At 29.6% G+C, this 71,352-nt stretch overlaps 7 protein-coding genes, 1 non-coding gene and 1 pseudogene across 15 annotated transcripts in view; 4 read left to right on the top strand and 5 right to left on the bottom strand.

The window, feature by feature from the left end:
* The first annotated feature begins 11,971 nt into the window (after window positions 1-11,971).
* On the top strand, window positions 11,972-12,794 carry LOC111276480 (calcium-binding protein KRP1 pseudogene; annotated as a pseudogene).
* Window positions 12,795-23,215: 10,421 nt separating this feature from the next.
* On the top strand, window positions 23,216-26,850 carry LOC111276481 (uncharacterized). Of its 2 annotated transcripts, XR_016333582.1 has the most exons (4): window positions 23,216-23,874; window positions 24,539-24,860; window positions 26,381-26,474; window positions 26,581-26,850. XR_016333582.1 is itself a non-coding variant. In XM_022862223.2 (3 exons), the coding sequence occupies exons 1-2, from the start codon at window positions 23,290-23,292 to the stop codon at window positions 24,809-24,811; spliced, it is 858 nt and encodes a 285-aa protein (XP_022717958.2). In that variant the 5' UTR covers window positions 23,216-23,289; the 3' UTR covers window positions 24,812-24,860; window positions 26,381-26,544. The 2 variants fall into 2 exon arrangements, 1 of the variants encoding a protein (XP_022717958.2); XM_022862223.2 differs by lacking the exon at window positions 26,581-26,850 and having other exon boundaries at window positions 26,381-26,544.
* LOC111275773 (universal stress protein PHOS32-like) lies at window positions 26,665-30,226 on the bottom strand. Of its 2 annotated transcripts, none has more exons than XM_022861284.2 (3): window positions 29,300-30,226; window positions 27,164-27,220; window positions 26,665-27,066 (listed from the first exon to the last, which is right to left on the bottom strand). In XM_022861284.2, the coding sequence occupies exons 1-2, from the start codon at window positions 29,955-29,957 to the stop codon at window positions 27,213-27,215; spliced, it is 666 nt and encodes a 221-aa protein (XP_022717019.1). In that variant the 5' UTR covers window positions 29,958-30,226; the 3' UTR covers window positions 26,665-27,066; window positions 27,164-27,212. The 2 variants fall into 2 exon arrangements, with proteins under 2 accessions (XP_022717019.1, XP_022717018.1); XM_022861283.2 differs by having other exon boundaries at window positions 27,173-27,220; window positions 29,300-30,224.
* Window positions 30,227-30,353: 127 nt separating this feature from the next.
* Window positions 30,354-30,435, top strand: TRNAS-AGA (transfer RNA serine (anticodon AGA)). The gene has a single exon. It is a non-coding gene; the product is annotated as a tRNA-Ser (tRNA).
* Window positions 30,436-33,212: 2,777 nt separating this feature from the next.
* LOC111276663 (protein SPOROCYTELESS-like) lies at window positions 33,213-34,995 on the bottom strand. Its single transcript, XM_022862419.2, has 3 exons — window positions 34,334-34,995; window positions 33,590-33,793; window positions 33,213-33,425 (listed from the first exon to the last, which is right to left on the bottom strand). The coding sequence occupies exons 1-3, from the start codon at window positions 34,880-34,882 to the stop codon at window positions 33,213-33,215; spliced, it is 966 nt and encodes a 321-aa protein (XP_022718154.1). The 5' UTR covers window positions 34,883-34,995.
* A 5,018-nt stretch (window positions 34,996-40,013) lies between these two features.
* Window positions 40,014-41,982, bottom strand: LOC111276482 (uncharacterized). Its single transcript, XM_022862224.2, has 2 exons — window positions 41,545-41,982; window positions 40,014-40,842 (listed from the first exon to the last, which is right to left on the bottom strand). Exons 1-2 carry the CDS (start codon window positions 41,842-41,844, stop codon window positions 40,267-40,269), a joined length of 876 nt encoding a protein of 291 aa, XP_022717959.2. The 5' UTR covers window positions 41,845-41,982; the 3' UTR covers window positions 40,014-40,266.
* Window positions 41,983-42,760: 778 nt separating this feature from the next.
* On the bottom strand, window positions 42,761-49,356 carry LOC111275779 (ubiquitin carboxyl-terminal hydrolase 14-like). The gene is made up of 20 exons (XM_089754759.1): window positions 49,139-49,356; window positions 48,655-48,826; window positions 47,988-48,100; window positions 47,550-47,883; window positions 47,205-47,299; window positions 46,525-46,658; window positions 46,385-46,441; window positions 46,201-46,278; window positions 45,892-45,946; window positions 45,767-45,802; window positions 45,318-45,398; window positions 44,789-44,987; window positions 44,614-44,671; window positions 44,418-44,540; window positions 44,107-44,195; window positions 43,936-44,025; window positions 43,640-43,810; window positions 43,393-43,517; window positions 43,159-43,294; window positions 42,761-43,060 (listed from the first exon to the last, which is right to left on the bottom strand). The coding sequence occupies exons 1-20, from the start codon at window positions 49,250-49,252 to the stop codon at window positions 42,882-42,884; spliced, it is 2,439 nt and encodes an 812-aa protein (XP_089610885.1). The 5' UTR covers window positions 49,253-49,356; the 3' UTR covers window positions 42,761-42,881.
* A 1,882-nt stretch (window positions 49,357-51,238) lies between these two features.
* Window positions 51,239-52,955, bottom strand: LOC111276483 (transcription factor MYB41-like). The gene is made up of 3 exons (XM_022862225.2): window positions 52,742-52,955; window positions 52,432-52,561; window positions 51,239-52,173 (listed from the first exon to the last, which is right to left on the bottom strand). Exons 1-3 carry the CDS (start codon window positions 52,872-52,874, stop codon window positions 51,369-51,371), a joined length of 1,068 nt encoding a protein of 355 aa, XP_022717960.2. The 5' UTR covers window positions 52,875-52,955; the 3' UTR covers window positions 51,239-51,368.
* An 11,420-nt stretch (window positions 52,956-64,375) lies between these two features.
* The window catches only part of LOC111275780 (diacylglycerol kinase 5-like), a 7,879-nt gene continuing 902 nt past the window's right edge, over window positions 64,376-71,352 (top strand). The window contains exons 1-13 of one of the 6 annotated variants that reach the window (XM_089754172.1): window positions 64,465-64,774; window positions 65,329-65,453; window positions 65,949-66,156; window positions 66,241-66,363; window positions 66,522-66,650; window positions 67,168-67,253; window positions 67,913-68,036; window positions 68,654-68,702; window positions 69,834-69,916; window positions 70,330-70,360; window positions 70,511-70,583; window positions 70,974-71,048; window positions 71,152-71,239. In XM_089754172.1, coding sequence (XP_089610298.1) covers window positions 65,347-65,453; window positions 65,949-66,156; window positions 66,241-66,363; window positions 66,522-66,650; window positions 67,168-67,253; window positions 67,913-68,036; window positions 68,654-68,702; window positions 69,834-69,916; window positions 70,330-70,360; window positions 70,511-70,583; window positions 70,974-71,048; window positions 71,152-71,239 — 1,176 coding nt within the window. In that variant the 5' untranslated portion in view covers window positions 64,465-64,774; window positions 65,329-65,346. Of the gene's footprint in view, window positions 64,775-65,328; window positions 65,454-65,948; window positions 66,157-66,240; window positions 66,364-66,521; window positions 66,651-67,167; window positions 67,254-67,912; window positions 68,037-68,653; window positions 68,703-69,833; window positions 69,917-70,329; window positions 70,398-70,510; window positions 70,584-70,973; window positions 71,049-71,151; window positions 71,240-71,352 lie in introns of those variants that run through there. The other 5 variants (XM_089754174.1, XM_089754175.1, XM_089754176.1 and 2 more) reach the window with 5 other exon arrangements.

Here is a 71,352-nt window from a genome sequence, read left to right as displayed (position 1 = left end):
TTTCTTATTCTTCACCAAATGAACATTCCTCGAATAAACCAAGAAAATGTATCATGTTTGTCACTGATTTGAATGATGGCAAATAAATGAATGACATATTTCATAAAGAGTTTTTTATTTTTTGAAAGAAAACCAAAATGAGATAAATGAAAGAAGCATAAGAAAATGATTTATAAAGAGGCAAACAAGGCAACCCAATGATGAATTCAGTGATAGATTGGTTGACACAACTTGTGAGTTATAATCAGATAAGAAAAATGATATAAATCAGCTAATAAAATTTGTTCTGAAATTATTAATACTGAGAAGTTAAGCAGGACTAGTGGAGTCTTGAGGACCTTATCATCACAATTGAAATTTCATGACATCAACATTACATACATTATGTTTACAGTGACATTCAAGATAAGATATGTATTTGCATCATCACATTATCATTTATCACTCATTCGATCTCAGCTTCATCCAGATCGGTTCCTGACTCGCGATTTCATCTCGGTCAGCCATCTTTGACTTCGACTCAGTCCTAATTGCTTTATCTTTTTTACTCTTAGTTTTATCCCAATCATTCAATCTCAGTTCCATCTAAATCATTTCTTGACTCACGGTTTCATCCTAGTTAGCCATCTTTGACCTGGACTCGTTCTTGGTCATTTTATTTTCTTGACTTGCTATTTTGTCTTAGTTATTCGATCTTAGTTTCGTCTAGATCATTTATTGACTTACGATTTTATCCCAGTCAATCAGCTTCGATCTAGACTCAATCCTAGTTGTCTTATCTTTTTGACTCGTGATTTTGTCTCAATCATTCAATCTCAATTTCATTCGGATCATTTTTTGACTCGTAATTTCATCCCGATCAGTCATCTTCAATCTCAACTCAGACTCGATCACTTTATCTTTTTGACTCGCAGTTTCATCCTAGTTATTCGATCTTGGTTTCATCCAAATCATTTTTTGACTCATGATTTCATCTCGATCAGCTATCTTTGACCTCAACTTGGTCCTAGTCGTTTTATCTTTTTGACTCACAATTTTTTTTCGATCATTCGATCTCGATTTTGTTTAGATCATTTTTTGACTCGTGATTCTATTCTAGTCAACTATTTTCAATCTTGACTCAATTCTAGTCACTTATCTTTTTGACTAGCTATTTTATATCGGTCATTTAATCTCGGTTCATCCAAATCATTTCCTAACTTGCTGTTTCATCTTGGTCAGCCATCTTCGACCTCAACTCAGTCTTGGTTGCTTTATCTTTTTGCAATTTCATCTTAATCATCTAGTCTCAGCTTGGTCTAAATCATTTTCTTAACTTTTTGATCTTGGCTAAGTCTAAATCATCTTTTTGACTTTTTGACCTCGATCATTTTCTTAACTTAAGGCTCAATCCTGGTCATTTATGCTTATTGAGTTGACTCTTGAAATAGAGTGTGTGTCTAAGTCTTTGCATCATCCCTGTCTGATAAGAATATGTGAATAGGGGCAACTATAGACATCCATCTGTGTCCAAGGTTAATCAGACCAAAATCAGGGGTCAATCGGACCGTGTCCAGGGTCAATCAGACCAAATTTAATTATTTTTGTTATATTATATCATACTATAGTATTATTGTCATATTCTTATCATTATTAAATTATATAGTATTATACCATATTTTTTTTCTTTCTCTTTCCTTCTTAATCGGTGCTTTAGGAAACTAAAATCTGGAAATCAATTTAGTCAAAGGTAACTTCAATTGAGATTAAATCAAAGGCCTAAGATTATGCTTGGACAAAGTCAAATTTTAGGATTCAAGCCTGGATTGATTATATCCATTTTCTAAAATCTGTCCTAAGGGTGGCTATAAATTGGATATTCTCCAAAAAGCATGAACACATAATGGATTTGGGAGACATGGTGAAATTTTGGAAAAATTTTGGTTGTTGTACTATGAGGAAAGATTTTTGGGTAATAGGGTTCTATATTTCGATCTAAAAATTTTTGGGGAATATTGAGGATTCTAGATTTAGTTTTAGGTTTTTGAGATTTAGTTTTAGGTTTCTAGAGTTGAGATTGAAGTTCTAGAAAGGTTTGGAAGAAATCTGAAAAAGTTTGAGAAAATCTAGGTTTTTTAAAAAAAATATGAATTTTTCGATGAATGTTTGAAGTTTTTGATGAATTTTTTGGTCAGGTTCTAACCAAGTTTCTAGAAATCGACAATAAACCCAGTTTTTAATTGAATTTCTGGGGATTATTTTAGAGAGAAGTTAGAGAGAATTGGGGTAGAGAGAGGAAGCATGGTGCATCTGAGGTTTAAAACACTAAACTTGGCTTATATACCGACCCAATACGATGCCATTTTGACAACTAAGGCTCCACGCTCAGACCTGTTGACCCGTGCTTCAACTCCCGTCTTGACTCAACCCGATCGTAAAGTTTTCCTTTTCTTTTTTTATTTTCATATTTTAAGTTTTGTTTTATTTTCATTTTTTTGTTTTATTAGTTTTTTTATTTATTTTATTTAATAATTCAATCTTTATTAATAAAAAAATCTTTTCTTTCTGGAAAACAAATAAAAAATATAATAATAACAAAATTAAAACAAAAAAAATCTTTCTAAATAAATTTTCAAAAAAATGTATAAAAACAAAAAAAAAATCCTTTCAATAATAAAAAGATCTTTTTTTCAAATAAAAATCCTTACAAAATAAATTCATGAATTCTACCAAAATATTAAAAAAAATTTATGGATTTAATTTTTAAAATAGAATCCACCAAACTATTGAAAAATTTCATAAATCAGTTTTTAGAAAATATAAATAAATAAATAAATAATTTTTATCTTCTAAATTATTGGAGGATTATTTTTCAAATTAAGTTCTATTAAATTATTGAGAGATTTAATAATATTCACAAAATTTTTATAAATTTTTTACAATAAAATCTTATTAAACTATTGGGAGATCTGCTTCATCCTACCAAACTATTAGAAAACTTTCATTAATTTTCTTGAAATAAAAACCTTAAAAAATTCGATGACGGAGCATTCTCAGAATGAAATACTAGTCGCCATGAATACTACTAAGGTAAGAGATTTATCTTAAATTGCTACTAAACTAATGTGATAATTTTAAGATTAATTTTTAATATAAAATAATTCGATAAATTACAAATATGATCAAGGCTTGGATAATATGAAATCAAACAGGTATCATCCTTTGGATAGGCACTATAAAGGTGCTATAACCTTCCTTACACGTAACCATATTCCTAGACCTAACTCTAATTTTGTAGATCAAATTCGATCAAGTGATCAATCACATTTAAATAAAAAATATTGGTAACGACTCTTTTTATCTATGTCTAGCGATAAGTATACAAATTTATATGTTATACAAATTTATATGTTATGACAATCACCTAAAATGGATAAGATTAAATGAAATTTTTTAACTAAAGTTTGTGAATTTAAAAAAATAATAATTTAATAAAAAATTTATTTTAAAATTTAAATTGATAAATTAATAAAATTCAATGAAAAAATTAATAATATTTAAAATTTTTGAAAAATACTATTTATAGTTCAAATTTGATCCCTATTTATTCAATCATAAAAAATTTATCAAATTTTCTAGTACAAATATTTAAGTAAAAAATATATTAAAATTTGTTTAAATTTTACACTCTTATTTATATAACAAGATCTTTTAATTCATTAACTTAAATTTTTAATTTTTAATTTTATTTAATTAATTTTAATATAAAAATTTATGAACTTCGTATAAAAATCTTTTATTAAAACTTTCCCCACCTGCAATATGGTAATATCGGCCCTGAGTTAACGATTTCGATGTTTGTAATTAAAAGTACAATGAATTTTAAATGTCCATGTGATTTTATTAATCGAATAGTAGATTTTAGTTTTACTGTCAGTTCTTAATTGAACTGAATTTTAAATACTCAAAAAAATATGTAGGTTGCATTTGGAAATTTTGGATTTCAAATTTAGTAAAAATTACATAAAAAATTAAGTAAAATACTATTTTTAGGATTATTCTCAAATTCATGAACTTGTTAGATGCTTGTTTAGTGAAGAATTTGAAATATGTATAGTTAATTGGGAGTTTGATATTTATCTTTTTATAATCTTAATTAATTTATTTTATTGTGTATTTCATTATCACAATTTTTATAACAAATCAACTTTAAATCCATTATCTCAAATTCCTTTCTCCAAAACATAAAATTGATTATTTAAAATTGAAACTCCAAGAATATTTAATTTGAGGAACTCAAAATCAGCAAGTCATCTCTATGTCAATCCTATCAGCAAGTCAATTTAGAGAATTTAATTTGTTCTTCAGCTTTTGGTCAAGTCATCGCCTGTCCTAGAGAAGAGAAAGACAATACAAGCAATTATGGTCACATATTGATTATCAAATTAAAGCAACTATGCTCACCTAAAATGGATAAGGTTAAATGAAAATTTTTAACTAAAATTTGTGAAATTTTTTATTAAAAATAATTTAATAAAAATTTAATTTTAAAATCTAAATTGATAAATTAATAAAATTCAATAAAAAATTACTAATATTTAAAAATTTTTAAAAATATGATTTATAATTGAAATTTGATATGTACTTATTTAATTGTAAAAATTTTATCAATTTTTTAATTCAAATATTCATCTAAAAAATATATCAAAATTTATTAAAATTTGTTCAAATTTAAACACTTATTTATATAACAAGATTTTTTAATTTATTGGCTTGAATTTTTTTTTATTTAATTGGTTTTAAGATAAAAATTTATGAATTTCGTATAAAAAATCTTATCTAAATCTTTCCCCACCTAATAAAATAGGCCCTAAGTTAAAGATTTCGATGTTTATAATTAAAAGTGCCATGAATTTTAAATTTCCATGTGATTTTATTAATAGGATAATAGATTTTAGTTTTAATGTCAATTCTTAATTGAACTGAAATTTAAATACCCAAAAAATATGTAGGTTGCATATAAAAATTTTGGATTTTAAATTTAGAATAAAATTATATAAAAAATTAGGTATGAATTATACTTTTATGAATATTCTCAAATTCATGAACTTGTAACATGACTGATTATTGATGAATTTGAAATACCTATAGTTAATTAAGAGTTTGATATTTATCTTTTTATAATCTTAATTAATTTATGTCATTGTGTATTTCATTACCACAATTTATATAAAAATCAAATTTAAATATACTTTCTCAAATTTATTTTTCCAAAACATAAAATTGATTATTTAAAATTGAAACTCCAAGAATATTTAATTTGAGGAACTCAAAATCAGTCATGAATCGCCATAATGCTAAATCAGTTAATGCAATGAACTTTCCTTTTCGATGCATGCATGATTGCACTGAATCACTGTGCTTTACATGTACCAAAATTTTCTTAGACAATTAAAAAATGAAATCTATCAATTTTTGATGAGTCGATTTCTTAAAAAAATACAGTTGTTAAAGTTTAACTATGAACAAAGTGATATTGACAAAAGTTTAAGGTGAAGAAATACATTTCTTTTCCTATTAAAACATGCAAAACCTTGCTTTACTTTTTTTTTCTATGAAAAAATTAGAAAAAGATACGAATTATTATCAACATCTAAATTAATGTACCCAAAAGAAAATAAGTTGTATGATTTTGATTACAAGTAATAATAATTTAGATCATATCGGATTAGATTCAGTATTTTTGAATAATACATAATATTATAAATTTTTAAAATTTAATTTAAATTTGAATCGATTTTCTTTTGAAACCAATCTCATCTGAACTAAATTATAGCGATTCAGTTCATCGATTTTTAAATTTTTTATAGCTTTTACATATTATTTTAATAATTTTTTTAATATATTTAAATATATTTATATATAAAATAATTATTTTATTTTATAAAAATTTAAAATATTTATAAAAGTTAATATAAATATGTAATTTGAATTTAATTTTTTTTTATTTTTTACATTTAGATTCAAAATTTAATAAGAATTTAATATATATTTTTAATTTTTAATTTTTATTTGAACTAAATAAAAAAATGATCTAAATCAAATCAAATACTATAATTTTAAATTAATTTTTAATTTTTTTAATATTTTTTCTCACCCCTAATTTTCGCATTTGATGAAGCACGGGCTAACGAAGGGTAAAAAATATAATAACACTTAATACCTGGAACCCTTTCAGGTCCAAAGCAACAACCAATTAACAAGAATCTTGGCCCAATGTGCACAATGCTTTATCTAACACAATATTTAATAAATCTAATAGTAAAAGAAAAACAATAAGAAAAACAATGTTTAATACCGAAATTTTGCCCGAAACCGGTTAAAAGTATTTGGTCGCTACAAAATTTTTCATCGGTAATTATTGAAATTTAGCAATGGAAAATTTCGTTGCTAATTCCAAATTTTCATTGCTAAAAAATTTTATTTAATTAAATAAAATAAATTAAAAATAATGTTCCATTACTAAAAGTTGAGCATCAGAATTTCGATAGCTAAAGATTAATATTTTTTGAAATATTTTACAAAAAAAGTTTTTACATATTTGTTGCTAGAACATATTAGCAACAAAACTTTCATTGCTAAAAGATAAATTTTCGTCTTAATAATTTACCATATTTTGCGTGTCACTCCATCTTTATTGATTAAGGATTGATCATTATTCTTAGAGGATGATCCTTTCCTCAAGGATTGATCCTATTTTTACATTTAAATTAATTTTTTAATTATAAACTCAATAAAAATCATTTATATAAATTTTAATACAATTATATAATATCATAATTTAACATTCAAATCATGGATCAAAAAATAATAAATAAAACATACAACTTAGATGTCAGTAACTCAGGCTACTTATAAAAAGGAATCTAAAGACATAACCACATATATCAAATACAAAGATAAAATTACTTATAAGGCTATTTGAAGAAAAAAAATCCTAAAAAGTAAGAATAAAATATTTTAATAAACTTATTCTAACCTTTCTATTTCTTAAGAAAATTACAAAATAATTTCACTATCTAACTAACTTATAAAAAGAACTTGTCAAGTGAACCGTACCAACCCATCATCACCAACCTGCAAAGATTGAAGAGAAAAAGTAAAAACATTGAAAACAAAAAAAAAAAAGGCAAAATAACATGCTCACAACTTGAAATCCATAAATTCCACACAAATTTCACAAATTCCCACAATAATTCCATACCAATTTCATAAATTCAATGACAATTACACATTCATAACTTTCAAATTAACAAATTTCACGAAATTCACAACATCAAATCTACAAATCCAACAATTTCATAATTTAAAATCCACAAATTCCATACAAATTTCACAGTTCCCACAATAATTCTACACCAATTTCATAAACTCAAAAGCAATTACATATTCATAACTTTCAAATTAACATATACCACCAAATTCAGTATCTATTTCATAATTTTCACAATAAGACTCCATAACAATTTCAAATAATTAGTATCAATTATCAGAATTTCCACAATAATTTCATACTAATTTCACAAATTCAACATCTATTTCACAATTTTCACAATAAGACTACATACAAATTTCAAAAATTCAGTATCAATTTCTCAAAACCAATATTAATTTCAAAAATTAACAACAAATTCAGCAGCGTTTTCATAATTTTCACAATAATTTCACATCAATTTCACAGTATTCAAAAATTACCCTAAACCCTAAACCTACTACTTTTAAAATTTTAAAATTTAATTGTAAAGATTATTACCTAAGTGATGTTGAACTAAAACCAATATCTTCTGCAAGTGTCACGGGTCGAGACTTAAACTCCGAATTCACGCGATTTCGGAACCTGAGCATTCACCCTTCCGGCATCCCAGATCAGCCTACTTGTCACGGTTCACACCCTTATGAGATATTGTCCGCTCTGGCCCCCTTAGCCTCACGGTTTTATCCTACAAAAGGTGCCTCACAAGAAAGAGATGGTGTGAACCCTTTTATACCCCAGTGACCCTCATATTATGTTCGATGTGAGATTCAGGACTCCCCCTTAGGTTCGTGACATTCTCCCGCACCCAATCTCGTGACGCCCTCGTCACAGAGGCTGACCACCCTGCCTGTCTCCTTTGAGGTGTTTGACGTGGATCAAACGGTTTAGAGCTGGCTCTGATACCACTTGTCATGGGTCGAGACTTAAGCTCCGAACCCGCGCGGCTTTGGGACCCGGGCATTCACCCTTCCGGCGTCTCAGATCAACCTACCTGCCACGGTTCACACCTTTGTGAGGTATTATCCGCTCTGACCCCTTTGACCTCACGGTTTTGTCCTACAAAAGGCACCGCACAAGAAAGAGATAGTGTGAACCCTTTTATACCACAGTAACCCTCATATTATGTTTGATGTGAGATTCATGATTCCCCTTTAAATTCGTGACACAAGTATTAACCTGTAAATTTTAAAACAAATTATTAGTTTTTAAAAATCTAAAAAATTTTAGCTAAAATAAAACAAAAAAATCTAACCTAAATCCTTAAATTTAAACAATTAACATATACATATTATACACATCAACTAAAAAATAAACAAAAATTTAAAAAATAAATAAAAAAATAAAAAACCCAAAAAAATCTTTGATTCATGATTATACCAGCGTTTAGGAGTTATGAACAGTTAGAGGAGGTTGAGAGAAAGAATTTCTAGTGAAGGAGACTAGTGGTGGGCCCATTAGTTTCATCGAAAAAAGGAGTATTGAGAGCACTTTTAGAAGGAAAACCGGCGGCAAAGGGCATCAGCAATGGCGGCTACCAGCGGGATATGGTCTAGGGGGGACGGAGAAGCTTACAGCTATCGAAGGACACAGGTCATGGCTGCAGTCAGCTAGAGGCTAAGGGGGGTCGGGAGAGGAAAAGAAAGAAAAAGAAGAGGAGAAGGAGACCGGTTTTAAAATTTAAAGAACATTAGTGATGGAATTCCGTCACTGATTCCCAATTAATTCATAAAAATTAAATAATTAAATAAAAATCATTATTAAAATTATAAAATTAATTTTTTCAATTTAAAGAAATCTGGAATTTAATTTGACAAAAATTTTCCATATTAAATTCTATCAGTATTGCCTTGTTTTGCAACGAAAATTGAATCTGTCGCTAACTCCATTGCTAAATTAGCAGGTTATCAGATTCTTTGACGCCAAAAAATAACAACAAACTTAGTGACAGATTCTATTTCCATTGCAAAATTTAGCACTTTACGATAGAAATTCATCGGTAATTCTGTCAATAAAGGGCTAAAATTTTTTCCAAAAATCCATCACTAATTAATGATAACCCATCGCTGTTAGGGTTATTAGCGACAGAAAAACCTCTTCCCTGTTTTATTGTAATGAGCTATTCATTTTTTATCAAATTAATCTGACCTCATCAAGTCAAGATTAAGGGATAAATGCTGCAGAATTCAAGAAAAAAAATTCTAGAAGGCTAGATCCCACAAGATCTAGCCAAGTAATTGATACCTAAATTTGAAGACAAAATAACTTTATCAGTTTGGCCTCGTCTCTTGAAAGCAACAATTTGACACGTCATCAAATAGTCCACCAAGCAGGCTCCTCGGAACAAAAACAATTATGTCCGTACATTAATGGATAAGACATAAATGTGTGTGTATATAAATAAATATATATATGTATTTTTTAAATTTAGAATCGGGAATTAAAAATTGACAACTGCCCCCTTTTTTAATAATATTTTATAAAATATCCTAAAATATATATTGTCATGCTAATGTCATTTGTGAAATCTAAAAATTCGATTCTAATAGATGAAATAATTTCTTTATATATACTCATGGATTTTAATATCTTCAGTACTGTTGATCAATATTTTGATAATCCTGATTATGATTAATCTAAAAAATGTGTTATGCATTTATAACTCAATTTTATGGTAACAGATTATCCAGCTTTATTTCAGACAAATGATGAAATTTTTAATTTATTTTAAAAAGTTTATATGTTTCTCAATGTCATCAATCTGGTCATGGGGTGAACAAGATCCATATGATCATTCCATTTACTGTTAAAAAATTGAATATAGAGTAAAAGTTAATTACAATGCAAAACTCATGTATGTTGTCCATTCATGGGTACTTTACCCCAAATCTTTGTCTTCCTCCTTTTTTTTTCCCACAAGATATGAACACATAAAATCTGGGTTTTCAACATATTCTCTAACTTCTACTCTATAATAGTTGCTACTTATCGCTGAAATCAAGGCCAATTTGTATTCTCCTCAATTTCCTCCAACTTCCAAAATATAACGGAAGAAAAAGAACAACTCCAACTTCTGTTTGTGAATCAGTGATGGAAAGATCCATGAAGCAGGGCTTATATCAAACAAAATTTTTTTGTGACCACAATTTCTTAATTGATTTTTGGTGGTATTTGAAGTAAAATCATTCTAAAAAAAGGGTTATGGCTAAATTTTTGTACTTTAATTGAAGGAAAATGGTAAAGGAAGCTGCATTGAAACTTCCTGTTGTCTGAAAGATGTAATTAAAGAATCAATGAAAGTTACCCCAATGGTTTGGATTTTTCTTTTCTTTTTTTTTGCAGTCACATGGCAGTTCTCACTTCACATCATTTCTTCTTTTTAATTTTGTTGTTCAAATTCTTCTTTTTAATTTTTTTATTCAAACTTCAATTTGTTTTCAAATTTTGTCCAAACAAGTGGGAACATAAATTTTGAAATGTCAAATTTTCCTTTGTCTTCTTGAAAAGGAGCCATAAAAATTCTACATCAAACAGATATCATATCATGCTTCCCCGAGCATCTTGAATTTTAATATCATTTCATTGATAATATTCCAAAATTTAATATTTATAATTTTAATATCCACCATGCTAAATTAAGTTAATACAAATTTAATAAAAATCTTAAGTAAAGAAAAATAGGCTTAATTTCTTTCTTTTTTTATTATTTAAATAAATTAAAACCTTTTGAAACATTCTACTTTAATCCCAATTAGTCCAACTAAGTTAAAATATATCTGATGAACAATGCACAATTCGAAAACAAATTTAAAAAATGCTTACCAATTTAATAAAATATTAATTTTTTTAAATTTCAATGATTCAATTCCTGATTATAATTGACAATAATAAGCAAAAAATAAATAAATAATATTGTGTATCCCATTAATCATTACATTAATAGCTTAATTTGATGCTATATTTTCCCAATTCCCATCATTTATTGCTATTATTAGTGTAAAAATTATGAACTAGGGTCCAAATTAAAACATCCACAACAAACCATGTCCTAGTCAGGCCGTCACATGGCAAATTAGCAAAGGGATGAGGACATCCAAAAGGACATCGAGGGGTACGAAAATGGCCTCAGCTATACATATATCTGCTTTTCAGATCCTATAATTTTCCCTAATTTTCCCTTTTGACACTAAACAAAAACAAAGAATTCCTTAAGTCCCCCACCCCCCACAAAAATAAAGAATCTTGTTTTTGGGCTCCACGTATTGGGATGAACAACATGAACAAAGGGATATTCTAGTTTGAGTCCTCAACATTATTAGATTCTCAAAGGATATGCACATACACAAAACAAATGAACTATCCAAAGAATTTGAAAAAAAAAAAAAAAAGCTAAAAGCAAAAAGGTAAATCATATGAAACACGTGTAGTGAGAATAGAAGTTAATAAACAATCTAAACAATAAATTATTCTAGATAATTTGAACGAGTGGAATTAACCCTTTAACGACCAAATATGACATTGAAAAATGGCATGGTACAAGTGTAATTATGTGGTAAACTTTGTTTATTTTCAGAAACCGCAAAACACAAAAAGGAAAAGAGATCGATATGTAACCCATGCAACTTCCTGGAAGTAGGGTCTTCACAGGAAACCTAAAGAAAAGGATGCTACCCAATGAAAGGTGCAACTTGCAAGAAGCTCACTAGTCCACCATAAAAAGTTATCTTATTATCTGTACCCTCAATTGTCTTCAATGACCATTCACTCTTTCCTGGAAAAACCTGATCTCCTCCCCTTGAAATCCCCTTTATATAATCCCCTTCCTCCTCCTTCCTCCTCCACCTCTCCTATTCACTCAGCTTAGTCCACAAGTTACAAACAAAACAAAAACCCTAACCGGGTATCGAAAACTACATTGTTTACCTAGCTTTTTGATCGTCCTAAGGACATGGAACTTGACATTGCAGTTGATTTCGAGGATTACTTTCCATCGATGGTTGAGAGATTGGGAGCTGAAGGGTTTATAGGGGAGCTTTGCAACGGGTTCCGGCTGCTGATGGATGGCGAAAGAGGGCTGATCACGTTCGAGAGCTTGAAGAGGAACAGCATTGTGTTGGGGTTGAGTGACATAAGGGATGATGAGATTGTTTGCATGTTGAGTGAAGGGGATTTGGATGGAGATGGTGCTTTGAACCAGGTTGAGTTTTGTATTCTCATGTTTAAGTTGAGTCCTGGGCTCATGCATAATGGATCAAAACAATGGATGGAAGAATATGATGTTACATGAACATAATTGTAAACTCATCATTATCATCTTTGTTGTTTTAATTATTTGTTTCTAAGCTTCAAATATTTAAGTTAATTTCTAGAATTGCAATTGAATGGAATTAAAAGAATGTCTTGAAGAAGAAAGAAATAATAAGAAATAAAATTAAGATCTTTAATTCCACTCAATTTTTGCTCCAAATTCTAATTTTATATTAATTACTTCATTTACTACTCAAAAACAGCATTATGATGTCCTCTCTCTCTCTCTCTCTTCTTTTAATTTTAATTGTTATTCAATTTTTTTTCTTATTGAAATTTGCAATTAAAAACTTTATATATATCTACCATTAATGGAGTTGAAATTGCAGATCCTAGAAAGGCTGGCTATATTATTACTGCATTTTTTTTATGAGAACTAACTAAATAATTGAAACCCATGTGGTGGTTTTAATTGAAGGATCATGATCCAAGACATCTGCTTTAATTCGAACTATTTTATTTCCTTAAACTAATCATTTTTTTAATTCAATATATATATATATATGAACCATTTTGCCCAAGGTTCCAATTGAGAGAAGAACCTTTTATAAGATTTTCAAGAAATTTCCAAACAAATCTTTTAATTTCTAACTTTTCTATATCTAATTCTATGTATTCCCCTATCCATAGAGTACATTGAATGTAAAAAATAACTATAAGATATTTTATGTTATTCTTATAAACAGCTATTTTAAGAAGAATATTTTGAAGCCATGTTAATGATTTAATAATTATCTTTATAGCTTCAAAAATATTTAAAATTAATTTATAGTAATTTATGGGTTTTTTTAATTTGAAAAAATGGTTTTGAATTTATTACTTTATTATTTGAGCAGAAGATACAAATATCAATCAATTAATCAAAACACTCTTTTGTTAATGGTTATTTTGAACAATTTTAATATAAACGTAAATAAAATTTTAACTTAATTGTAGATTCAATTCCCTGCCAGGTTTTTAACAACAAAAAATGACTAGATTTTTTTATGAGAATGAAATAAAATTAAATAAGCTAAATTGGTAAGAAAAAAGGGGGGAAAAAAAAGAGAAATTCAACCCCCTCCCTAAAAACAAAAGGAAAAGGACAAAACGGTCAGTGAAACAAGTAAGATACATACAATGAAAGCTACAAGAGTTACGAGTTAAAAAGTAAAATCCATGACATTTATTGCAGTTACAATTACGATGTTTCTGCAAGAAAGTTAAGTAATAACAACGGGAAAGAGACAAATAGATTCTCTTATAGACATGAAAGCTACAAAGCCTAGAGTTAAAAAGTAAAATCCATGACATTTATTACAGTTCAATTATGAGATTTCTGCAAGAAAGTTAAGTAATAACAACAGGAAAGAGACAAATAGATTGTCTTATATACGGTAGAGGCTATAGAGACGTAAGATTATTTTTTTTGGAAAAAAATGTACATTTATTTAGATTCCACGTATGATTACAATGAAATTATTAATTACAATTAAAATTAGATTGCATGTCCCCATTACAAGAATAAAAACAATGATATTTTAAAAACTATATAATATGTTTAAAATAAATAAAATAATAAATATTTATTTGTATTTTTTTTTTTTTTTTGCCTAAGGTGTATGACTTTTAACACCATGCTTGATCTATTCACTAAGATAGATCGATTGCTTCGTCCAAAGGTACTAAAAACGAGCTACCAATTATAAAATCAGGCCACCCTTTAGTTCCTTTTATGGTTACCTTCTACTGTTTATCTATTCCTGAAATGATATAATAATGGCCATAGGTGGATAAACTTTTCTTGTCCATATAAGTGACTGATAAGCCACACACATGGGAAAGGTAAAGAGAAGCAATCACTTTTTCATTCAGTTGCACACCCTATACTTGATTTGATAACTTTTGTCGCTATATTTATTAGTTTTGATGTTACTTTTCACTTATTTGAACATACGCAAGAACATTTGTATATATGACAATGGTTTCATAGCTGGTTGAAATTTTTATCGAAATTAAGATATCACATGGCCAGAGAAATGCTTCATTAATACAACTTGAAATAGTATTGTAGGTGTGTCAAAGCTAAAATGTTCAGCAGTCTCATATGGTAGGTGCTCAATAAAGATGATTGATTTTCATGATTTTTACTGATAAAGACGTGTAACAAGTCATAACAGATTTATAATAATAAAATCAATATTATTATCTTTAATTATATGATATTTTTTCAATGAATTAGACATAAATCTAATGAGAAATTATTATCAATTAATCACTAAAATTCATGTAATGAGATACCTCATTAAAATATAAAACAATCCACAAAAAGACCTCATTAAAATATATAACAATCCATAAAAAGACAAAGTATTGCTTCAACTTGAGGCATTCAACAAAAGATAAAGCCTAAAATATGACTTTGTAAACCATCCAACATGATACAGCTGAAACTAGAGTGGGCTAATAAAAATAAAACTACCTAGTGGAAGCAGTTATATGAAAGATGTCAGAATTGCACCGCGGCTCTGATAAGGGAATATTCAACCACAACTAAAAAGAGATGTACAATATGACTATACTTCTCACAAAAGGCTAATTATCTGGACTAACTCATACTTTTTTGAATATCTAACAAGTCTTTCAAATCATTGTGTTTAAGGAGCAAATAAACCTCTTTAGGCAGGGTGGAAACCTTGTCTGGGTGATAAGCAATCACCTTCTTTTGGTTGCCTTATTTCTGACTCCACCTTCACATTAAGGTAACTCACACTCGGAGAATAGAGATGAGGCGCAAACTAGACATTCAGTGAGTTCCATGAAATCTTTTGCTGAAAATATCCTTAAGACAAGTATGCTATGCAATCTATATGAATGTTTTTATGAATATGCAAGGTAAGAATAAACAAAGAAATTAGTCAATCAATACATAGATAATAAAACATAAATAACTACAACAACCAACATGGCATTAATTCAGGTAAACTCTAAAGGTTAAGGGAACATGGCTCTACATATGGGCTAAGCTCATATGGTTAACTATATGTGGTTTGAGTTATTTTTAAAGGTTCTCAAATTATTTCTTACATCATTATCTATTATAGACTAATAAGATATTTCAATCCTTACCTATTATAGGCTACAAGTGAAAATAGTTCAATTTTGGTAAGAGTTTTTTATTAGCCCATGCGAAGATATGAAATCTCACAAAAGCATAGGTACTTTACTCTCTCTTAAAGGACAGAATTCAGATGTAAATCTTATGTTATGCATGTACAAATAATAACAGATATATAAAATGAATAAATAAATACAAATAAGAAAGAAAAAAATCTCCAATTTATTAAATTAAGCTTGAATAATAAGAAATCATTTACTGACCTGACTCTCGATCTCTCCAGTAGAGTCATTAAACTGTCATAATATGTAGATCCGTGAACCTACCACTAGACATAGACTAAAAGAGTTACCATCAATTTTTTTTGTTAAGCTGTAATTGATCACCTGATAAAATCTATTCCATTTAAAAATGAGTTCAAAAATTAACTTAAGTATCTTTAAATAGTAAATTTTAGTCCACAAAATCAAATTTTAGGTCTGGGAGTATAGTTATACATAAGAAAAATTATAGCATCCTCACAATACCTTTTCAAAAAATAGTACCAGTCTGATTTCAATTTTTCAAGCCTTAAAAACATATTTAAAATTTACTAAATAATTTAATATTGAAAATTTCTCTTAAAGTACTTTAATATGTTGATAATAATTTAAGAATATTTTTTCACCTCATGAATATTTAAAGAGACTCTTTGTCATGTTTTGAGGAGGTTCTGTCGTCGAATTTATTTAATTTTGCTTCCCAAAATAGAAATCTATAAATAGGGTTTATAGTCAAAATGTTCTTCAATCTATTAGTAAGGCTTTTTTGCCTCAATCTTCCTTCTTTCTTCTCCTTTCTCTTTTTATCTTTCTCCCTTTTCCCCCAAGCCTATCTCTAGAAGCTTCTATAGTTCTTTGTTTATTTTTTGTTTCAATGCAAAAAGCCACGTATCAAGCTAAGTAGTGTAATCAAAGGATGCTCTTTTACTTTCAAAATTACCCTTCAAATCAACCTTAATTCCCTACCTCATCTGGCTAAAAATTGAGCTATAAAACCCTTGGGGATAACTTTAATATTAAGTTATAGATGTTTGCCCTTAGTTAATGTATGTACTACATCATGGCAATAATAGAAAATATATTTTGACTTTGAGTTTGGCATTACAATAAAATTTCTATGAGAATTAGAGAATTTTGAAATTAGGGTTAAAATTTCAAAAACCTTATTATTGATGATATACTTTATTTACAACTTTCCAATTAATTTTTTAAAAAAAAGATAAAAGAAGACATGAATATTGAGGGCGATGAGCTTATGACTCATGAGCCATGATAAATGCAACTAATGTATTGTAATAGAAGAATAATATAATTATCTGATTTAACCATTTAAAGTTCTAATTAATCTAATTATTGTTGCATTAATTCATTAAAATCAAACAGGAAAACAATGTTTTTTTTATATGTTTTTGTCTGAAAGTTGCAATAACAAAATGCATTTTTAAAGGACAATTAGTTGGATATATCAATATGATGAAAACTTAACTTATAAACAGATATGAAAAAATTTTAAACTTAATAATATAAAAATTCGTTTTCTATACACATTCAATAAAATTTTTAATTTTAACAAATGGTATTAAAATATTATCACCTTATTATATTTTATAAGTATGCTTGAATAAGTTATGCTTACTCTTATTTCTTTTCTTTTAAGAACAGCATTTACTTAAAAATTAATAAAAATCACAAAAATATCATAAAGTGTTAGTTTTTAAATTTCAAGAAAACAAATTTATTTGATCTCTAATCACATAGTTTCTTTTTTTTTTTGTAATTTAGTTTTTTTTTTCCAATCATGCATGTGGGGAAAAATTCAACGATACTTGCATGTTCTTATTGATATTATCCAAATTCTCCTATAGAGCTAGCTATTGTCTTTGTGTGCTATTTATTATCTATGGTCCCTTCTTTGTGTTCTATTTATAATTAATGGTCCCTTCTTTGTGTTATTTTGCCTTGTTTATCTCATTGATTAGCTTCTTTCATTTTCCAATCCATATTTAATATTGAGACTGCTGATGTACTATTGCTTTTGTTATATGTGTCTTGTAGCTATCAAAGGAATCACCTTTTAAGATGGTAACAAATTATCTGATTTCCTTCCAGTTTTTCATTTTCATTGACCTTTGTGTCATGCAACAATAAAATCAAGTAATTTCTCTTTTCACTTAAACTAAAAGAAAATTTCTACTCCTTTCGTCCCAATTTATTTAACTAGTATTGATTTTCACGAAATTTTTTTAAAAAAAATTTAATTTTAATGTATTTAATATTAAAATTAAAATTTTTTTTATAAAATTAATTTTTTCATGATTTTTAATGTCAAAAACTTAAAAAAAATCATAAAAATAATTTTAAAATATAAAAAAATAATAGTTTTAAATGTTTAAAAAAGAAAAAAAAAACGTAATTTTGAAATAATTTAAAAAGGAAAAATGGACAAAAAAAAAAAAGAATAGAGGGAGTAGTAAGGAATTCACGAGTTAGTAAAAAAATGAGTTTTTTTATCAACTAAGATTCGATTTTTATAAGGAGAACTTCGATAGTAAAATAATATTATATCATAATTTTAAATTTTAAATTTCAAAAATTGAAAGTTCAAACTTAGTTCTAACCATAAAATATAACAAAAATCCAAGATAATCAAAAACTGTAGTAGTGAATTTCAATTTTTAAATATTAAAAGTTATATATCAATATCTATAGCCCATTCTTTTATTTTTCAAACTACATGTTTATATATATATAAAAAGTATGCCATTTGCCTTTGCACCATTTTGGAAATCTAAACAATGAGGCTGTATCTCCAAGTTCTCCACTATTTTGGATTTGCATTTCCATTGCTATCTTTTCCTTTTTATTGGGCCCTTTTGGTTCTGTTTTTCCCCCTTGCTTTTATGCTTCTCAAATTTTTCTTCCGTGCTGTTGTGTTAGCTACTGCAGCCTCGTTTCTTTTTTTTCTTTTTTTTGGTTTTTGGATTTTCTTCAAAAACTTTATATATTAAAAAAAAATTTAGAATTCTTAATACCTTATGTAATTTTTTTCTCAATTTTACATTAGTATAATCTTGTTTGTGCTTTAATTTTTGTATTATATTTGTGAGTCAATCTAACTTAAATTGTATATTAGCTCTATCGTATTAAAATTATATGTCACAGTTTATATTAATAAAAAATATTTTTTTATTTTATTTAATTAATAAATAATTTTTAAAAAAAATTTAAATCATGTTACATTTACTTTTTTTTCATATTTTTTATATTATATTACCATATTTTATTTTAAATTATCAAATTAATCTTATTATCAACAACAAAAAAAAAAAAGGAGACTGTTGGTTAGCCTTTAATTCCATGGTCATTTTATCAGTCTATAAATTAAACCACTCCTTTTCCAAAGTTTAAACATTATAAATTCAAGCTGTAAAGTCTTAAATTTAATCGTTGAAATTTCACTTTTTATAAGAATCACATGAAAGCATTATAATACAAGTGATGATTCCATGTCCCTTGTTGACGTCAAAATCTGCTATAATTATCAATTATAGATTATGCTCAACCAAGAAACCTACGAAATACGTAACAGATTTATTATAATTATAAATTACAGTACTCAACCAGCCGGGAATTTTATAACATAAAAAAATTAAAGTCAAATTTTTTATTATAATATAAATTAAATTTAAATTTTGTTAACGTACTTTAATTTTTTTTAATTTTATTGACTATTTATAAATAAAATGTAATAGAATTAACAAAATTTTACCACATGCATTAATTTATTAAGGTTATATTTGATATATAAGATTATAATTAGATAAAATAAAATGATATTATGAATAGAATTAAATTAAATAATATTATCTTATCTTACATTTGATATATATAAATATTAAAATAAAATAATTTATTTATAGTTCAAAATTATTTTTTTAAAATTTATATAATTTAAATTATTGATGTAATTTTTAAAAATATAATAAAAAACATAAATTTAATATCATAAATTAAAAATAATTTTTTTTATTTTGAAAGGATTCACCTTATAATTTTATTCTATTTAATTAGATAAAAATTAAATATAATATAAAATAATTATCATATTATTATATATATTATTTTATACATCAAATATAATTTAAATATTTTATAAAATATTTCAATACAGTTGTTTTTTAATTAAATTTTTTATCACTTTCATATCATAATATTATATTATATTTCAAATTGTTAATTTAAATTTCTCATGCAATAAACCTAGTCAAATTTAAAAATCCAAAATTCAAACAGAAGACAACAAATACTAATGTGGGTAGAAAATTCTTGTGGGGGGGCTCACACCACATCATTCTCATTTGCTTTTGAACGGCACGTTTGTACCCCTTGTGGGGAGAGTCTTAAGTCTGTATGCAAAGAACCCTCTTATCTCCATTCTCCTCCACACATTCCTGCCTCTATCGTCCCACATATTATTCTCTCACATTAGTGGCTCCCAATCCCCAAAAACTATCCCTGGATTTCCCCCCTTCAATTGTGTGCCACATTGGCATCTTCACGTGAAGTATGCCACGTCAATAACCCAAGTTGACAATTTTAAATTAATTAATGAGTATAGTAAAAAAGGGCGGAAAATAAAAATAATTGTTTGTTGTATAAAAAACTTGGTGAGGGTTGCTCCACGGCTGTGAAATAGAGCCCACAAATCCATCCTTGCCCGTACAGTTGTTTTGTCTAGCACATTCTTAAATAAAATAATATGATTTTGGCCTATTACGTTTAGGATTGATAATTTAATATGAAATCGACGGATTTTATAAGATTAATTTTTAAAAAAAAAAATTAAATTTTGAGTCAAATCGAGTATTAATAAGTGAAAATTAAATTCGAGTCAAATTCGAATTTTAGGTAAATTTAATTTGATTTGATATTATATAAAAAATTATTTTTTAATTATTTTTTAATTTTTAATTTATATATATTTATATTTAAAAATAATATTTTATTAATTTCGAATCGTATCAAATCATGTACAATTTATATAATATTAAATTCGATTCATATTCGAATAAAAAAATTTAAAAAAATTTGGATCAAATACGAGTATGAATTTTATGATTATAAAATCGAATCGAATTTAAAGTGAGTAAAAACTCGTCTTGACTTGATTCATTGTCATTTTTAATTATGTTAGGTGTAAATTTTATTGTATATGAATTTAATTTAATTTTATGTCAAAATTTTTTAATTATATTTTAATTTATTAATTGACTATTTAATTATTTATATATATAAATAATATTTGATTATAATTATAATTTTTTTTATATATTTTATAAAAAAATATCACTTTTATTTTTCAATATTAATAAAATTTTGTTAATATTATTAAAACAGTGCCAGTGTGCAAATTACAATAAAATACTTTTAAAAAATTATTTTATGTAATTTTTAAATTTTACAAATAAAATTAATGTAATGACATCTACTTTTTATGATCTATTAAAAAATTAATTAAAAAAATAATCACGAACCATTTTAAGTACAATCATACAAACATTAATACATCAAATCTTTTAGAACGCCACAATTAAATTTATAAAAAAAATATATATGTATCATTTTTTTAATTTAATTTTAAAACCCCTTACTCCATTTACTACACTATACTTGAATTACCTATAAGAAAGATATTATGTCTCGAATCTTGAAGGCCTTCTAGATGTAATTAATGACATGCTATATGAGCTACAATTCAATTGGCATATGTATTATTTTTTAAAATTTTACTTATAAAATTAAAAAAAATTTTCAATGATGTATAAAATTCGACTTTGAAAAAAGAATAAAACTTTAGGTTATAAAATTAAAACCTTAGCATAGAAGGCAAATGTGGTAAGAGGGAGACAACAGATAAGGTGATAAATGCATAGATAAACGTAAAGGTGGGTCCCACAATGCCATGTCAGAAGGAATGAATCAATTTCCAAAGGTGGGGATCACGTGGCTCATTACCTCGTTATGGACTTGATTAATCCACGTGGGATAGGTTAGGCGAATCTGCCACGTTATCACTCCAATTTAGTTTTAAAAAATCTTCCACTAAAGAATAAATGACCACCGACCATAGTTATCCACGTGGCATACAACCAACCGCTCTCTTAGTCAAGACAGCATAATATTTTTCTGTACACATCACCTCATTGAGTTGACTCAAAATTAAAATTTTAATGAGCTGGCAACCAATTAATTTCCAAGTGAATAAATAGTATAACTCGTAAATTAATTGACCTTTTGAATTTATTTTAATAAATTTGATTAGATTCGATAAAATTATAATATATTTATTTTTATATAAATATTAAATATATTAAAAATAAAATTTTAATTAAATTTATAAATATTTTAAATTGAGTATTAAATTATTTAAATTTAATTTAATTCATTATTTATATGTATTAAATATATTAAAAATTTTTATTAATTTTGTGAGTTTTTTTAATTAGATATTAAACTACTCAAATTGTATTCAATTAATTATTTGAGTAATTTGCTCAAGTTTAATTCAATAATAAATAAATTAAGATTAAAATTTTTCGAATGAAATTTGAAGACTTATTGATAGTTTTACAATGTATTTGGATTGAAAGAAAAAGAAAGAAAATAAATAAAAGAATGTAAAGGAAACAAAACTCTTTTTTCTTTGTTTGAATAAATTTTTAATTTAAAGAAAGAAGAATAGGTGAAAATCAAATAATTTTTAGTTTTTTTTTATAAATTTAATTTTTTTAATACCTTACTTTAAAGAAAAAGCTAAAAAAAAAATTTTTAAATATATTTTTTAAAAAGATTATTATATCTATCTTTTTATTAATATTAAAAACCTAATAAAAAAAACTTAAACAAATCATAATCATCCTATAATTTTGTTAAAGTCATGTCTTTTTTAAGTAAGTTTTACATATCTCTTCTAATATAAAAATTTTTTATAATTTTTTAGTAATTTGATTTTAATAAATGATTGAATATGAATAAATATATTTTTTAAATTTATGAGATGAAGAACTAACTTAAAATCTATCAATACATATTTGTAAAATATCTTTTTGTCTCACTTAATTAAAAATTATTAATACAACAGTAATTATGATATCAAATAAAATAGTAAACATATCATAATCTAAAAGTACTCTAAAATTACATATAATAAAATATTATGATTAAAAAAATTATTATAATAAATCATTTCTTTTTTTTTTCACTTTTTATCCAATAATTATTAAAAAAAATTTTTTTTTATTAATTTTAACTATTCAAAGTTACATATATTTAAAAAAAAAACGAAATTTTTTTTATTAATATTTATCCAAACATAACATATTATTTACATCCTTATATTAAAAAATTAAATGACAAAACTGCCCTTTACTCGTTTTAAATTGCTAAAAATTAGGGGTGCGTGGTTTAATGCTTTCATTTCATTTAATCAAATACTACGACCTTCTCTTTCTCTGCAAAGGAAAAGAAAAGAAAAAAGAAGAGAAGAGAAGAGAATGAAGAAGTGTGAACTATGTGGAGGGTTAGCTCGAATGCAGTGTGAATCAGATCAAGCAAACCTATGTTGGGACTGCGACGTCCAGGTTCATGGAGCCAACTTCCTTGTAGCAAAGCATAGCCGAACCCTCCTCTGCCATGTTTGCCAAAACCCAACTCCTTGGCTCGCTTCAGGTCACAACCTCACCCCTGCTGTCACTGTTTGCGAGTCATGCGTTGGCAACAACAACAAAAAGAACAGCAACAATAACTTCGACGTGATTACACAGCAGGACGAGTCATCGGAGTGTGAAGAAGAAGAGGAAGATTATGAAGATGATGATGAAGAAGAAGAAGAAGAAGAAGAAGAAGAAGAAGAGGAAGATTATGAAGATGATGATGAAGAAGAAGAAGAAGAAGAAGAAGAAGAAGAAGAGGAGGAGGAGGTTGAAGATGGGGAAAATCAGGTGGTTCCATTATCAGGGGATTCTTCTTCTTTTTCGATGTCGAAGCCGGTGACTAGCTTGGATTCTTTTAGTAGTACTGAAGGTGGTGGTGGTTTTGGGTTGAAGAGGATGAGAGAAAATCATAGCTTTTACTCTGATGTATGTTGATTTCTTTTTTCTTTGCTCTGTTTTCTAGACATCTGTTTTGGCCTTTTATTATATCTATCCATCTATTATATATATATATATATATATAAATTATACCTTTTCAAGATAGATATTTGAATCTGAAAATAGCTTAATTTAAAGGTTTTTCTTTTTAAATTGAAGAAAATTATTTAAATTATCTTTCAATCAAAGCAATATAATCTGCTTTAAAATTTTGTTGAAAATAGAATCTCCTGCTTTGAAAAAAAAAGATTTTTTTATTTATTGCTATTTTCCCTTAATTTTCTGATCCCTCAACTGAAAATGTTACTAATTTATTCAAATTTAGATTCTTGGTTATGATTTTGTAAATAAAAAATTTTCTTTATTTATCAAGGAATAGAAATTTCTTCAGAATCTTTGTCTTGAACAGAATCCCCTGTTCTTAGAATATCAACAGAGACTTGTTGACTATTTGGTTTTCTTTTTCCTTAATTTCTAATAATCCAAACAACATATTGAACAATTTGTTTAATTTAGAATCTGGGTTTCTGAGTTTATCAGTAAAAATTTAAATTTTCTTTTTGTTTTGATTTTTGGTCATGCATTTTCTAAGGAACCAAACAGGGTATTTGACAGGGTGAAATCTCCTTTTTCATTTTTGTTACAAATCCAGGATGACATTGGGTGCTCCTCATCTCACGTGGGCTCAGGTGGATCATCCAATGGAGAAGCAACATCTATGGGCTCATCAAGATTATTGAAGCAACCAAGATTATGTGAAGATAATCAATCAACTAGAAATCAAGCACATGGTGAATCGGAGTCAAGATCAACGGCTACTATTAGCTCTTTAAAAAGACTTCAAAAGCACATGATCACCAATACCGGTGATGCATCAGCTACAACCATCGGGATCTGCAGGTTGAGCAGAGATCAGAGCCGTTAGATTTCACTTCCCATTAACAATCCTAACTTACACAATACAATCCCTCGAGGTAGTTTTTATTTTTTCTGTTTTGGAAATATTTCAATTTTCTTGACATAAAAATGATTATTGTATTTTTTATAATTATTGTCTTTTCTTTGTTTGGTTCCTTTCTCTTCATTGTGGAATTTGTTGCTTTTTTTTTTTTTTTCCTTATGTCATGATTATATATTTAATATTGTAATATTTCTTACATTTTTTTTGTAATACTGTGTTTTTGAATTCATGTATAATCGCATGATGTCCAAAAACAAGGCACAAAGTTTGATATTTAATTTTGAGTACTATCAATAAAATTTTTTAATTTCATAAAAAAGTTAAAAAAACTAACATATATATTATTTTTTATTTTTAATATATCTTAAAAAATGTGTTACTTTATTAAATTTTGTTTATGAAGTCTAAAATATTTTACTATTAATGCATTAAATAATTTTTTTAAATTGTAATATTCATAATTTCTTTTTTATTTTCAAATTTATTGTTAAAAATATTTAGCACAAATTGGTATTTTATGACCTTTCATATCAAAATGGAGACAGGGAGATGCTTTGTTTCTGCCACATTTACTTTCAAAATAGATGGCAAAATGATCATCACTAGCATAGATGTAGCCTTTTGTGCATTGAATTAAATATGATTATAATTTTTGATCCCCAATACTTTATAAATTTTTATAATTAAAGTAAAGTTAGGTGACTAACCTAAGAGAGAAAGGGGCTTTGAACATTAGCTAGGAATGAAAAATGTATGAAGGATTAAAAACAAAGCATGTAACAATTTGAAGATATATAAAAGAAACCAACTTGCACAAGTCCATGTGGATTAACTTGACTAATGTAGATATGGCATATGGTAAGGGTTTTTCCTTGTCCACATGAGGGGTTTTTTTGGAAGATAATTTTGAGTTCTTTTATCCAATTTTTTTACCCTTTTATTTGGTAGAGGGGGATTATTTTGTCCTTCTGTGTTATTTACTTACTTATCTAATTATCAAAGTTATAATATGTTATTTAGACATCACATCAAGTTGAATTTTAGAAAAAGCAAAAGGTTTTGACTAAAAAAAGTTTGGTTTCAACTAAGTGAGTCATTTAGCCTTATAATAATCATTATGTAATGCTAAAGATAAGCATCTCTTGAATTTCTTTTCTTTCTCTTATCTGTCTACTTGAACAAGCATTTCTTAAATAATAACTCAGTTGAAACTTGAAATGGATTTGAGTAGAATTTGTTTTTTTTTTTTTTTCTTTTTATAATTGGAGTTATAAGATTGAATACAGATCAACAAAATTAAAAGTTTTATATCCTATCAACATATAGCACATAATTTTTGACAATTTTTTTTTATATTTGTGAAAAATGTTTACATATTGAATTGTCAAAAATAATGTTTTTCCCATTTTTTATATCTCTTTCTCATCATTTCTTCTTTAAAATTTGAATTGGAAACTGAAACTGAAGTTTCAAGTTTACTAGGACTGTGTAACTGTCAAGAAAAAAAAAATTTATCTTCACCTTCTTGTGCAGGTCAACTTCAATCATTCAGGCATCACGGGAGACAAAACTTGATTGAATTGCTCATCTATGACCCTGGAATCACTTTTAAAAAGCAACTGATTGGGTAAAATTCCAAGTGGTTTCTTTTCCTGCCTTGATTGAGGGAATTAGAGGATTTATTTCCCCCTTTTTTTCATGGAATTTCCATCTGATTCTAACTTTGATTCCAGGAATATGAGGTTGACATGTAACTTAGCTTTTACAACATGCATCTGCAGTTGCGTGTGTTTTTCCAACTAGACCACCATTACATAAGAACAACAACAGAGCTTCACTTAAATTTTATATTCAGCAATGAACAAAGTAGTAAAAAACCAGATTTCTACAACAAAGAGCCCTTGAATTTAAGGGGAAGCTCTTGGAATATTTTTCATACTTCTGCCAACAGCTCATAAAACCGAAAGCAAATGGTGACACCAGGATTATCTTAGAGTATATCACATTGCAGTAAAACATCACCTCCTAGAGTGTCATAAAATGAAATCAAGAACCTCATCAACCATACAATAACATCATCGATAGAGTTAGATAAAGAGGAGATGAAAGTGGAAAGAGAAAATCCTAGGACTCATTTTAACCAAGTTCCATCAGCAGCCAAACTGTTGATTTCTCTTTGTGCCAGGTAATCCATAGCGACTCAGAGCCTTCTATGCTATCTACAACACAAGATAAGCAGGATGAAAAAAATCAGATTTAGAACAGGCACCGACAAAAGAATAACAAATATAACTTATTAATTAAGATATTTCTAACATCAATAACCTGCTACTGATGGGATAAAGCTGCAATTACCAGGGACTTGCTAAGCATCTGCAATGAAAGAAGTATCAAACACTATGTTAATTTACAAGAATAGGTGGTAAGTTCAATAATTCAGCAACTCACACAAATTTCATATATAAACCAAAGTCCATGAAAGAAACTCAGGAAGCATTGCACTACAACATGCTATGGATTTCATAACAGGCAAGCTCATGTTTAGTAATTCAAGATGCTTCCGTCAGGAAACCATACAGACAGATCATTTTCTTTGCAGGTCTTCTTATTCCATAGGTTGCTCCACTGTGTTTCACAAGCAATAGCCCAAATAAACAAAGAGACTGAGGGAGGAAATGTGCGTGATCAATTGGTATATAAACAACTTCCTCCAAAATGCAAGAGCCTTCTAAGTTTGGCACATCTTTTGGCATCTAATAGTTTTTTTTTTTTAGTCCCAATCAACTTTCCAAATCAGATTAATCAAAATATTTCCACAACTTACCAACTTCAGCAGAAGAAACTACCTAATAGGTATATTTGGAAGCAGCGTATAGAAAAACAGAAGCATATTCTAACAAACAGCTAATGGCACATTCTCTTTCTCAAAGTTTCCCAGAATATTGTTTTTTTCTCCCTTGTGGTGGGGGCAGGGGGGATGCTTTAGAAGAGTCCACAGAAAAAAGCACACTGAATCAATTTATCTCCCCAGATTCTCCCAGTTAAAGTACCTATGATTTATGAAACTATTTGCGTTCCCATACAAACAGCTTCTGATACAATTTGATCGTTTCTCATGATGGAATCACATACTGAAACCATGAGGCTAAAAGTTCCTAATTTATGCAGCATCTAGTAACTTTACATCACATATTCAAACTTGCATTTGCACATATTTAACAGGTCAAAAAACAGTAGCAATTGCTATCCACACATCTTTATCACATTTATGCAATGCTCTCCAATCATACTAACAATCTAGCAGCGACCTCTATTATAAGTTCCAACATCAAGCACACCCCACTACTACATGTCATCCTCCTTATTAAATCATCATTTCCCTTGTAGATCACTTGTCTGCATTTCAATTAGCTCCCAATACAACAACATAACATCTATAACAAAGCTCAAGGAAGGGATTACTATTCTTATCCAGCATTTACAGATACTTAGTTACTTGATAAACATTGTAACAATTGCTATCACATTTCTTTATTATATTTATGCACAGCTTACTTGTTATTATACCAAGTTAGCAGTGACATGTATGATCAGTTTATACAACCAAGCACACCACACTCCACATGCTGTCCTTATTGACTCATTAGTTCTTTTGTCCATCACATATCTTCATTTCAATTAACTTACAATCTGCAACAATATTCGAGGAGACAAAACTAATCCTATCCACTCAACAAATCCTCCTATTACTAAAAGTCTAATACTATAAAGTAAACTAAACATTTTATAGAGCTATAAGAACAACACGAAACTAAACCTTTTTGCACCATATGGGATGAGCTATATCAATCATATTATAACACCAATACCATGCCCTATTTATCAGCTAATGTAACAAAAACTGCTGAAACCATCCAAGGTAAATGAGAAAAAAAATGCCAAGAAACTAAAATTTGAATCACTAAAAACCAAAACAAACTAAACCTTTTCCCAATGCATGGTCATCTACATAGATCATATTATGCCAAAACTGATACCAAGCAAATGACCAACCTTTACTGACTTAAATATTGTATCAGCCATAACAACAACAAACTAAGCCCTTTCCCACAACATGTGGTCACCCATATGGATCGCATTATACTGTTGTTCCCAATCATCATCCTATAAAAACACTAAGATCATCCCAAGTAAAAATCAAGACACTGCTAAGAGGCCAAAATTTCAGTTATTCAAACCAAAACAGACTAGGTTACTATGTGGCATCCGCTTTATGGATCATTAGAGACGACTTTGCTACTATATACTATTTATCAATTCTTACTATAAAAACACATAAGCAATACAAAGAACTGCTCAAACCATCCAGATTAAGTATTGAAACAAGTATAAAGATCCCAAATTTCCAATCAAAATGAAACAACCAAAAATAAAACCCCAAAAAGAATTTACCTTTGCCACCTTCCTCCTCCACCTCAGCCTCCTTAACCGTCACGACGGGCTCGCCATTCCCGCCATCTTTATCTTCAGGATACCTAACAACAACAACAGGACAAACACAGTGATGCACACAATAATCACTAACACTTCCCAACCTCCCGTCACTCCCTCTTTTCTCAGCTCCAAACCCTCTACTCCCCATTATAACAGCACTCAACCCTAACCTCTCAACCTCAAGACACAATCTTTCCCTCATATCATGATCTTTCACTATATGAATCTTAAAGGGAATCCCAGCTTCCTTCAAGGGTTTGGCCAAATCAGCCGCCTTTGAAGCCGTGAAGGCATCAAAATCGTCTTCCAGTTGCTTTTGGGACTGTGGGGTTTCAGGGTTTTGCGGGGTGTGAGGGAGTGGGCCCCAGTCGGCTCCGAAGAGTACGGATGTGGGTGACACGTGGAGAAGGATGACAGCATCTCCAGGTCGGAGGTAATTTTGGACGGCCCAGCAAACGGCAAAAGCAGACTCATCGGAGAGGTCGACTGCTACGCCAATCTTGCGGCGGGCGTCGGCGGTGGGGGTAGCGCCGGAGGTTGGGTGGTGAGGGGAGGATGGGTGGCGTATCTTGATTGTTGGAAGTTGAGGGTGGTCACTGTTATCTGTAGGATTCATTTTCTTTCCTTTTCTTTTGGGCTAACCTTTTTTTTTATTTTCTTTCCTTTTTTGGGTTTTTTCCAATAAGAAAATGAGAGAGCTTTCAGAGTTTATGAGACGGTTCCAGAGTTTGGTTTAGACGTTGGTTTTGGGGTTCCGGTTGTTGATAGAATTGGAAGAAACGGGGAAGAAATTGAGTTTGGGAAGTGGGGCCAAAAAGACCAGACAAAGTGAAAAGAGTTCTTCCAAGTTCCAAGGGAATTTGGAACATTTTTCCTGTAGGAATTTGGGTTTGGGTTTTGCAGTTGAGTGAACTTGGTTTAGAGCAGCCCAAGCTCTCTCAAATGAACAGTTTGAGATCAAACAATACTGGATAGAAATACAAAATAACGTTGATTCTTTACCTCAAAGCTTGTGGACGTGCCGGAGTGGTTATCGGGCATGACTAGAAATCATGTGGGCTCTGCCCGCGCAGGTTCGAATCCTGCCGTTCACGGTTGCAACGTTTTCCTGGCCAGTTGACCTTTTCTTTTTTTATTTTAATTTCCATTTCTATTTTCTCTTCACTTTAGTTGTCTAAGATTAGAAATCTCACACCATTGGCTTGCTATAATTTATATGGTCTAATATATAGAGTAGTAAGAGTATAAATGATATATTAATACTCATAAATTATTTGAATTTGATTTAAATAAAATTCGAGTTTAGTTTAATTATTATCAAATTGAGTTTAAATTCGAATAGTTCCATTGATCGAGTCGAGTTCAAATATTTTTATATTTAGTTCAAGTAGTTCGTGAGTCTAATCAAGTTTTTTTTTATATTTAAATATATTTTTTATTATTTTAATTAATAAAATATCTCAAATTTAAGCTCGAGTTCAAGTACAAATAATCAAAATTTTATCGAATATAAAAATTGAACTTATTTTTACATATTGATTAAACTTAATCAAATGAACTTGAGTAGTTCTATTTTTATCACTCGAGTTAAAAAAATAAAATTCAATTGAATTCGAATTAAATTTTAAATTTTAAATTTTAAATTTTAAATCGAACTTAAACTCAAATTTAATATCATATTAATTTGAATTCGATCGATTATATTCTTATTTATCTATCGATACTGAAAACATGATCATTGATCACATGATGATCATTGATCACTGAGCTTCAAGTAACAATAAAGAGGAAGAGAAAGGAAAAGCTGAGGAACGAATAAGACATGATGATCGTTGATCACTGACACTGACCAACCAATCAAAACGAACTTATAGCCAAACTGCCAAAGGAATGACAAACAAGGGAAAAAGCTTCCACACTCAGCCTTACTACTACAGATCAGACAATCCCAGACCATCAGTCTCCCACCACCTGCATCCATATTTATTTTCTACACCTTTAACTTGTTCACCAAAATTTGAATTTCTATAATTGAAAATAAATTAAACATAAATAAATGAATATATGTATGTGGTTTATTCATTTATTTTTAAAAATATTTGAATTTGATTTGATTTGATAAAAAATTGATTTTGTTTGTTCAAATTTAATTCATTTAATGACAAAATATTTATATTCAATTTGCGTTCGGTTCGATTTTATTAAATAAATTCATTTAAAAATATTAAACGAATATATTTATAAATATATATAAATAAATATGTTTTAAATAATAAATTAAATATAATTAAATAAATTTAAACAAATAAATCCTAGATGAATATAAAAGAACCTAAAACGAATATAAATGAACCATAAAATAAAATTAAAGTAAATGATAAAAATATAAATTTATTATTATTATTATTATTATTATAAATGAATAATAAATTAATAAATTTAAAATATATTTAAAATAAATTTATCCATAAATGTAACGAACTAAATAAATCTTTATTCATATTCGATTCATTTAATAAATAAATATAAAAATATTATTTAATATTATTTATTAAGTTTAATAAATAAATAAAAAAGAATATATTTATGAATAATTCGTCAAATTATTTACCTCCCTCCTTGAGTTTTTTTTGTGATTTAGGCCTTTGGCATTTTTTTTTTTTGGCACTCATCAGTTATATCAGTAGAAGCCACTTTCTACTCTCCAGAAGAAAGATTTCTTGCTTAAGAGGCTTATTTTCCCGTAAACCGAGATTTTTTTTTTATTTCTACTCTTTGTATTACTGTTTTCTAAAAGCAATCCCTGACAGGTTCACTTAGTTGACTCCCATAAACGGAAAGCTAAACATACCCTCCTGTGTTTCAGGACATAAAAGGTGTAAACTCACTCTAGAAAAGAAACTCCATCTACTCTTTTTTATGAAATTTTCCAGCCAAAATAAAATAAATATAAAAAAGACTGATGGAGACAGTTGCTAGGGCTTTGAGCCATTTCTGTCCTGCCTGTTTGCAGGTTAATAATTAAATTATTTTTCTTTGCCTAGTATATAATCTTAAGGCAAGGAAACCCAGTTTTTTTTTTTTTCTTTATCAAAGTTGAAGTACAATATATCTGAGAGTGATATCAGAATCTCAGGTGCAAAAAAATGAAGCTTGGAAATGGAGCTGTTAGAACAAAAATGCAGACCTCTCATGCATGACAGGTCATGCGAAATGAATAGTGATTTTGCAGTTAATTTCAAACACAAAGAAAGGTTCATAACTGATCAAATTTGAACAGTTTTGGTGTACTTCTATGCAAACACAACACCAGTCTACAAATATTCTACATAACTCCCATGGCAATGGCAGCCCTCTTTTTAGCCAATGTATATGATTTTCTTTTGCATATGTTCCAGGCGCGGCAAGTTTATCTCCACACAAGGAACTTTAACATAAATACCTGCTTGCTAATTATAACTTGGTTAGTCCTAATTACTTCACTGCTTGTTGTGATATCTATCAAGATAAAATGTTTTTAATCATAAGAAATATGTGGGATATCTGCAAACTTCAAAAAACCTGAATAGGCAGCATCAAATAGGGCCACAAGAGATTCGCTAGGAAAAGATAGATTATATAAGAAATAATGGCAAGATCATTAAAGCTGAGAGAATTAAACCACTGACAAAATCAGAGAGAGAGAGAGAGGAGAATTTCCCAGAAAGCGCAATATATGTTGCAGTAATTTAGTAAGAGATATAAGTAGTTTAACAATAAAAGAGAAATTTTAAAGCTGTGTTTGGGATTTGGTTTCAAACACATTAATTACACCCAAATCAATGTAACAGTAAACCAACAAAGCCAAAAACAGACAATTTCCTGTATGCTTCTAATATGAAAGCTTGAGGGACAAATCAACACAATTAGAAGCATCAGCATAAGAAGCTTCACCTCCCATTGCAACTGAAGCTTCTGCTGGCAATTCCCATTTCTTGGAAGAAGTGCTTCTGCTACTTTCCCCTGGGAAAAATTCATACTCCATGAGAAAACTTCCAGTGCCAATTGACTTTCCCTTCCTGTGAATTGCCACCGCATCCACAGTCTGCAAAAACCCCCCACATTTAAAACAATAACGGAAGAATACATCAACAATCAAATTTGAAGTACTTTACATATATAATAATCATAAGCAAACAAAGTTTATATATACATTCTCTCCATTCCTTAGGGAAAAGAAGAAAGGTGTTGAGACAATTTGATTGTCACCTCATTGATATTGTTCATTTGGCCTGCATAAGTAGAAGCACTGCTTGCAGCTCTAGTACTGAATCCATTGATCATCTCCTCATTGATGTTTTGAGTGTTTCCCAGGTTGTATCCAAGAAAATCAGCTCTTTTGATGGGCAAAACTTGTCCAAATTGGTTGAACCCTCTATTAAACTTCGCATTCTCCCCATTGCGACGCTTCTTCTGCAATATGGAAAAGTCAGTAAGATAGTTATTAAGTAATAGATAAGTTAATCACTTGAAACATGAAAGAACAAAAAGAATTAATTACTCAATAGAGGCCGAGACAAATACTGACTTGTACTTGTTTAGCCTTTTGGGTTTATTTGAGTGATTTCTATATGGAATCCCAGGAAACATAAAACTAATGACTCCTAATTGTTGCTTTTATTTTACTGCTACCACATTTTTTAGCAAGCCAAAGAGAAGGAGCCAAGAGACCCTTAATCCAACTTAAGACATAACTTTCTATGGCTTACATAAGATTCAAATGTCTTTCTTTTTTCCCATATTTTCTCCGGAATCAAATTAAAGACTAAAGTTCAGAATCAACAATACCACCTTGTTCAATCTTCAAAATATTATTTTCCTACTCAAATTTCCTACATTTTTTTTAACAAAAACAAAACAACACGAGACTTTAAACAAACAAAAACCAAAAGCACAAAACTTTGCAAGTTAAGAAAAACTAACAGAAAAAAAAAAAAAAAAAAAGAACAAGACCTTAAAGCAAACGTCACAACGATCAGGTTTACTATGCTGCAACTTTGGCGTTGAAGATTTCCATTTAGAAGCCTCCGCAACACCAGCACCACCACAACCAACCTGAACGTTACCGGGAGCTGATCCAACCAAAACCTGACCATTCAAACCACCAAACCCTCCGATTCCAACAATCCTTTGCATCACAAAGCCAGCTGTGTCAGTACCCCAACCCCATAACCCCCCACTTCCTCCACCATTCATCATCATGGGAACACCATAGTTTGCTACACCATGAAGTACAGGAACATTACTAGTATTCCCAATAGGTTCAGAAGGAAACTGGGTTGTTGTTGTTGGGGTTCTTGTTTCAGTCATTTTCCTTAAACGTTCAAGTTGAGCCACTCCCATACCTCTTTGTGGCTGTTTCTTTTGGTATGGACCTCTCCCATTTGGTTTCCTCCCTTTGTTACTCTTCACAAACTCCATAGCTGGTTTTGCTTTAGCTTCCATGGCTTCTGCTGTTGTGTTATTAGTATTCGGAGTCAAGAGTGTAAGTGATGTAGACATTAAAAAAAAGGGGTCTGATGTTTTTGGCTTGAATCAAACAGAAAGAGAAAGAGAGACAAAGGAGAGTTCTTTTTTTGTCTTTGGCTTTTGCTTGGTGATCAAAAGAATGAGGATTTTATAGACAGATGGTTTTGAAAGATATGGATTTTCATTTTTTTTTTTTTTACAAGATAGAAATTTAATTTAATGCTATTCAAAATAAAGTTTTGAGAAAACTATTTAAAAAAAAAAAAAAAAAAAAAAGAGACCAAAACAAAACAACCCCTGTGAAATGCTAAAAGGTACATGGTTTTGTCTGGTACTTTTCTTTTCCTTTGTTTTTGTGTCTTATTTTTTAATCAATTCTCAAATTGTTATCTCCAATCTTGTTTTATCCACTTCCAAAATCACCATCTTATCTTGTTGTGGCTAGGTTTGCAAAGATGGTCCTTCTTTCATATTTGGCAATAAAACCTCAAAAAAAGCTGACTCCATGTGATAGTTTCTGGTATGCCCAACTTGCTGTTTTAACAAAATATATTGGATTAGGATCTGTCATTAATGTTTTAATTATTTATGTAATTAATTTTACTCTAGATCATATTGCATGTCTCTTACTTGGGTTTATTACATATTAATTGATGTTATCTACATTTGTTAGATTGTAGGAACAATAATCAATGTCCAAAAATCTAGCAAAATTGACAACTTTTTTTTTTTTATAATAACAAATATCTATAAGCACATGACATATTATAGTTATATATTATACATATATTCCTATATTTAGTGATGAACTAAATGATCAATCTCTTTCTTGTTTCCAAAGCATTTCTTCTTTTGATATGCAAGAATAATTAATTTTTACCTAACATGTTCAAGTTAATTTCTCTTTGCTTTCCCATGTGTTATATTCAAATCTTCAAACTATATATTCATCCAAAAATGGTAACATTTATAATCAAATGTTATTATTCCATGTATATATGTGTGTGTTAGACATTCTCCTTCACCACTTGAAATCATGGCAAAAAATTTTCTTGGAGTTTTGTTACAAAGCAAAAATGATCAAAACAAAATTTTCTTAGCATCCAATCACATGAAGGCCTTTCTTCTCGGATTTGAGCTAGAGGTAAATAAACAAAATAAAAAAGAAGAAAGCTTAAAACGAGTGAATGGAAAAACCAATCAAAACCGCGTGACTAACCAAAGATGTGTTTTTTCTGATATGATTCTGGTTGAAGATCTCAGTAATCCATCCCCTTCACAATTGCATGCAATGCAAGAAAAATCTGAAATAGTACGGACCCGCCGTCCTCAAGACAGTGACAATCCTGACCAATAATGACCTGCCACGTAAGTAATTGGCCCCACCTTCCCTCCCTTCCTTTTTCCTTTTGTAAGCCTTGATCTAGTACTCTGGATCTTAGGCCACGCATATATAGTGTGATGAAGATTTTATATGTAGGTAAAGAAGAATCTCCAAAAAAGGGCATTGGTTGGTGGTCCCTATCAATGACACGTAGCAAGTGGGGCCCACCTGGTGATGTGGCTATTGGCTGATGGGGTTGGAGGGAGAGACTTGGCACGTGTGAAGGTGGTGGTAACATCTGTGAAAGCCTGAAAGGTTTGCTTTTTGATTTTTTTTAATCTGTATTGGGGTTTAAACAAAGAAAAGGGTTTGCTGGGTTTGGGCAGACATGGAAGTATTCTTGGGATTTGGGAAGCAGATTGTGCTCTGCATGGAATAATTGGGGATTTGGGCAATATGTGTTTAAGTGACCTAATGGCGTAGTTTTTGATATAGATATATTACAGACTAGGACCCTAACCATGGGACTCGTTTTTGCATGAGAATGGGGACCATATAACAGATTTGCCTCTTTAGCACTTAATAAACTATAAACAATATTTATTGTTTTCCCTAATTAATTAGCATTAGAGCCTTATAATCTATCCACAATGTGAGCTAAGAGAGAAAAGAATCGAAAAAATTAAAAATCAATTTAAAATAGTAATATTTGATTTGATTTGAATAGGATTTTTTTATAATTTGATTTGGATTAAAATAAAAAATGTATATATTAAGTTTCGATCGAATTTTGATTTAAGATATAAAAAATTGAAAAAAATGAATTAAATTGAATTATATATTTTTATTAATTTTTATATATATCTTAAATTATTATAAAATAAAAATAAAAATTTTATATAAAAATTTATTTAAATATATTAAAAATTTATTTAAATAATATATAAAAAAATAAAATTTAAAAATCGATGAATTGTATCAAATTGATAAATTTTAATTTAGATTAGATTGATTTTAAAAAAAAAGTTTGTTTTGATTCGAATTGAATTTTAAAAATTCATAATATTATTATGTATTATAAAAAAAATCAAATCAAATTCAATTTGATCCAAGTTGTTCTCATTGCACCACACTATCCATCCAAACACAACGAGTGAATGATATGATAATTTTCAAATTATAAAAGGTTTGTTATTATAATCAAAAGCATCATATATTGGAGATAATCAGATAAAACAAGAATGTTTTTAAATTTAATTTCAAGAACGAAAGAATAAGATTTAATGAGATAGAAAAAAGTTACATTTCATTGGTTAACCTTTCAAAAAAACCTTTCAAAACAGATACACAAAGAGAGTTATCTATATGCACAATGTATTTAAAGTATAATTTAGAAAAAGCATACCAGAGTCATTGCTAATGGAATGTGATTAAAAAAGTTGCCATTATCACGACTCAGGGTCAAACACAGATAGGAGTTGTTCGGATTTCAATATCTTTTTCATCCATATATATATAATCATGGTGTTTGGTAAAAGGATTCCTGGTCTCCATTTTTGGGTTCTTTTCTCTTTTACTTCTTCTTCCCTCTTTTTTTGGCAGCTTCTTTTCCAAAATCAAACTATGACTCTATATACCAAAACACTTTGAAACATATCATGATCACAATCATGATCTAGTATGCCAATGTCCCATGGTAGAAAATCAATCACGCATAAACAATACTACAATACTATATCATTATTATCATTCTCGTAATCATTGCTAATGAAACTTTTAAATTAGAGGTATTGCTTTTAAAATAAAATGAAATTTGTGTAATAATCTCAAAAGAGATTTGTGATAAATGAGAGAGTAGGTAACCATTTGGTTACATCCCCAAAGGTATACATCTTGAAGATTGCTATAAGGAACCAAAGGTTAGAGTAACTGTTGGTCCTGGCTTTATGCAACTTGTGAAACATATTACTCTTTCAAGTTTAAAAAAAAAGGGTAAATATATATACAATAATTACTCTGATCTCAATCTGAACTGAGATTTTGCTTTCAGCCTGTTTTCTTTCTCTCTATGTTTACCCTTTTCCAACTTTTTTATTACTAGTTTCCCAACATAGATAGTACCTTTGTCTTTGGTTATTTAAGATTTTATGGAGGGACAGGATCTCTCAACAGGTTGGTTCAGAGCATTGGGATGGGTTAATCTGAACCATCCAAAAGAGGGACAAAAAGTCTGGGGGATGAAATATTTGGGTTTCTCTAGCATTTATATACATTTTGGTGTAAACTGATGGATGGGAAATTTAAAAGGCTGTCACTTTCACCTGTTAGTTGTGTTTGTATTTGGTAGTACTGCATATATGAAAAAAAAACAGTACTGTAAAACAAAGACATGGAAAGTAGGTGGTGTCTGTAACATGTTTTTGGGCTATATTAAATTTCTGCCCACTTTTTTTCTTTGCAATTTTGTTCATTTTCTTTTAGTTTTGTATAATTATTTACTTCTAATTTGAAATTTCAATTATTCTTTCCTATATTGATTTGTATATTTCACATGTTATTTTCGCGAAATGAGAGATTTAAGCATAGAAAATCATACATTTATCATTGAATTAAATGCTCGGATGTAAAATTAATTTTTAATTATGCGACAGGTTTGTGATTAGCATTGGATCAGCTCAAAAGTTAACATCTAATTGTTAGTTTAGTGTATTAATGCTTTAATGTCAATTCCTTGAATTTGGGGTTCGGTAGTATGAAAAGAGGATGTTGCGGCTCAATTTCAAAGCAGATTCTGTAGTTTTTTTTTTTTTTTTTTTTAATCTAAGAAAGCATATTCCTTATGCATTTTTACCATATGCTTTTCTCAGAGAAATCGCTATTCTATTGTCAAACCGTGGAACCTGATCACCCGACATCAGGAACAAACAATTGCTCCTGCTTTTGTTTCACTGCAAGAATCAATTTGGAAGGAAATATGTTACCCGACTGTTTTGTTTTTTCTTTCTTTTGCTCTCTTAAGCTGAAGACAAAAATGGTAACCAATTTTCACCCTTTCACTTATTTACTCGCAAAATTAAAAATTCTAGGTGTAATAGAGCCGAGCTTAGTTGATTTATTATCGTACCAAATTCGATTCGATCAGAAAACTCGATGTTTACGATTAAAAATGAGATTATGATATAATTAAAATTTAAGAGAATTAATAATTTTATTCTTACAATTATTTTTTTTTTATAAAGGAGAGTCTTTTGTAAATAAGCCCTTAAATAGCAATTGCATAAGCATAGATTCCTTTATGCTTACTACCAGCAAAATAAAGGGTTGTTTCCACAACATTATGTATTAGATTAAAATAATAGCTTATTATTATAAGTTAGATTTTGCCTAATTATAAGGTTACGAACAGAACAAAGGGGGGCCTAAAATCTCAAAAAAAAAAAAAAGCTCCCAAATTTTTTTCTTTTATCCATCATATTTCAATTTTAAATTCTAGCACTTGTAATTTTTTTCTTTATTCTCAGGTTACGATCTTTTTCATAAAAAAAAAAAGAAAATATCTTTGGCTGCTGTAAATCATCCATCAAAAGTAAAGTTAGGTCCAGGCTTCTTTCATCAAATTTTGGATTTTTACTAGCCGTATATTTATCAATCTCAATTCCCATCAAGTAAATAACCAAAAATAGATTGTTTATCCCCAATCATATATCAGAGCAAGTTAGTCCAATCAGAGATAGAAGTTATCAAAGAGCTTTAAAAACTTGTTTGATAACTCTTTTTATGATCAAAGCAACTAAATGTTAACAGCTTTTGTAAACCAAGACATCAATACATGCCAGAATCTGGTAAATAATGCTATCGAGCTGTGCTTAAATTATAAAATTGTATAGATATTTGTACAATTGCCATTTTCTTGTGATATGAAGAACATATTGAAAAAATTGCTCCAATGCCTGATTTGTCTGATAAGTATACAATACAAATAAAAAATCTCTTCAGATAGACAAAACTGCAAAATGGATGGAAAATTTTGGAGACATCCCTGATTTTATAAGCAAAAAAAATGGAATCTGATACTTCTGCTCTGGCTTATGTATCATAGTTTCAGTAGGGGAAAGGATTTCGATTTTTGAGTATGATTCCTTTCTAGTAATCCTTCCATGATAACCTTCTTCTTGTGAAGCTCTGTATCAATCTCAGGAAAATGATGATCAACTGCAATAATTTCTGATGAAACAGGTTTAAAATTACTCCATCGACATGCGAAGAAGAGCCAGGTTGAAGTACAAAAAATGGCACAAACCTTACCCCAAATGACCAAAACCCATAGGCTAATAAGAAACAAACATATACCAACATTAAAGCCATTGCCATTTCCAACCTTTCCTTGCTTATTGTTTTCCATAGTTTCGGATAATGAAAGCCCTGAATTCGAAGAAACTGATGAGGATGAACACCTTGATGTTGTTGCTGTTGTTGATGTTGAATTCATCGTAGAAGTTGTACATAAACAAGGTGAAAATGCAGAACTAGAAGTACTTCTTTTTGAGTGATTATCCTCATTCATTGATGGACTGTCATTTGTTGATTTTGATATGGGTTTGGAATATTTTAAATTGGTGTAATTCCGGTTGAGCTTTTGTCCCAATTTTTTGCTTCGCATTTTCTTCATCTGTCAATTGGAAAATAGTATAGACCAATAATCAGTTTCATATTCATGAAGTTAATTGAAAAATTAACTAATGAAACAATTAAAAATCTATTCGACCATTATCGACTTAAAAACAAATTATTTTAAAAAAAGAAAAGTAAAAAATTTGACTATGATTTTGGAATAAGTGAAGCACATGTTGAATTTCCAAGAACCAGAAATGATTAGACATGAAAAGATTTACACGAAATTTCATATTTCGTAAAATTTTTTATTAAAAATATTTTTCAACAAATTCAAACTCAAAGCAATCAAGAGAAAAACAAATTTTCATACCACTTAAGCCAACATAACACGGTATCTATTTCCATTGTCATATATATATATATATATATATATATAGTATCACAAATAACTGTAAAAAAATTTTTTGTTTATATGAAGGAAAATCAAGAAAAAAAAGGTTTGAAAGTTAGAGTTTTGGACTTAATTAATACTTCAATAAAGAATAACAATAGCTAAGCCAATCCTGAACGACTAAAATAAATTTAAATGCATGGTTTTTAAGTAATATAAGCTTGAAGTAAAAATTTGTTTAAATATCTTTTTATTTTAGTATTGATTATCAAAATAACAAAAAGAAATAAAAGAGAAAAAATATATTATTCTTAATTAAAAAAACAATGACATAGAAAAGGGGAAAAAAAAAAGGAAATAACTAACCAGGGAAGTTTCAAAGAAGAGGGCTTTGACATAGCGGGAGAAACTGCGACGACCATGTTTGTTTTTCCGACCACAAGAGCCCATAACATCATTGTCTTTGTCGTCCGGACTCATCATGTTCGCCATCGGAGAAAGAACCGGTTTAACTTCCTCCTCCGACGGCGGCTCTCCTTCTTCTCCAACCACCAAACCGTTTTCAAAAACAACTGAATCAAAACACATGCAAAAACTACTACTTCTCTTCTTAATGCTCGCTAGTTTTTTCATTTCCTTTTTTTTACAAACGGTGTTTAAGTTCATGCAATGGTTTTTAGCCAAAAAAAAAAAAAAGGGTTAGTTTCTAATGGATACGGCAAAGATTTAGGAGAAAAATGTTTGGTTGGCGAGAGAGTTTCGGAAGACCAGAGAAAACGAGGGAAGAGTTGGTTTTTTTAATGGGTTTTTAATGGGGGGTCGGGTTTTAATGGGAGAGAGACTGACGATTTTCCTTCTTTATACTCCGTTAAGAAGGGGAACAAACATGTTATTTTTAAAGTGTGTTATTATTACAATAAAAGAAAATGTGTCAGTAAGCCTAATATATATATATATTATGTTTGAGATTATATGAGATTGAATTTTTGTCATTGAAAGTAAGAATCAATTAATTTATAATTAATTGTTATAATTCATATTTTTTTAATTATATATAATTATTTTAATTACAAACTTGTTATTAAAATAAAAGAAAATTTGTTATTAAGTCTAATTATTTTAATTATATATATTTACATATTTATATATATGAAACCCTAATTATGGGTGTAGAAGCTGAAAAATAGAAATGAAGAAAAAACATAATGTAAATAAAAAATATGTAATTTAGTACTAGCATTTTCCCTTTTAAATATATATAAAATTGTTCATTATGTTGGCCTTTGATAAAGAATAGTTCAAACGTAACGAGGCGTTAACCTTACGGTAGACGCGTTATCAGCCGTCCAATGAGGGAACAGGAAAAAAAAGTTTTTATATAAAAATAATTTAAATCAACGGCTCTCATTTATTATTTGACCTAATGGACTGACTTTGACTTGGACTTGTTAAATAATGACCTAAAATGACTTTAAATTGTTCTTTAAGACAGCTTTCAAAGAATGGAAACGTTTGATTTGGGTTAAAAAAGAAAAAAACGACAAGGATTGATTATTTGATTAATTAAGATTTAAGAATAAGCTTGGAAACCAATCAATGCTAGACAAGGTATCAATTAATAATTCGAGACTTGTCGTAATTACAAACCTTTGAATGTGCCAATGTTATTGAAGCCACTTCTAAAGAAGGCCTAACCTTTGATTTCAGCTATTAATCCTCTCAAAAAAGTATAAGTAACCCATGTCCTTGGGTGGATTGATAGAAGCCCCGACCTTATCATCATTGAAAATGACCCATCTACCATCTTTGAGAATATGAGCAACATAGTGGCCACACTGAGTAGAGGTTCCAATATGACTTACTATTCCAAAAAGCCGATATCCTGCATTAAGAAAACATTACAATGGGGTTTAGGTCAGATGACCATTATGCATGACTATGAAACAAATAAACAGAATAACCGAGACTCGAGAGACTCACTCCCTCCTCCGTCAGGTAATCCTGCGTCAACTGGAGTAGGCGTGCTGTTGCTTGATTTCGTAGTATCCATATCTGATGAAGCCGAGGCATTGGGATTATTAAATATCCAATCGGTTGCTTTTTCAATGTCGCCACCCTGTAAAAATGTACATGCCCCACGATTGTGAGTTTCCAACAGATAAGGAAACTGCTTTCTGAATCCTCAAAAGAAATGAAATGCTGTAAAGACTTTACCGATGCTTTCAATGCCATTCGAGCAATTTCTTCGTGAAAACCAAATGAAATCAAAGTATCGACTGTTGATTGGTCAATAGATGCCTCAGCACCTTGTGCCCCATAGGAGACAGGAGCATCTATATCTGAAAAGATACATTAATGAGCATCATTTGATATGGTATCATGTGTCTATGTCACAGCTCTAAAAGGCAGATAACTTGCAGAAAAATTCAAGATTATACTTATAATGCTAAATTCTGAATACCTGAATCATCCATGTGCGAAAGCAACCAGTTCATTGCCTCTTCTAAACCGGCATTTAAAGTATTTATGGCAGCTTTCTGACAATAAAGCTGGTTAAACCCCATCGAGACAAGCTGGGCAACAATTTCTTCATCGGCCACAGGCTGGCTTGATTCTGCCCTTCCCTCAGGAGCTATGCAGTACAAATAACAGGTTCCAAGAGAAAATTTTACAAAATCAATAATTCTCCTCTTTTATATCATCGACGTCTCAATCAACATTATCATTACCATTAATGGAATCTATTAATTCACATACCAGCCTCTGGCAAGAGTTCCTCTCCAGGTTGAAGGCCTTTGCTGCGCATATGGCTTATATCTATGATGTCAGGAACATCTATGTAGACATCTGGATGGACAATATACATAATGAATATCAACTTGAAAGAAACAGGCAATGTGCTACATAGTAACAAAGTCATGAAAGTACCAAGCTTTTTAGGCACCCAGCCTGCCTCCATGACAAACTTCCTCATATGCAATACCAAATAATCAGGGAATGAAGTTAAACCAGCAGTCCTGTAGTGTAAAATACAAAGGAGAAAAATAAGCCTCTGAACACACTAAGATATTAATAAAAGAATACTCTAGGACTGCCAGTCTACAACCTTGACAAAAACACCATCAGTAAACTATATTCTCCTTTTTTTTTTATTGGAAACTATATGCTTATATGAACCTTGTAAAATAATACACATTTACTAAGGGATAACCAACCCTTTGCAAGAACACAAATCTTACTTGATAGCTGTCGTCTTGGCCTTCAATGCAGTGCTATAAAATTCATGTATCTCCTCTGGAGCTGCAAAGTTTGCTAAGCATGCTTCTAGAGGTACCCTTGGACGTAAAATTTCATCATTGGATCTGTAAAACAAGGCATCCTAAGGAAAAGGTCTACATAAGGCTAAAAGTATCATATAAGACCACTGGAACTTACACATCCTTCCCTTCTGAAATCTTTTCAGCTTTGATTTTATGAAAAGCTTCCAGCTCTTCTGAATTCACGAAGAGTAAATCATTAGAAAGTTAACTTTTTGAAAACATGAATATAGATATAAATGAAATACACAATCTAACATGCATAAATATACATGTATAAAATCAAAACTTACCTTTATTAGTAGCTTCGTGCAGTGGAATATTCAAAGAAAGAATGTAGTCAAGCCTTTTATTATAAGTAACCTTTCCAGATGAACACAAGATACGCTCCTCAACACCAAACTTGAAACTCCTTGAGGGATCCACTTCAGGTTTCACAGCATTTGAACGTTCAACTTGGTCAAGAAAATGAAGGAAGAATTCCAATGCATCCTACAGAATAATTCAAGTGTCCACATGAGACAATGATGGCTACATGGAGAGAACTTCATGCCCCCCAAGACTCATCCAATGTTGTGCAATGTTAGAATTAACATGCAGAAGCCCAGATTGCAATGCTGTATATGGTCAGTTAGTTACATTGCTATATCTAAAACTAGAACTCTAAGTCAAACTAACATTGCTATATCTAAAACTAGAACTCCAAGTCAAACTATGGAAACTAAAAGAACCATTTTCATGTGAACTGGAAAGGTGGAAAAATAAAGTTAATGATAGAAACCAAATGATAATTTCATAGTAGAAGTAGTAAAATCAGCATACTTGTTGTCTCATAGTAGAAAACTCAGGATGGCTGGCTGCAATAACTGCTTTGAACATGCGAGGGGGGATCCCTTCCTGTTTCTAATATTTTCAAAAGGTTGACAAATGAAAAGAGAAAAGCGAAGTTAAGAGGCAACTGTCAAGATCATAAAAATATATAGATAGATATATGAGAAATATTGATTACACAAATTCTATCTGCAAGCATCTCATTCAAGTCAACATAGAATCTATAAACAGATAATAACATCACCGATAGATTTCATGCAAACACTTGTGATTAAGCATATCTAAGTTGCATAGCACAAATTTTATTACTAAAACTATGGCCAATCAGAAACTTGCAGGTTGCAAATATAATCACAATATAGTTAGAAACTCAAGTGACATAATCTAAGAATCTCCAAGATCAGACCAAACTCAGCATAGATATTTAGTGGGAAGCTTACAGCATCTGTTGTTGCGGGTGCAGCAGTTCCATCCTTCTGCATGACCAAAAAGTTAATTGATTAATTCATTAATCAGGAAAAAATCCAACTGTGTTAAGGCAAATAGATTGAAATGATTGCTATACCTCTAATGCTGGTACAGAATATTTACCAGAGAGCAAACCATGTGCTAGTTTTGTTCTGCCATACAACCAGGAAGTGGTTACATATCATTGGATTAGAAGTAGCAAGAGGAAATGAATATTATACTACTTATCAAATACACAGCAGAATAAAACAGGCAATGAAATACCAAATCAATTAACATAAAGGACCACCAAGTAATCTTTGGCAAGAAATACAGCAATAATCATTACTACCAACATTAAGGAAACTATTTAAACACATAATATATTGAAATTTAGGAATTAATAACCACAAGAATGGTAACTTACAACTGCATATTCAGGTCTACAGTTGGATCAGCTGGGGCTGTCTCAAAAGCCATTTTTAAGCTTTGGTTCATATAGTATCTGATTGCATAGTCAAAGTAGAAAAGGCAAAAAAAAATAAGCATAGTAAATTCCAAATATAAGTGGATTTACTAAATTAGTTAAATGTATGAACATTATAATTTACCTTCTACAAAACAAATGTGTTGAAAACACCACTTGCATGGTTGCTGCCATGTAGCAGCTACATGAAAAAAAAAATTAGGTAATCAGAAACATCAAAACACTAAATTGTGATTGGTAGCCCTGCATCACAATCAACATTACCTGTTTCCAAGATTCACAAGACCTGTATAACCTGGTCCAAAAATTGGTTCCACATCCTGTCCGCTTTCTTGAATTCTATTCCAATCAAAGTTGGTATTCTGGTCAAGCTCCCTTTCAGCAGTTGTCATTTCAGTCTGGAAACAAGGAAATTATTTTAATTTCTAACTAGATATTAAATCATTTATAAACACAACAATATTTTTTTATCTTTTTTTCTGGTAAGCTTTGAAACTTACATGCTAAAGTAACCATATCACTCCTTTACCACTGAAGCTAATGCCCATCAAATTTATACACATTATAGTTCTAGTCAAAAAGGTAAAATTCATTTATGGAAACTCCAACCACGACAAAAGTTAAAGACATTAAGGCTAACACAGTTCGTTTTTAGCAAAAGTTATCATTCTAAAAGCAATAATTACATGAAAAGGTTTAGATATATCAAAGTATCATCAAGGGGATTCTTTGAAAAGGGATTGTGCATCAAACTTAGGGATTCCAGACAACTGCCTGAATGTAAGAGAAAAATGAAATTGCCATGGATAATAAATAAAAAAGTAGAATAGAAATTAATTACATAACAAAATTGCATATGCAACTACACTATCATGACGTACATGCATCTTAAGGAGTTAAACAAGCAGTAGGCAGCAAATTATTAATCAACAGAAAAAGCTAACCTTTTGCAATGATGAGAAATCAATACCAAAATATGCCAAATGTTGTGCTAGAAGTGGGTCTAAAACACTATCATCCTCTGGGTAGGAGAAAACATCTGAGCTGCCACAATAAGTTACCCATGGTAAGTTCTGACAAATGTCCCCACCAATGCTCAAAAGACAGATAATTATCAAAGTGCATTTCAGTGCCAAAAACCACAGTTTTAAAACAAAAATATGTAGGGTTGAGTTCTCATGTATAACAGAGAGCAGAAATAGTTCATACCAATCATGGATCAATAAGAACTTACTAAAACGACACCAGAAACAAACACAAATTGACAGTGAAATACAAGGAAACATTACCTGCTGCTTCCAGATCAGCAGTAATGGTCCCAAGCTTTACAGCAAGAGGATAGCCAGTCTCCTTGTAATGATCAATGGCATGGTTGTTACCACCAGTTCCATCCCAATTTCTCCTCCCACACAGGATCATTCCATCAGTAAGATTTAACCAGAGATTTTCTGTTTTATCGCACTTAGCACATTTCCAACCAGCTGGAGGAACAACAACACTGCCAATTTGCCGTAAATCCATTGCATATGCACTTATTTGCTTCTTATCAGCCGTCCAGGCTGCAACTTGCTCTTTACGCTCAGCGCCTTCTGCCATTAAAATAGAATCGACTGCCAACCTTACCTACAGTGTTTGTATGGAGTAACCAAGCCAGGTTCTTGTCCAAGATGAGGAATTTGATCTTTTAAATTAAAATTCTAAGAAATAAAAAATGAGACAAGCAATACCTTCTCTGGCAACTCCACAGATGGAAATGGAAGAGCTACATAATCAGGCAAAATGACTATATTGTGGGTTTCTTCATATTCTGGTTCATTGTTGTCAAATCCACCATCGATACCTATAAATCAAATTGCACAGATTAATCTCTTTCACCCTAACAGATGGTACTAAGAAAATTGTGAACTTTTATCAATTTGAAGTTCTCGCATGGGTTCCACATGCAGAGTCCTACAGGCATCAAACATGCAACAGCTGTAAACATGCTAGCACACAGATAAATTAGTTCAACTTTTTTCATTAACAGTTGCAAGCACCATTTATACTCCCAACTCATTATCAAAGAAATAAAACATACTGGCCTGGGGAGTGCATTGCCAAATGGTCTCAACCTATGATGAATATGAGTTTGACATGGGTATTTTCATCGTTTTCCATTATATTTTGAGCCCCGGGACATCAAACCAAATGTCTATACTTTGAGGTGTCAGATATCCAACATGACTACTTCAGGAAAAACTAAGTGGAACACAAACAGGCACTACTCTCAATTCCTTAAAAGTCACTTCTTCACACAAGAACCAGAACAGGATAACACAATGTATAACAATGCAACAACAAATTAACCACACCATAACCGGTATAAAAAGAAGGATAATAATATCGTAAAAGTACCAATAGCCAAAAGTGTGGGTTTCTTCAAAGGCCTATCTTCCGGTACCAACTTTTTCGTTTGCTTAATATGCAAATAAACTGGATTTCCAGTCTTCTCATAGTTCCAAACGACATAGTCTTTACCAAAAGCTAGAAACGTATTCATATCAACAAACAATCCTCCTTCTGATCTCTGCAAAAATTTAACCTCATTTGAGAGTTCTTAGTAATTTAAACAAACAAAACCTAAACAGCTTAATAAAAGAAGGGACAAACTTTAGTAAAAGAATTAAACGTTACTAAACTCCGTCGGCAGCCAAACTAAAAAATGCGATTAAAAAATAGCGAAAATTTCCAATAAACATTCTCGAAAGCCAAACAATAAAGTGAAAACACATAGCCTATCAAGTTAATGTTTTTAGTTAAAACTAGTCACCAGCAATCCAGTAATTTCTCCAGAAACAGACGGATAATTTCGAAAAAAATCTTGAAAAGAAAAAGGTACCGGAGAATCGAACGAGAGGCAGCATTCTTGCTTGTAGATACGATTGGTGGGTTCGGGGATCCGAACCCGAGAGAGATTGGATCGGAGCAGATCCAAAGGGTTTATCCCCTCCATGTTTGTTTTGGTTTGGTTTTTTTGAGAGTGAAAGAGAGGAAAAGAACAAGATTTTTGCCCTAAAGCTTAAGCAAATGCAAAGACTTTTTTTTTTCTTCTTTTGCGCCCAAAGATTGCTTTTTTTTTTTCTTTAATTGAAAGAAAGGAACAAAAGTTGAGTGTGCTTTTGAAACAAGTCCTATCTGAATCAACTTCAAACCTCTTTGGACAAGAAAAAAAAAAAAGGGTTTTCATTTCTTTTTCCTTTTTCTTTTGATTTTTAAAAAATAAAAAATTTTAAATCTCTATTGTAAAAGTTTTTGAGCCAAAAATCTCAACAAAAATTATTTATAGTGTATGATTTTTCTTGAGATTTTTTTAAGGACATTAAATTAAATTACAAGTTCATGAGTACATTATTTTAATATGTATTTCATAGTTAAATGGTTGGAAATTTAATAGGTTTATCAAATTAACACTATCATAAGCTACCGTTGGCATATTTTTAAGATTATCATGATAATGTAATCAATAAAAGTGATTATATTACAAAAATAATTTTATCACTTATGATTTAAAATTATTTTATTTATTTAAGAATTATTAATTCATATGAATTAAATATTATAGTGTTTGATATTAATAAAAATTAAATATTATTTTATTTAAAAGTACGAAAATAAACATTTTTATTATAATAATTAAACAAATTAATGATTTAAATATTGTTTAAAGATATTACAACAATAACATATTAAATCTTATATCTCATACACTTTGAGTTATATAAAATACCAAATAAGATGATCGAGTTGGTTGTAATTTGAATATTTTTGCACCATTCATTTTTATTAATAACAACTTTTTTATTTAATTTCTTAATTATCATATTGTTTTTTAGTATTTGCTTTCATGTTTTTTGTGATTTATATTTAGAATATTTTATTTATTTTATAATCAATATAATTAAAATTATTAAATTACTAAATATGTTTATTTATTAAGTAAACTAATTTAGTATAAATTATACAAAAAAATATTTGAATTACAATATATATCTATTAAAATTATAATAAAAAATAAAGACTTTATATTATATATCAAATATCAAAAAAATACAAAAATACAAATTATTTTTGAATTTATTATAATGAAGATTAATTTGAAACTATAAAAATTTATAATATAAAATAATTACAATTTTAAGAGAAATCAAAATTTTAATTCATATATTAAATAGATAATATTGATTGTTATTAATTTTTAAAATAATCACCACATACTAAATGCTACCAAAAAAAAAAAAAAAGATTTTTTCTGGTTTGTGAGGAAAAAGTATTCTCTCAATTGTTAGTTGGAAAAACAAATAACTGGCAGTGAATAAGAGATAAAAAGAGATCATAAATGAAATATATCTTTTATTTATAAAATTATGCTACAACATTTTTATATAAAAAATTATAATATCAATTTTATTTCAAAAATACATATTTTTTGAAATAAAAAAAATTAAAACTAATTAAAATTAAAACATTAACAGTTATTTCATCTCATTCTTAAAATTAAAAAATTACATTATTAGTAAATAAAAAAAACTCTATGTAAATGGGTTTAGAGAAAGTTTGATGCAAGTTTTCTATTGGAATGACATTGACTTCCTCTTGTACTTTTTCATTCCTTGTCCTTATCTTCTTGTTCTTGGTAAAAAAAAAAAAATTCACTTCCATTAGACAAAGGAAGAAGTTAATATAGGCTGTATGCATTTAATATTATTGTTTTGGTTTTTGCATAATTGGCAATAGTTTAGGGTCCCATGAAATGATGTACACCTAACAGCAAATAATGCTGCATTGAAACTCCAGCAATTCCTTATTCAACTTGTTTTATATGGGAAAAGAATATTGGATATATGTCAATTTGAACAATATAACTTCAATCTTAACCTTGAGAATTTGTATCAACGAAATGACAAAAAGAGAAATTAAGCATGCTAATTCAACAAAAATCTTCTACAAAAATAATATATAAATTCAGATTCACATAGATGTTACAAAATGCAATCCCCTAGTCAAAATCTGAACAATTAAAAAGACTTTCAATCTAACCTTTTTTTTCAAACATTAACTTGTTTCAAATATTACACACTTCCATTGACATTTAATCCATTAGGAACATCAAACATCAACATGTTGCTGCAGTAACTATCTCTTTCAATATCTTCAGTACTGCTGCCATTGTTGTTGACATATGTCGTCGATGAATTCAAGGGAGTTGAGCTAGAAGAAGGTGTCGATAGAAGTGACCTGAAAGTATTCAAATTTGGGATGTTTTCAGAAAAAAAAGTTTGGTTTTGACCAGCCAAAGAGTTGATATTGGATTGATTAAATTCATGGTAGCCATAGTTTTGCATGGGAAAAAATCCCTTTGAATTACTGACATTAATATTCTCTCTGTCATATTCTTGCCACAAGTTAGGTAGAGTACTATTTTGGCAAGTTAGGCTGGTGGGGTTTGTAGAAAAATGGTTCAAATTGGCTTGCAAAATTTGGGTGCAAGCTTGAATTGGATTCTGAACCTGATTTCCCTGGTAGAATTCAAATTGGTTTTGGCATTGGAAATTCCCTGTCTGGTTTTGTTGAACATTTCCAGGAGTAGTACCAATTTCCAGGTTCTTGTTCTGGGATGACATAAGGGCTGTGGCTAAGTTCAGACAGTTTGGGTTGAACATTGATCCAATTCCAAGCAAACCTGTTGGATTAAGCTGAGAAGAATTGTAGAGAGATGAGCTCAGAAGTGAGGAGAGTTCAAGAAGATCAAGACGAGGACTATGAGTTACAGGATCAATTCCCATTCTCAATAATTTCTTCTTGATGTGAGTGTTCCAATAGTTTTTGATCTCATTATCTGTCCTTCCAGGCAACCGAGTAGCAATAGCAGACCACCTAAGTTTACAGCAAAAAAGAAAAAAAGAGTAAATCAGACAGTACTAAACAAACATGTTCGATGAAATTGCAGTAGTTTGTCTTTTGTTTCTTACAAAAAAGAAAGCATGTCTGATGTGCTTTCCCTTTTCATCATTGACTTTGCTCTATATTAGTCCATAACTAGTAGGTAGTTAAGTTAATTATTCTTAATATAAAATATAAAACAAAAGGAAAATAGGTTAAGAACACTATTAATCAGTTGATTAATACACTTACTTGTTTCCTAAAACACTGTGTAATTGTATTATAATTTCCTCTTCTTCCAATGAGAACTTCCCCCTCTTGATATCAGGTCTCAAGTAGTTCGTCCATCGAAGCCGGCAACTTTTTCCACACCTCTTTAACCCTACAATAATGAAACATGGATTATGCAAAGAGATCGAGTGCTAAATCATACTAACATAAAAAAAAAAAAAACTAACTCGAGCTTTTGGTTCGAGGATTTAAGTATTAAACTATCGTATAAGAGTATACGGGTTTTGAATTAAAACATTCACGAGACGTAATCTTGAAAGTTTTGAAATACCTGCATTTTTGGGAAGGGTACGCCATCTCCCATGCCCATGTTTTCGAATATAATCAATCAATTTTTGATCCTCCTCCGCAGTCCATGGACCTTTTTTCAGTCCATTTTTGTCACAACAAGGAGGTTTCCCCATTTCCAAAAGTATTCTCTTTAAGACAACAAATAACCCTAAAATTTGCCTTCTTTGGATAAGAAGAAGCTGAAGTTGGAAGTATTAACTTTGGAAACAAAGTCATGTAATGCACGAAGAAACATATGTATATATAGATAGAGGAAATCAAAGAAGCCAAGCAAAGGAAAAAAGTTTGGGACAAGTCAAAGGGATTTGGTGCCGGCCAATTGAAACGTGTCTTCTCATGAAGAAAAAAAAACACGGCACACAAAAACATTAAAAACAGTCATCTTCTAATTCCTTAGTTTTTGTACAGTGGAAGAACAAACTTTAAATTTAACAAAATATTTACTAAATTGATCACAAATCATATGATTTATCGATAAAATATTAAAATTTTAATTCAAATAATTAAAATAAAAATCATAACATTTTAGGAATAAAAAAAATAATTAAAGGATGTTTTGGAAATTTTAGTTTTGGACATGACAAGTACCCATTGGTTAGAAATATAAATGTTTAACATAAATTCAAGATTTACATGATTAATGTAATAAATTGTGAACGGTGGATTTTTGTCTCTTCTTAATTTGGTCAAGACCTCTATTTTTTTTTTTTTTAATCAAATCCTAAAGCAGGTTGACACATGTTACAAAATAAATAAATAAATTTTCCCTCCAATTTGATTATATTTTTTTAACCTTTTTAGTCAAACTATTATAGCTGTCTCCAACATTTTCTTGCCACGAGATAGAATGATGGATGGACAGAGACCACTCATCACTCATCGCATGGCTCTAAAGCTCATTCTCACAAGCCGGCTAGCTCATCTTTCTTTTCTTTCTTTATATTTGCTTTTCAAAATTACTGTTTCTGCATATTTCTCCTTTCTAAGCAATAGATATTGTTTTCAAATTGGTATTTCAATGCGATATAAATTATTATATTTTTGGTTGAATGTAATTTTCTTACAACGTAAATTTTATTATTCAAATGAAATTAGGGCATTAAAATGATCAAATTGATCATGATTACGGTAACACTTTAAACATAATTTGCTTCCTCGTGAGATTTAAGAAAGATTAAATAATGATATAAATTCAAACATTAAACCTCAATTTACGCTAAAAAAAAAGATAATTATTTAAGTTTGAGCTGTTTCGGAAAGTTTAAGGATAACTATACCATGCCCTATCTCTCTCAAAGAAGGGGGTTACATGCAAAAGTTTCCTCTCCCAAGTGTTTGGCTAGTAGGTAAAAAGGAAGCTGCTTACTTTTTGATGGTGCATGTAACCTAACTTCAAAAAAGAGCATCTCCTTGTTCTGTGTATTGCTTCATCAAGATGTATATTAATTACTTCCCATGTTCATTATTACATTAGCAGATACAAAGAAATTATATCACTATTCTCTTTTTTTTTTTCCTTTTATCAATAAGATTTTCAAGAAAAAAAAAAGGCTTTATCAAATTAATAAGATTATGAACCTATTCGTTGAATTGTAATCTTAATGCGATAAAAATTCATTCTCATGGCATCAGTCATTACTTTGATATATTGAAAATGAATTTCCACCGCATTGAAATCATTACTTTTCGAACTACTTATCAAACTAATCAACTGTATAATCCTAACTAATCAGGTCAAATTCCCATGAATGAGAGATTCAAAGTTTTTTTTTTTTTTTTTTTGTTGTTGTTCTGGCAGAGAATCAAAGATTTTATGAATAGTTCTACTTTGCCATCATGATTTGAAAGGAGAATAAATGAGTTAGGGAAATAAAAGATTGAATTCAAAGTGAAATTAGTTTGAATATTCACACTATATTATTTCATGAACAATCGATTAAACACAGTAGTCATGGAAAAGCTCTTCTTAATTCACTGTTTCTTTTGATGGGATTGATTGACTAGAATTTGGATTTTTCATTCAAAGTGACCAAGTCTCAAATCCCATTCACAGTTTTGATTGGCACAGACATTTAATTCAAGGAAAAAGAAAATCAGCTTGAATTGACTGATTAATAACATGAACAGATCAAAATTTTCAGTTATTTGACCATCCTTTCATGGTATTGTGTCTCTCTTTGCCTGCTTCTACTTTATGTAACAACAATTGAAACAAAGTGCATGAACTCTCACCAGAAAGAAAAATTTTAGTACTACTTTCCAACCAACCAAAGCTTTTTGTTGGAGACAAATGTTATTTTGAGAAACATGAATCTTCCTTTGAGATATTATGATTTAATATTAAAATTTTCATCATATTTTCGATTTCGTCGATTTTAGAGAAAACGTAAGCGGGAAATTTATGAACAATTTCATTATTTTTATCCCAAAATAAAAAAAAATTAAAGTTTAACGACACAATTCAACATTCACCCATCTTTATAAATATATATATGTATATATTTGTCCCTTAGTATATTGGTTTTATATAATATACTATATAACACCATATTTTTGCAAGAAATTCAACAGCAGAAATGTGAACTGCTGCTGTTTATTACATACTATGATATGCCTACAGAAACTACCCATGATGTCCATGTTATGTGGATTGAAATTGTTTCCTATTTTGTTAGGTCCCCACCACTTTTTATCTTGGAAATTAATGAGCTGTGTAGAAATTTTCAATTGTTTGGAGTTTTTATTGTCAATAAAAGTTTGGGGCAAAGTTTGAAATTATGATTTTGGGAATTTAAAGTTAGTTTGGGTCATGGTTTCGTGGAAAGATAGCCACCATAATTTATGTTGCCTTCATATGATAGCCACCATAATTCATGTTGCCTTCATATGACTCTTGCCTTTGCCCCTCTTGTTCAAACAGTGAACATGATACACATTCAGAACACTACATTTCTTTTAATTTTTTACAAACTAAGGAAGGTGTCATCTAAAAACAAGAGAATGAGTTGCAAATATTAAAATTTAAATCTCAAACTTGTTAACTATCATCTTTTAAAAGTAATTATATAAATTAATTGAACTAAATATCGTATTTAGAACATCTCCCGTTTTTCTAAATTATTAGTTTGAAGTTTTGCAAGTTTTACAACTAATAATGAACAAAGAAGTGAAAGACTGGTGCCCAAACATCAGAAAATTCCTAAGCAACATGTTGAAAATTTAAATTCACAATCTAATTATGTGCTTATTCACACACAAGTCATTTGTCATATATAATCAAAAGATTACTCATATTTGCGCTTAAACATTTGATTCAATAATAAATTCATATATTTTGTCATTCAAAAAATGAATTTAAATCCTTTATCTTCATATCAAAATAGAAAGAAACTACACATGTTTAATTGGTTTCAACTTGTATGAATGTCTTTTCTATTTATTTTTAAAGAAAAAAATCTTGTAATATAGGTCCAATCAACCGTATTATCACTATATACTTCCTGTTCTGACTTCCTAACCAACATTCACGCATAACAGCTAGATTTCATTTACGATTTAGTGGAAACCAACGGATTGGGGACTGATCATAAGAAGCTGGCTAGGAAGAAGGGAATATATAGTAACTTTTGAGCATTGAATTATTGTGAATTTAGCGTGCCCTTTAAGGTTCAAACCATGGGTTTTCCAAGTCAACAATGAAGTGATGGAAGTGAAATTAAGAAATGACAATGAGAAAGGCAATTCCCCATCGTTTTTCTTCTTGAAATTTGAAGGTTGGGTGGTGACAAATGACATAGATGTGAACATTTAGGAAAGCGAAAGGTAGGGCCTCGTTTCAATTATCAACTCATCATTATGATGCCAATGAAAATGGATGGATGCCTCTGAATTTACGTAACATTATTGGTTCCTACCAATTGAGGTCAGTCCTTACATCAAATCAAATCAGCAGTGACAGGAAACTTTGCGATTCCATTGCAATATTGAAAATGCCAATAAATTGGTCCATCTGATTTGTTAGAAGTTAAATTTTCGTAAGTTAAGACTTCGATTCATTATTTTTTTTAAGATAAATTTTCATAAGTTTGAAGCATTTTTCTTTAATAATTTTCTTAAAACGTGGCTTACTTGTAAAAAAAAATGTCAATAATATTCACTTTAATTTTTTTTACTATATATTTTTAAAATAAATAAATTTATAATTTTCTCGATTGTAGATCACTTTTTGATGTTTCTTATCAAAACTTGATTTTTTGTTAAATTAGAGATAAATAATTTCCGGTGAAATACATAAATTAAATATTAGAATTTCAAATTTTCTATATAAATTTAATATTTGAATATATTGTAAAGAGAAGGGAAATATATATATGAATAGATATTTATATATAAATTTGAATTTTAATGAATTAACCTTTATATGTATGATAAAAATGAAAAATAATAAATAAATTCGACCATGTATTAATAATATATTATTACCGACGAAAATTATTCTGCCGGTATTACTATGTTCCCTAAATCGTTCACTTTCCAAAAAAAAAACTATACATACCAAGGAGCATAAAGCTAAAGGGAAGAAAAATAATAAAAACATTAAAAGAAAAAAATTTAGACAAAGCCATGGCTTGAGCAAGTATTTGGCTAATGTTTGGGCTAATCTTGACTTTGATAAATACCTAATTATTTTCACACCGACTTGGTAATAAATTTAGTAACGTGGAAAATGTTGTAACAAAAACATGAGGCATTTTCGTTGGCTTTGTGTGGTCCAAATTTAATTTAAAGCATTGGGCAATTTTTTTTAAACAAACATTTTATAACAGATAAGCCTAAGATTAAAAGAAAAAATAGCAATGTCCCCCACAGCATTATTGTTCAATAAAAAACGACAATCCTTTGGTCAAACATTATTTAATATCAAGTAAGATTTGCTGCCATTATATGATGGAGGTTTCAACAAACCCCATTAAATTTTTTTTTTTTTAACAAAGAAGAAAACACCATACCCTCTTTTGCTTTTTGCTTTGACAATTCTCACCTTTTGGAGTATTATAATTTCTTATTAATTTCTAACCTACATTATTCACTAATCCATATATATAATTAGATTTGAATGTTGAAGATCAAAAAAAAAAGTCTTAAAAAGATAAGGTTTGGATTGACGGATGTTATTCGTCTTTCAGGTTTAAGATTCAAATCCTTTTTCTCTCTTGAATTTCTTCGTATATGCCAAAAAGAAAAGAGTTTAATAAATATTAATTTGAATTTAAGTTTTACAATTTTATTACAAGTATAATTACTCTATCCACTTGTTTAAATCTTAGAAAGTCCTTATTTAGTAGAAATCTTAGGCTTAAGAATATAGTTATTAATTAAACTCATATTTTCTATATAATAAATTAAATCTTAACTATGAGCAGCTAGGGTAATTGTATTAATTAAATAATTAATTAATTAATTAAAAGTTTTCATTATGAATTTAAGTTTTTCTTCTAGGACTAGGAAGGGCCAAATGAATTTTTAAGTGTTGCAAAGTTTTCTAATGATCTCATAGGTTTTCAAAAATCTGGCTTTCATGATAAAAGAAAATTGTTAACTAATGCCACATATATACACTACCTCATTTGCTTGCTAAACCTTCTCTCCCCATTACTAAATTGCCTTAATTTCCACTCAAAGCAATTTCTAGAACACTGAAAGTGATGCTCAAGAGAATGACTTTAACCCAAAAAAGTACTATTAATTGAATTTTTTAATTATCATATTAAACCAATTTTTATTCAAAATTACATATTACTTATTATAACCTAATTATTACTTTAATCTTACAGCATAAAGGCCAAAAAAATTTCTAATTATTAATTTAATCTTATAGCATAATGGCCCAAAGAATTTCTAAGGTATAAATTAAGGTTTTGATATTTGCTTAGAACATAAAATTACTTACTCATTATGGTAAGGGAATAAATAATCTAGGCTTAGAATTTTTAGTTAGTATATGACAATATTATACTTGTAAAGTCATTATTGTTGCTTTTAATTTTTCTTTTAATAATGGGTAGCCTATCTAATTCTGTTAGTATGATTCTTTTTTTTTTTTTTTTGCATACCTAATTTCAGATAATATTTTGTCCTAATAAATAGTTATATATAAGGTCAGAATATTGGAAAATTTTGAGATGTTAGTACAAATTCGTGGCATATTTATAATAAAAAATTTTAATTTTCATCAATATTCAATGTTATTTTTTATTGGATAACAATTTCAACCCTTTGAAAACAACATCTTGGATCACAACTTCAATCATTTGAAAACAATATCCCTTCATAGTTCATATCTTTCAATAGTAAAGGACGATCGATTTTCATTACCAATAATTTCTTTTGGTGGATAATATGTAAATATAATATAAGTCTTTGTTGAGACCTATGGTATGCCCTCATCTTAGAATGGAATAATCGTCCCTCACCTAAACTTTTTCAACAAAAAAAAAAAAAGGAAGACAAAGAAATTTATTGTTTAATTATAATATATTTTGATTTCTTCTGTCTAATAGACTAATACTATAATATAGAATTATATATATAAGTAATTAATTCCTTCAATTATGAATTTTTCATGAAATAACAAGAAGAGGAAGACTAACTAGCCAGGTTAATTAGTTGGTAGATATCCTTATATTCCTAGATAAACCCAATTGCATTATTCATGAAAATGACCTTTAACACAATTTAATTTTCAACAGTCAATTATACTTCCTAGTAACTTGTTACTTTCACTAATATTAGTTAATTTCATGAAACCATAACCTAATCATACTGTCCTTATATGTTTGGTAGCTAGGGAATTTTCATAGGTTTTACTGAAATACCTTGAGATTATATATGTTTACAACATTATATTATACACTTATAATACTTGATATGTTACACAAAGAATTCTAATTTTGGTTGATGAAGAAGTAAAAATAATAGTCATTGTAGTAAAATTTTGTTCTAAAATTTTAGTTGTTGGTTGCATGAAAATTTTCAGACAAATCAAGAGTCTTGCATCGGTGAATTTTTTACCGAAATAGTTCGATAGACTATCTAAAACATAATAATAATAATAATAATAATAATAATAATAATAATAATAATAATATGTTTGTATATATTAATTAATCAAAAGCAACTTAGTTTAATTATTTTATTCTTTTTTTTTCTAGATTTTGCTCTCATATATACATACATGGTTGATGGTTCATATATATTTTAGGGTTTATATCATGCAAATTACGTATGCCAGATATGGACTAGGTATTGTCCTTCCTATATTGTGGATTTTAATCCGTATCAATTATTTTTTTTAATTTCCATTTCTTCTTTTAGATAAATTATTTTATATGAAATATGCTCCACGTCCATGTAACGATCCATGAGAGATTTATTAAAAAATTTTCTTAATTTGAAGTATATTTTAGGAGGAACTGATCATCAAGCACAACTCAACAACCAAATCCCAAGTTTTTTTTTTTTAATAAATTTGAAGCATATTTTAGAAGGAAATTTCTCAGTGAGAAGACACCTGACTTTGAAGCAGCGGCAATTTCATGAACTTTCTGAGAAAAAAAAAAAAAACAATGCTTTGATGTGGCTGTTTGGTGAGCATTGCATCAGATTTTTGTATGTTTTAAAAGCATGGGATTGGAAATTGAAGAAATTATATATAGAAATCAGATAATATATTTCTGCAGATGTGCATGGATGATGAGCTGAAAGCTTGTTTCTGCTGCAGAAATTGTTTGCAGGTCAAACTAGAACTGAAGTGTTTGTTAACCAAATCAAACATGCATGTGAAAAACTGAAGAATTCACCTAACTTTACTGTCACTATTCGGAAAACAGAGAATCTGATGTATATATTAGCTATGATGACGAGTAAAAGATTCAATGTTTCAATCAATATATAAATTTATATATATGAATAGATCTGTCCTTGAATTGGGTTATTTATTTGTTTCGCGAGTTTAATTTGAGTCGTTTATTAGCTTTAGAAAAAGAGTCTAATTTTTGTTTTAATAATAAAATTTATTTTTTATTTAACTTTAAAACATATTTTAAAATAATAATATTTTCATATTTTTAAATATTTTAATATATATTTTTAAAAATCAAATCTCTCGAGTACGATAAATCGAACTTGATTAAATCTTATACAAAACTTATATATAGTTGATTGGGTTTGACCCATTCGAATCGATCCGACTCATTCACTATTTGACTTATTTACACAAATTATGCACATTAATTTTGTATAATATCAAAAGGTAAAATATGTCAAAATAATGTTATTTATAGAGAGTTTAATATCATGATCACATCACAATAAACATTTCAGATGATAAGATTCAAATTTTATATATGTTTAGAAGCTATCACAAAGGTAAGAGTCAATGAGATTTGCAATGGGACCAAATAAGTTAGTAGCTGACTAAATATTTAATTAATCCAATAATCTGTCTTATCTTGCCAGGCTGCCAATCAATTTTTTATGCCAAAATTCTTCTCTTTTTGATAATTGATGAATTAAATCAGCACTAATTAATAAGATTTTTTTTTTTCAAATGATTTTGCATTACATATTAAAATAAGATTCTTGTCTTGCCATTGGAAACACCATACTCTTTCTTAACACAAATTATATACCTTAAAAGCAATCTCATTGAGTAAATTGTCCTAAATCTAGGGCTTGCTTACCCTTTATTATGTAAGTTGACATATTGAATTAAATTACTGAATTCATTTTTATAAACAGATTGTGAAATTTTTTAATGTAGTAATTCTATTTGTGGAGTCAATACTCTACTAACTATGACTGAAATAATATTTCTAAATTAATTAAGTTCCAAATCCAATAATTATTGCCCCAATTATTGTTAATTAATTTGTGATTAAAAAATATTAAGAAAATGAGATCCAGCCTTATGTAAGTGGTTTTAGATCAAGTAAAGGTCACGAATCTTGATATTTCATTTTACACAGAGCCTTAACTACTTAATAAAAAAAGAGGTGGGATTATTTTGTGTGTGTATCGAAAATCAAGTAGAGAAAGAAGAAAAAGCAGAGAGAAAAAAGAGAAAGGAGAGTTGGTTGAACGGAAGTCGATCCGTGGTCCGATTGAGTTGGAACATTGTCAGGAGGTTTATGATTTAAAGTTTTACATTCTGAACGGTGAAGATAGGGTTTGAAGCTCTCTAGAAACAAATTCAAGGTATATTTGTTGAGTCACTTATTTGATGAGATTTCATCAATTGTTTTCTCTAGTTGTTGATTAGCTCTAATTTTAGCTAGAGAAAAACTTTGTATACCTATTATTTGATAGTGAAGATTTTTCTGGTAGTCCGTGATTTTTTTCCTCTACATTGAAAAATTTTTCACGTAAATCTTGGTGTGTTTTATTTTTTTTGCGTTTTTTATTATTAATTGTTATCTATTACTTCTGTATTATTGTGATTATTGCTTCAGACGTAACAAAAAGAATATATTGATCGGTACCTCACGTACACCAAATGTTAAGAAAATTTTTTGTAATAAGATCAAAAGTGTCTCTTAGCTTTGTTTAAACCTAATCTCCTATTCGGATGATTTTAAAAGCGCGCTTACTCTCTCACGTTCGATCTAACACATTAAAAATTTTACTTCCAAAGTCATGTACTTATCTTTTATCTAATATTATTTTGTTTTTCTTTTCTCAATTTGCATAAACTACATAGCAAATCCTTGCAGTCTCTCTTGTAAAATTTCAAACAATTTGACTTCCAATAATCACTCTTGCAGTCCCACTAATTCCTCAACACCATTGACCTATATAATAAAGATTCAACTTTTTAACCCATCTCCTTTAAGACTAAGCAAGCTTAAGATTGGAATAATTGAGACATTTGGGAGATTATAATTCACAAAATCAACCTTACCAATTGGCCTTATCTAAAAATTTAGTCTTTTTTTTTTTTTTTGAAACCACAACCTTTGCCTTCTGTCTCCAGTTTTGGCACATATGGACACATTAATTCAAAGAATTGGAAAGAATCTATTACAATTAAATTATTTGTATTATCTTCTTTAGGTAAAGATTTGACCAATGCATGAAGCTTGCTTTCTTGTTTGCATATCATTCCCATTTGTGAACAAGTCATATCCATATACGTCATTGACTTGCTGATGCATATAGGCCAATTAATTATTCAAGGAAAAAAAATTAATTTAATTTTTTCAACTGTTTATAGTCTTTAATTATATTATTAAATTTCAAATTGTGTTAGGAGGCAAGTTTAACTCAAGCCAGACTTTGGATATGAATTTCAAGGTCCGTGCTCTATTTGACCTACAAATATTGTTATGTTAATAAATAATATATTTTTATTTAATTATATTAAAATATTAATGTAAAAATCATTTATAATATTTTACTATTAAACATAAATCAAGTTGGACTCGATTTCGGGTCTATATTGTCAAGGTGTCTACCAAACCCGATCCGATATATAAACATTTCCGTCTAACTCTAACAAAGCTTTGAAGCTAAATCGGACCATTTTCTACAGAGAGAAATGCGTTTGTTATATAAAATTTACAGGCCTACTCTTGGCTCATGCTGAAGACAACTAGAAATTGAAAGTGACAAGGTTAAAAAAGTAATTACAACAAGAACGAAGCCCCACACGTCATTTCCTCTTTTGTGATTTCAATTAAAATCGACATCAACGGTACAATTAATTTTGATAAAATTAAAAATACTAATAAAAAAATTTAATTATTGAAATGATAAAAGTGAATATTGTAGTATTGATTTTAAAAGTAATAATTAGATATATATTTAGATGTAAATATAATAGTAATGATAAAGAAGAGTGTTATGAGAAAATAAAATTATTATTAAGAATATTAGATTAAAGTTTATACATAATAAATTTGATAGTACACATTTGATATTTTTGAAATTAATAAAATTAATTTTATATCAAATAATATTTTTATTATTAAATATTTGAAAATTATTTTTATTTAAATGTTAATGTTATTTAACATATAAAATTTTATTTAATATATAATGAAATATTATTTTAAATTAAAATAATATATTAAGAAAGAGATGTTAGGTTTTTAGTAAATAAAAACTCATTTCAGGGTAAAACGGAGATAAAATTTTTTTAATGAAATAAAAAGTCTAATGCATATATCAGTGGTCCACTGGACCCCTTTTGTCCAGTCCACCAGCATGGCCAAAAATTCAATTGCAGTACAGATTATATTATCCAAACATTATATAAAATTATAAAATTTATGTATTTATATTATAATATAAAATATATTTTTTAATTTTATTAAATTTATATATAATTATTATTAACATTTTAAATTATATTATTTTTATATATTATTTTTGTATGTTATTTATATAAGGTATTTTAAATTATGAGTTTTATCTAATTGCAATTCGTCGGCCCAGTAGAATCCAAACAGGCCCCCATGTTCCCTGGGACTACTCCTTTACTCTCTCAAACCGAACCAACCAATCACTTATCCCAGATTTCATCCTTCGTGTGACGTGTCACTCTCCGTTCTGTCTTCCTTTCATCAAATCCTAAACCATGCCGCAGCCAATTAACGACCGTTGGTTATATCGCCGCCTGCTCTTTCCTTTTTTTGTCCGTTGGCCGAACATCTTTGAAATTGAAAAACGTCTAAAAATGACGAAAATAGAAACAAGAAACGACGACGGCTGCCATAGTTTAACAAAAACGAAAGCCGAAGCTTCGTTTCTCTTTCTCTCTTTTTTTTTTAATATTCATTATTTATTGCCTTTAATTCACATCTGTTCACTTTCCAAGCGATCTGCGTTTCGAATTTTATAACTAAAAGAATCAAAGAAAAAAAGAAGAAGAATTGTTGATTTTGGTTTGAATCTTGAGCTTTGATTCCTACGGTTATCTTCCTCCACAGTACGCTACAGGTTCTTTGTTCTTCAGGTAAAGCATCATCGTGTTTTTTTAATTTATTTATTTTTACTTGAATTAAAACCAAAATTTCCTGCTTTGAATCTGTTTGGTTGATTTAAAACGAAAAGTTAAGGGAAAAGAAAGAAGAGGAAGCGTGGATTTGAATTTTTCACGCTTTTATTTTGTGATTTTTGTGTTTTTATTATTGAAGAGAGAAAAAGTGAGAGAGAAACAGAGAAAGTGCGTATTTGAGGATTTTGAGTTTATTTGATGTTTTCTTAATCGTTTAATGATAAAGGAGAGAAAATCGAAGGAAAAACTAAGAGAAAATCAAGAACTATGAGATATTTGAGCTTATTTTTGCGTTTTTTTAATTGTCTGCTGATGACATAGGAGAGAAAAGCGAGCGAAAAACGAAGTAAACGCGTGCTTTGGAAGATATTGAGCTCAAATTTGCGTTTTTTTTAGCTTATTTGAGCTGATTCATTATATGGTGGACAGAAAACTGAGAAAAAAAGGAAGAGGAATCGTGCATTTGATGATTTATGCTTAATTTGTGTTTCATTTTTAGTTTTTCTTTGTAGGTTTTGTGACAAAGAAGAATGGCATTGAATAACAAATTGTTATTTTTCCCTGGGAAGGCCTTGGTTGAATTGTCCTTGGGATCACAACTCATGGCTAGAGATATTCGTAGTTTTCTTTCTAGAAGGTTTTAAGTGCTGTTTTTTGCTGTTTAATGCATATAATTTAATTTATAGATATAACTGACTTTTAGAATATGTTCCATTATTTGTATCACTATTCAGTACATAGTGGAATCTTCTCCCTGTTGATAAAAAGTCCTAAAATTGGTTGTTTATGGTGTGGAATGACACTGTCTTTGGTGCATTGCAATCAGAATTGCATGTTTAGATATCTTTTATTTCAAGTTTTCTTGCAATTTTTTCAATTGTTAATTGTATAATTCTACATAAACCGAAAGGAGAAGGATTTGACGGAGGACTAGAAATGCTCATTGAGTGGCATAATTATTTTTCGCTTATTGAATTCTTTTGCCCAACTTTTTGCTTATCCTTTCAAAGGCTTATGTTGCCTGCCTAATTTTTTTGTTACACCTGCACAATGTTGATGTATGCGCATGATTGCTTTGAACTTGTAATGGTAGTCTGAGTTTGTTGATCATTTCTTATATTATAACCTGCAGTTGGGAGGTTCTGATGGGTGATGCTAAGTTGAACCATATTTTGAAAGACTACTACATCCCAAATTATATACTTGTTCCTGAATCAGAAGCAAAGAAACCACCATGGGTATCTTCTTGTCCAGTGTTAGTGTTTATCAACTCCAAAAGCGGTGGACAGATTGGTGGAGATCTTCTTTTTACCTATCGTTCTGTCCTTAACAAAAACCAGGTATTATCTGCTTGCTCTTAAAGGATAATGCAATTGTGACTGAATGTTCGTCTTCTCAATCAAACTTGGTTGATTGATTTTCAGGTTTTTGATTTGGGAGAGACGAAACCTGATAAGGTGCTACACCAAATTTATGCCACACTGGGAATGCTTAAGCAGCGTGGGGATGTTTTGGCTTCAGATATTCTGAGTAGCTTGAGAATAATTGTGAGTTGACATGTTAAGTAGCTGGTTATGTTTATTATCAGGTTGTTTGTCTTCTTTAATAACATACATGTACATCACATATATGTGTCTATGTTGTGCAAGACTGCAGTTGATATCAAACCTAAAACTTTATCTCTAATATATGCTTAGACTGTTAGGTTGCAGGTGGTGATGGAACAGCCGGCTGGCTTCTTGGTGTAATATCCGATCTTAAACTCCCTCATCCACCTCCAGTTGCTACAGTGCCTCTGGGAACTGGAAACAATCTGCCTTTTTCTTTTGGCTGGGTAGGATGATGCTTACTCAGTTACTTGTCTCATCTAGCTTATTTTATTAATTGTTACTTCAAAGGTTTTGCAGGTTAATTTTATTTTCTTTATCTTTGTTCCCTTTCATTCTAACAGTGTCTTTTGACTTGTAAATCATGAACTTGTCTAGTTGGTGAATAATTTCTTTTTTATTACAAAGAACGATGGTTTCCTTTTTGTCCCTGTCTTGTTTGTCAGTCTCTTATTAATTGGTATTGGCATAAAAAGAAACAGAATTAACAAGTGTAATCTTTCCAAGCAGGAAATTTGACACCCATGCTGCAAACTGTGTTCACTTTATTGTTGTCAGTGATGCCAAACTGTCTTTTCAATCTCCTTGAATGAATGGATGACAATAAGTAGTTGCTTTAGGTTTTAGCGATCAGTTACTAGCATGCACTCTTCTGGAAATGGTTGTTCTAATTGACATGTGTGTACTGGAAGACTTGATTCAACTCAGTCAGAATTTTATACCTTGTGTTTGGTTAATTTGCAGGGAAAGAAAAATCCTGGTACAGACCGCCAATCTGTATTGTCATTTTTGGAGCAAGTAAAGACTGCAAAGGAAATGAAAATCGACAGGTAACAAACTCCTTAGCTGTTATCTTTCTGGCTAACTGCTTCTACATGTTTTTTGCTTCCTGCTAAGCAGGCCGTAGTGCTTTATCTTAAGGCTGAGGAAGGGGTAAAATAAGAAAGTTGTCTGAACGTCCTACTAGATGCATGAGATAGTCTTTGATGACCCTGGCATGCATCTAGTTCATAGAAACTTGATTAAGGAGTTCAGTATGGAGATTATTGTTGTGTTGTTACTCTTGTTATGAGCTTTATTCTTGTTTTTGTGCAATTTTCCTAAACTATTTTTAGTTGACCACTCAAATTTTTTGCTACCAAATAATCTTCCTGCCCCTTTGTTGACTTTTTTCATAGTCCTCTGAAGCCTTTAATGTCATATGACGTGGCTTTGCAAATATGACTGTGCAGTACTATGAGCTTAATATGAAGAAAATTGGTATCTGCCAGAACTTTTCGAAATTTTTAATGAACATGAAAAGAATTTATTTTTGGTTGAAACTAGATTAAATAGTGATGTTATACTAGCAATTCTTCCTTAACTTCTATTTTGATATGGTTATGCTTTACCGTGTCATAATGGGAAAAGATATTCAGTTGTTTATGTGTTGGAAACTTCAATTTTCCTTTCGATTATTAATGCTACAGTTCATTCAATGAAATTTCAGCTGGCACATTATCATGAGAATGAAGACCCCTGAGGAAGGTTCTTGTGATCCTATTGGGCCTCTTGAACTACCCCATTCTTTGCATAAGTTTCATCGCATCTCTCAAACAGACAAACTAAGCATGGTATGTTTCTGTTTTCTATTTTTTGGCTCCCTTTTGGCGTACTCTTTTTTCTGTTTCTTCCATTTTATATGTTTTGACTGCAGTGATTGGTGTGTGTGTGTGTGTGTGTGTGTGTGTGTGTGTGTTTATGTAAAGGCAGTTGTATGGCAGTACTGCTTCAGTATATTTTGGTTTTGTTTTTCGTTAAACTATTCTTGTCTTCTTTAACCTTTGGTGGATGATGAAAATATAAAATGAGCCGATCTCAAGGGTATCTTCTAGTTACTTAATAGCTGCATCAACACGTTGAATAGATTTATATCTCATCCTATGCCCTGATCCTCTAGTTGTGAGTTTGTATTGTTTTAATTATTTTAAATCTGTTGTTCCAATATTAATCTCAGAGTTCTCGTTTTACATAATACTAATAAGCCATTAAAAACCACTATATATTTGATTTACCATAAGATCTGTGAGCCTGGTAATAATTACAAGTAAAACATGAAAGTTGCTGATATGGCGGTTCAAATCATCTTTTAAATGCTTGGTTTCCCCTTTAGTGTTTACTTGCTTCACGTGAATTTGGGTTGCTTTCTATGCTTATTGGTAAAATTTTGTTGGATGTTCTCACTTCTCAGGAGGGTTATCACACATATCGTGGAGGATTTTGGAACTACTTCAGCATGGGTAAGAAATATAATCACTTATGTGAATTTCATAATTTTCAACATTTTTAGAAAATGAATGATTTTCCCATTTGCTAAAGACATGTCGATATACAGATATGTACCTCTGTATTACTCAATTAAGCATCTCATGTTGTGGAAACTCTTAGTGCTTCTCAGGACTTGGCTTGGTCAGAGTAGTAGTCAGTGATTACCCGTCTGTTAGTGTCTTCAACTTAAGCCCTTATGAGTCCAACATAACACTATTCAAGTGAACCTGACATATAGTTCCATCCAACATATCATTTTGTCCCTGACATGATGGGCATGAGCTGCTCGAACAGTCAATTATATTGAGATGGTCCCTAATGCAATAGGTCATTTGAGGCATTTTTTGGGATTAAAGTGCTTTAATGAGAGAGAGAGAATAATTGCAAAATTATGCTTAGTTCATGGAAACAACTATAGTTTTTCTATCTTTTTAGATATCTTATGCTGATGTGGAAACTCTTAGTGCTTCTCAGGACTCTGCTTGGTCAGAGTAGTAGTCAGTGATTACCCATCTGTTAGTGTCTTCAACTTAAGCCCTTATGAGTCCAACATAGCAGTATTCAAGTGAACCTGATATATAGATCCATCCAACGTACCATTTTGTCCCTGAGATGATGGGCATGAGCTGCTTGAACAGTCAATTATATTGAGATGGTCCCTAATGCAATAGGTCATTTGAGGCATTTTTTGGGGTTAAAGTGCTTTAATGAGAGAGAGAATAATTGCAAAATTATGCTTAGTTCATGGAAACAACTATAGTTTTTCTATCCTTTTAAATATCTTATGCTGATTTAGCCATGGAGGTAAGCCTAACAGCTGTATTGCATTTGCATATGATTGTCAGCAGTTTGTTATCTGATTATCCAGTGATCTTGGTGCAATAACCTTTATTCTGATTACTATATTGAGGTTTTGAGGGCGTTGCAATTTTCTATACAAGACTTCTAAGTATTATAGTATAATTTAATTTATCCAAGCTTTATACTCCAATAATTCGTTTGTACGAGGATGAAGTCAGCCCAAAATAATTTCTACATTTGAATTTTGTTTGGCAGCTGGTTATAGTACTATCAAATAAGTCTAATTAGAGTGTTCTGTTCAGGAATGGATGCACAAATATCATATGCATTTCACTCTGAGAGGAAATTGCACCCAGAAAAATTCAGAAATCAGTTAATTAATCAGGTAAACATATGTTTTCTGTTTTGATAAAGGTTGTTGAAATGTGGCATAATCTTAAAATGTTCAGATATTAGGTTGTCTTTTAGCCATATCCATGCTTAGTACTATGCTCCTAGCTGAAAAAATAAATGCAATGCTGATTATACAAATTCCCCTCTCCCCCTCTCTCATATGTTTGTGTATTGGACTGAAGATCTCTTTATATAGAATCTATATACTGACAATGCATCAAATATAAACCCATATATTTATACATTATTTTATGTATTGATGTAGGTGTAACTTGCCTACTAACAATATAGTGTATAACATGATCTTTTTGTTTTTAGCTGTCTTAAGTTTCCCTTCACTTGTATGATAATCCTCATGACAATTCTGAAACTTAGACAACTACTTATTTCTTTCTGATGAAGCAGAGTACTTATGTAAAGCTTGGATGTACTCAAGGTTGGCTTTTCGCTTCTCTTTTTCGTCCTTCATCAACGTGAGTTTCTTACAGATGTCTGGCAATATAAATTCCTGTCCTGTTTAGAAGAACATGTGTGATGGCTTGATATTTAAAACGTCTCGGCTCTCTAATTATTTTAATTTTGTCAGTAATAAAATTCATAGGAGCGACTGTTGGGCAAAGGACTGAAGATACAGATACCAATTTGTTCTTCAGTATCATGCAAGTGTTTCACATGTCTTTCTGTTTTATCAGTCATGTTACTCAGCTAACTACTTATCTAGTATACAAGGTCCTGCTAGATTTGTAATGCTGCAAGGTTGAATTACTGATCTTGTATTTAAAAGTACGGCACTCTACTCCATGAAATTTGTCTATATGTTAGATACTTGTGATTTTCTAAGAGCTTTATTTCATATGTTTAAAACAATGTCTCATTGCTGAACGACACCATGCATGCTTCGTTTTAGTGCATCAATTACCTGATTACTGAGCATTTAACTTTTATGTCTATATCCTTCCAAATGGATTATTCTATTTTGTTTTATTTCTTGGGTAAGCTTTCAAGTCAGAGTTGCCAGTGTTTATGACAATGTCTTAATGTCAATACAGGAGCATAGCTCAGCTAACAACAGTTAAGATCATGAAGAAACAAGGCCAATGGGAGGACCTCAACATACCTCGCAGGTGAAAATCATGTATAACCTGTATGCATTCTTATGATTATAATCAACACTTCAATTGCTCATTTAGTCCTAATTCTCATAACACCAGTTTCTTTCTTATACAGCATTGGCTCTATCGTCTGCCTAAATTTGCCTAGTTTCTCTGGTGGATTCAATCCTTGGGGAAAACCATATAGGAAGAAATTTCATGATGTTTGTTCCGATCTCTCTCTTCCTTTATAATCATATAATCATAGCTGAAATTGTAGTAATTAGATTTTGACTGACATCTCACCCAAAGGTTTTGATTGCCAATTTTGGTTTAC

The sequence above is a fragment of the Durio zibethinus genome, chromosome 25, assembly GCF_047325235.1.
Source record: "Durio zibethinus cultivar Kanyao isolate XHJ-2024 chromosome 25, ASM4732523v1, whole genome shotgun sequence".
Classification (NCBI taxonomy): domain Eukaryota; kingdom Viridiplantae; phylum Streptophyta; class Magnoliopsida; order Malvales; family Malvaceae; genus Durio; species Durio zibethinus.
This window is presented reverse-complemented; position numbering and strand designations above follow the sequence as displayed.

Bases quoted from the DNA above. Each gene is read 5' to 3' on its own strand.
- LOC111275779 (XM_089754759.1), bottom strand. From the start codon at position 49,252: ATGGAGGGGATAAACCCTTTGGATCTGCTCCGATCCAATCTCTCTCGG. The intron at 47,300-47,549 runs GTAATGTTTCCT...GTGGCAGCTCAG, and splicing joins TGCTGATCTGGAAGCAGCAG to ATGTTTTCTCCTACCCAGAG. The intron at 43,811-43,935 runs GTATGTGAATTA...TGTACTGCATAG, and splicing joins GGAACTCTTGCCAGAGGCTG to CTCCTGAGGGAAGGGCAGAA.
- LOC111276663 (XM_022862419.2), bottom strand. From the start codon at position 34,882: ATGTCTACATCACTTACACTCTTGACTCCGAATACTAATAACACAACA. The intron at 33,794-34,333 runs GTCTTGTTCTTT...TCCATATTGCAG, and splicing joins GTTGTGACGTTTGCTTTAAG to AAGAAGCGTCGCAATGGGGA. The intron at 33,426-33,589 runs GTGACAATCAAA...GGGTTTTTGCAG, and splicing joins AAATGAACAATATCAATGAG to ACTGTGGATGCGGTGGCAAT.
- LOC111276481 (XM_022862223.2), top strand. From the start codon at position 23,290: ATGAAGAAGTGTGAACTATGTGGAGGGTTAGCTCGAATGCAGTGTGAA. The intron at 23,875-24,538 runs GTATGTTGATTT...TTACAAATCCAG, and splicing joins ATCATAGCTTTTACTCTGAT to GATGACATTGGGTGCTCCTC.
- LOC111276483 (XM_022862225.2), bottom strand. From the start codon at position 52,874: ATGGGGAAACCTCCTTGTTGTGACAAAAATGGACTGAAAAAAGGTCCA. The intron at 52,562-52,741 runs GTATTTCAAAAC...TCATTATTGTAG, and splicing joins TACCCTTCCCAAAAATGCAG to GGTTAAAGAGGTGTGGAAAA. The intron at 52,174-52,431 runs GTAAGTGTATTA...CTGTAAACTTAG, and splicing joins CACAGTGTTTTAGGAAACAA to GTGGTCTGCTATTGCTACTC.
- LOC111276482 (XM_022862224.2), bottom strand. From the start codon at position 41,844: ATGAACTTAAACACCGTTTGTAAAAAAAAGGAAATGAAAAAACTAGCG. The intron at 40,843-41,544 runs GTTAGTTATTTC...TCCAATTGACAG, and splicing joins TCTTCTTTGAAACTTCCCTG to ATGAAGAAAATGCGAAGCAA.
- LOC111275773 (XM_022861284.2), bottom strand. From the start codon at position 29,957: ATGAATCCTACAGATAACAGTGACCACCCTCAACTTCCAACAATCAAG.